This window comes from Mauremys reevesii, linkage group 20 (genome assembly GCF_016161935.1).
Source record: "Mauremys reevesii isolate NIE-2019 linkage group 20, ASM1616193v1, whole genome shotgun sequence".
Taxonomy (NCBI): Eukaryota; Metazoa; Chordata; order Testudines; family Geoemydidae; genus Mauremys; species Mauremys reevesii.
This window is the reverse complement of record NC_052642.1, coordinates 18,577,923-18,650,011: the sequence shown is the minus strand read 5'-3', so window position 1 is coordinate 18,650,011 and position 72,089 is coordinate 18,577,923. Positions and strand designations below refer to the sequence as shown.

Below are 72,089 nucleotides of genomic sequence, written 5' to 3'. Positions count from 1 at the left end.
GAAAATTTTAAGACAACAGAACAACATCTGATGTTTTAGTGAAGCCATCTAATTCTTTAAGCTATATCAAGTTAAAATGTTAGTATGCCGGTTCTCTCTTCTGGGAGCATAGTAGTTCCACTTTCAAAATACTGGAGATGATTATAAGCAAATGTGAACTGGCCTGCTATTTGGGAATTGCTTGTATTTGGGCTGAACAGTCTCTGTTTTTAAGAGGATTTGCTTGTTTATGCATAGTTGCTCAAATTTTTTAGCAAACTCTTCCAGGCGGTTACTCAGAATTTCTGAAACAATGTAGTTGAGCAAGCAAGACAGCTGGTCTCAGAGCTTGATAAAACCACATTTAAGTAATCTTCAAGAGAGGAGGTGGCTATTTGTACATTAAGAGACATGTCAAAAACTCAAACACTGGAAAGGTCAATTTGTTTGAAAATGGTTTATTTAAAATAAGCAAAAAGAGGAACAAATTAAAATCTAGCTCCATTCCAACTAGAAAGAATTATAAAGAATTCCCATCCCACTATTTTTCTGATCAGAATGGGAAAGTAACTTTGTGTTCTAATATCAGAAAAAGCTTCAACAGCTGATATTTCAGGGGCACGTGGGTGGTCTGTTATAATATTACAAGTTTTAGAAAATACTTTGCATTTTTCCCATACGTGAAATAAAAAAAGAGCCTTCATGTTTTTGGCAAACCTACTTACTTTTGAGAAAGCAAAATGTCTTCTTGAATTTAATGTATGCTACATTACTTACACTATCTCATTTTTATTAAAGTTATTTCTTCATGTACATTAAGTTGGATCTCCAGCACTGCCTCTTGAACAGATGACAAAGAAAACTTAAAATCTTTTATTCATCCCAAGAGTTTGAAAGTCTGAGAAGGTAAGGACCACAAATCATGAATAAACTCTGCAGTGTATTTGAATATGAGTCTCTAACTATAAACAGCATTTCTAATCCTATTGCTAGCAACCATGACCTTGCTAAGGGAAAAAAATGATACTTGGGGTAAAGGACTACAAGGTATTAATCAAATGTCAGTTCTATAATTATGATTGTAACAATTATTACAAAAATTGCAGTGGTTCAAAACTGTTTTCTCAATTTTCCTTTACTGAAACTGTGGAGTCCTTTTGGATGAGACTTTTAAAAACAAATTCCTGTCTGCCATATGTAGAACTTAAAAATCCCATGACAATTTTCCTAAGAGTGGGAGTTTGCTTCAGTGTCCTTGAGCAAAATCTTCCCTGCCTTCCACAGCATTCTATATGCTCTTTGTCAGCCTGACTGGGAGAGGTTGCAAGTGCTTTGGAGGTTAGGATTCAAATTCAAAATGATCTGGACAAACTAGAGTAATGCTCTGAAGTGCTCCACTTAGGAAGGAACAATCAGTTGCAAACATACAAAATGGGAAATGACTGCCTAGGAAGGAAGTCGAGTATCAGGGGGTAGCTGTGTTAGTCTGTATCCACAAAAAACCAACAAGGAGTCCGGTGGCACCTTAAAGATAAACAGGTTTATTTGGGCATAAGCTTTCATGGGTAAACAACTCACTTCTTCAGATGCACGGAGTGAGAATTACAGATGCTGGCATTATTATACTGACACATGAAGAGAAGGGAGTTACCTCACAAGTGGAGAACCAGTGTTGACTAGGCCCTGTGAGGTAACTCCCTTCTCTTCATGAGTCAATATAATAATGCCTGCATCTGTAATTCTCACTCCATGCATCTGAAGAAGTGGGTTTTTTTACCCACTAACGCTTATGCCCAAATAAACCTGTTAGTTTTTAAGGTTCCACCGGACTCCTTGTTGCCTAGGAAGGAGTACTGCAGAAAGAGATCTGGGGGTCATAATGGATCATAAGCTAAGTATGACTGAACAGTGTAATACTGTTGCAAAAAAAAGCAATCATTCTGGGATGTATTAGCAGGAGTGTTGTAAGCAGACATGAGAAGTAATTTTTCTGCTCTACTCCACGCTGATTAGGCCTCAACTGGAGTATTGTATCCAGTTCTGGGCATCGTATTTCAAGAAAGACGTGGACAAATTGGAGAAAGCCCAGAAATAAAAATGATTAAAGATCAATGAAAGAAGATTGAAAAAGGGGGTTTGTTTAGTCTGAAAAAGAGACAATGGAGAGGGGATATGACAACAGTTTTTAAGTACATATAAAGTTGTTGCAAGAAGGAGGGAGAAAAATTGTTCTCCTTAACATCTGAGGATAGGACAAGAAGCAATGGATTTAACTTGCAACAAGGGCAGTTTAGACTGGACATTAGGAAAAAACTTTCTAACCATCAGGGTAGTTAAGCACTGGAATAAATTGCCTAGGGAGGCTGTGAAATCTCCATCATTGGAGATTTTTAAGAACAGGTTAGACAAACACCTGCCAGGGATGGTCTAAATAAAACTTAGTTCTGCCATGAGTAGAGGAGCCTGGATTAGATGACCTCTGGAGGTCCCTGACAGTCCTACGATTCTGTAACTCTAGGATTCTAAGTGTAGTAAGTCTAAAGTTGCTCCTACAATATGAGATGGGATTTAAAACAAACAATATCTGAAATCACTCCCAAGCAGTATTTTATATTAACATATTAATTGATAAATAATGTAATTGATTAAATTATTAATAATAATGATGATTATTATTATTTCAAATAGATGCATAAGAGTCTCTGGAGTATTCAATACAATTTAAGATATCCAGGCCCAGAAGTTCTCTAGCTTATGAAGAAAGCAGCAGTTGGGGTTAAAAACAGGAGTTTAAATTTAAAGTAATTCAGAATTATGGAGGGGGAAAAAATCAAAAGCACTTAGAAAAGACACACACATTTTTTAGTCCAAAATCTACTTCAGAAAAAAGAGTCCATAGAACAAAGAAGCACTCCTGTGCATCTCTAGTACCCACCGCTTATTGGTTCTTAACAGTGAACAAAGTTATGCTCATATATTTTTAAAAGCAAGCAGTTATGTTGGCAATTTTATGTCACTGTCAGATAATCAAAGTAACAACAACAAAAAAAAGTATGGGAAACAGACCAAGTCAAGACTGGAGCATGGAACAAATAGATGTGAAACTCAAGGAACAGCAATATTAGTAAAAACCAAACTACTCTGAAAGAGTAACTTATTTTAACTAAGTATCAGAGGGGTAGCCCTGTTAGTCTGGATCTGTAAAAAGCAACAGAGAGTCCTGTGGAACCTTAAAGACTAACAGATATATTGGAGCATAAGCTTTCGTGGGTGAATGCCCACTTCGTCAGATGCATGTTATTTTAACTAAGTTTCTAATAAATGGAAAGCTGACATACCAGTATATAACAAAGATTCAAGTAAAACTTTAAAAGAAAAAATACTGATTCATTCAGTAGGTAGAAGAGAACATACATTTAGCTGTGAACTGTCACAATAACATACTTACTGATTTGTGGAGCAGGCAAGATTCGTGCAGCTCGAACTGGGCCATGTCGAACAGAAAAGAGTTCCTGGGCTTCACCACTGATCTGCATAATATACAAATTATAAACAATGTAAAGAATGTTACTTGTTTTAATAAACCATTAAAACCTCCCTCCTTCCATACCTAATTCACTAATCATCGCTTCCTAAACTTTGCCATGCCTTCCACATAGCACAAGTGAACCCACTTTGCAAGAGTTTTGAGGGCTTCTTGTGTGTTTGGTGCTGTAACAGGGTCACAGGATGCCCTATTAACAGTTGTTAAAACCATGAGGGATCTGCAGGTAAATTACTGTACAGGTATTTAAGCTACAAACACATTTGCACCAGCACAACTGCATCTATGCTAGGGAGTTGCACTGATTTAACCTACTTTAAAAAAAAAAAAGATTTAGTTAAATTAATGCAAAAACTATGTGTTAGGCCCCTAGGTGAGCTGTCACTTTTTTTTGGAGGCAGGTAGGGACTCCAAAAATTAAAGGCAAAAAGGAATTCACTAGAAATAAATTTCAGGGGAAGCGTTTTTCCTCCCTTCCTTGGTAATTTCCATATGTGCTCAGCAAACTTTAAATATTTCATACACTAAGTTAAGTTCTGGTTTACCCAAGACCTGGAACAGCAAGCTGGAATAGAAATTATATATCCTTTCCATCCAAGCATCTTCACCCCACCCCTGCCCAAAAAAATCAATTGTATATACCCTTCCCCTACAGGACGATAATTTACAGGTCTTTAAAAATAATTGACAAATTATAGTAACAGAGGTCCTTCACATCAAGAAATGCATGTTTTACATTAGGCTACATAAAATACCATAGTGCGATACAACTTTCATAAGTATACTGTACACATTTCAGGACATACAAGTCCTCAACTTGGCCACTGATTAATACACAGTTTGTTCTATACATTGTATGTTTTATTAGAAGAGGCAAACTAATCTCTGATTAAGAGAATCAAATGTTGGATTTAAAGGATCAGAAAACCTGAAATATTAGTGCACCATATATTGTATAGGTGTTAAAATTGTTTTAAAAGTAGGAAGTCAAACTAATTGTTAGTCACTAATGGAAATCTTGAAAAGATTAAATCAGAAGTAGTTAAGAAGAATTTCCAGACTTCCTGTAAATGGTTGGTCACAATGTATTTTCATAACTGCTTGGTAATGGAGCCGATATGGAATGTCAAACTTCAGGAAAATGGCAAACATTATGAAACTCATTTCCAAATAACTAAGAACTTAAAACAGATGTAATGAAGCTAAAAATTTAACCAGCATGTCGGCATACTATTTTTGGAAGAAAGTTTGCCAAACAAGCATTTTACAATATCAGAAATGAATACAATTTGAAAGAAAGACCTCATAATTCGATAAGTATTAAACCATAAATCTAACACAACCTTTTTAAAATGTCTTTTTATATTTCTTCAATTACTTCCTGCAGTTTAGATGACAAGTTGGAAAAATAAAAATCCACTGCTATTTAAGCAACAAATCATGACCAGTAACTCCGACTCACACTTTGTTGCCACATCTTAACTATGGCTTATTACCATTGCTATAGATAATGTACGTCAAACTGCTGCTGCTTATCCCCTTGAACCATCTATTTGTTATGAAGACTATATGCAAATGCTATACTTACTACAGTAAACACTCAACCTTTTTATAATTAAACACTGAACAGGGACAACCTTATTTCGATTTTCCACTTACTCTCCTGATTCAATTTAAAATAACTTTCAGGACAGTACAAAAATTTTGGGAAACAGTTGTCTTTAAATTTCTCCCCAGGGACTTGGGTTCTATTCCAGTCTCACACTGAATGAGTCAGGAGTAATACCAATTAAGTGATTAGAATTATTCCTGATATAGATGGCTATAAAACTGATGTAAGAAAGATAAGACTCAGACCCTTAATCCATCCTGCTATTATTTTATTAGGTAGACGATCAGCACACAGATTCTGCTTTGCCATTTAGTAGCAGTGCTTGTACAGTACATAAAATTTTAATTATTCTGGTTTTTTTTCAGAATAATTTCAGATTTAACAAATTAGTAATTTGATGACAGTGTGCTGCTTCTCCTATAGCAGGAGGCGTGGTCCCTGCCCCAAAGAGCTTGCAAACCAAGTTATGTACAAACCAAATGATAGTATGATATTCAAAAGTCAAATTGGTGATGCTACTTTCCCTGTTACTCCCTCCACAGATTTAATTCTTTAATGGGTCACGGGTTTTATTGTTTGGGGGGAGGAAGGAGGGAGAGAAAACAAGAGTGCCTGTACCAAGCATAATGGGCAACATGGAAAAAGGAACCAGTGGGGAGTGGTTAGGAAGGAAGCTTAGAGAGAGTAAAAAGTGAGAGGGAGAGTAAGAGGAAATGAAAGCAGAGATGTAGGCAGGAGTAGGTTTTGTGTCTGTGGGAACACACCAGTTCTATAAAAAGGAAAAAGTGGGAAAGTATAAGACTTTGAAACTATTATTATTGGCAGTTAAGGTTGGTTTTTTTCCAAAACCATGAAAGAGTGGTTCACATATGTGTATGCACACAAATGACTACAAAGGAAACAAAAAGGAAACAACATAACAGAAGTATGGAAGAAGTGATTCACATATGATAACAACCCAATTCAGTCACCTCGTGCTACTTTTTGAGCAGGCCAGCACATCAGCTCTAGCGCCAAACAAAGAGGCTCAACAGTAAAAAAACAGTTAAGGAGGCCAAACCCACTTAACTGAGATTCTGCTAGCAGATTTACAAAAGCATACATAGTTTGCCAGGGATGCTGAAGAGGTGGTAAAACTTAAGGCACGGATTTTCAAAGAAGCTTAAAGGAATTAGGTGCCCAAATCCCACTGAAACTCATTTGTAACAGGGTACATAATTCCATTAGGCTTCCTTGAAAATCCCAGCCCAAGTTCCTTATGGCTATGCTGCTTTTCTTCTTCAATGTGTTGTATAAGCATTTACTTATTAGTCCTCCACATCTAAGGAAGGTAGGCAGGTATTATTCCCATTTTACTGATAGGGGAAACTAAACCAAGAGGAAAGCTAAGCGAATTGCTCAAAGGCAGAATCAGTGGCAGAGCCAACATTAGAACTTGGATGTTACCAACTCCCACAGCACTACAGAATGTCCTTCTCTCCTACTTTAAGCAGGATAAAGACAGGGTGAAGATTTTAAAATCTTAATACATGCATTTTCAGCATCACAATGTTTAGATAAATATGTCTCACTGTGCAGTTCACATATTTGGCAGGTCACATGTTGCTCAACTAATTTGGTGGTAGGGAAAAAAAAACAAAAAATGTAGTGGCAGACTATAAAATGTTCTCTCACCTCGCTGTAGATTTTGCCATGCCATTACAAATTACAATTTAGTCATATTGTTTAGTCAAATCCTGGTCTTATTTTATTTGAAAATTAAGTTTCTCTAAAAATTGGCAAAAAACCAAAACATATTGCAGCACAAGGTTCAGATTCAATGCCAATATTTTTAAAGTATCACATCACTATAAAATAAAATCTTTATCTCTCATGGCTGTTTTTATCCTTACGATCTCATCCTGCTTTACAAAGCAAGATGTGGTACAAGGTGAAGGATTTTGTTTACAGAACAGTAAAATCCTAGGTGCTTCTTGGGTTTGTTTGTAAGGCGAACCTCAGTTTAAAACTTATCTATTAGAATAAATAGTGATCCATCCCCTGTCACCCATTCCCAGCTTCTGGCAAACACAGGCTAGGGACACTTTAGAGCATGGTTTTGCATCCTGCCCATCCTGGCTAATAGCCACTGCTGGACCTATCCTCTATGAATTATCTAGTTCTTTTTTTGAACCCTGTCATAGTCTTGGCCTTCACAACATCCTCCAGCAAAAAGTTCCACAGGTTGACCGTGTGTTGTGTGAAGGTTTGTTTTAAACCTGCTCCCTATTCATTTCATTTGGTGACCTCTAGTTCTTGTATTATGAGAAGGAGTAAATAACACTTCCTTATTTACTTTCTTCACACTGGTCATGGTTTTATAGACCTCTATCATATCCCCCCTTAGTCATCTCTTTTTCAGTCTGAAAAATCCCCGTTTTATTAATCTCTCCTCATATGGAAGCTATTCCATACCCCATAATCATTTTCTGAACCTTTTCTAATTCTGATATATCTTTTTTGAGATGGGGCAACCAGTATCTAAGATGTGGGCGTACCATGGATTCAGATAGAGGCAGAATGATATTTTCTGTTTTATTATCTATCCCTTTTCCTAATGATTCCCAACATTCTGTTCGCTTTTTTGACTGCCACAGCGCATGTCTGCCGATTCAGTCCTCATCTCCTTGCTGAGACTGCCAACAAACAGGGCCAAGGTTTTCTGACTTGGACACCTGTCCTGCTAGGAACTGGACTAGGACAGACCACCACATAAGCCATACAGTCACAGAATGGCTAATAACTTTCTCCCCACCAACCTGGGCTAGTTGTGAACTGGCAACCAGAAGGCGAAAGGCTACACATCCCATTACCAATCCCCTGAGCAGCTCAGTCTCCCAACACAGACAAAATATAAATAGACTTTACATTCTTCAAAAAGCACCTGCAGAGAACAGGCTTGTGTCTGCCATTTTGGATTTGCTCCAGCTAAGTAGTGAGTCCCTGTGGCAGCTTTCAAGCTCTTAAAGGTTTTCTTTCCCATTCCAAAAGCAAAGAACATTTCCAAACAGGTTTTAAGAATTGAAAATGAAGCTTTAAAAGCAGCCTCAGGTACTCTTTCTATAGAGAGGGTGAATCCAAAATGACGGCCGCAAGCTGGTGTGGTGGGACTTTGCAGATTCCACAGTCCAAGGAGTCAAGGCACAGGTTGGTTGTATTTTTAAAGCTTCAGATCTCTATGCAAGATTGCAAGCAAACAATCCATCAAACTTGAGTTCAATTCCCTCTGGCTCCTTTCTCCTGATATGAGAACAGATTGAGGAAAAGGAGTGAAACCATCCCCTCTTCCCTTAGACATTTTGGGCCACTACTTTGTAAGTATGGCAGATCAGGGATCAATCTGGACCACTGCTTAATTTTTGATGACAGACTTCTGTTGTTTCGGGCATACCAGTTTGAACCCATAACAATCAAAAAGGTTTGTTTACACTGTAAGGAAGATAATATTTTCCAACCACAGAAAATTGGCATTTTTTGACTCTATGAAACCTAACGTACACCAAACCAAAAGAATGAAAAAATAAATTAGAAATTTGACACTTAAAAATGCAAATTGTTAGGATTCAATAACAGCACTGTCACACAAATGCACAGTGAAGATGTTAGATAAGATATCAGAAATCTACCTTTTGGTTTTGAATATCGTTTTGAACGACAATATTGTATGAAAGCCTAAATTAGTATTGATATCCTTATGAACTGCTCTCTGACATGATCCAGTTTAAGAGGAAGACTACCAAACAAGATATTTGAAAGGGGGGGGAAGCAGCCAGAATGTTAGTGTTTAAATTCAAATGTATAGTTTTAATTAAAAAAAAACAAAACAAAACAAAAAAACTCTGTAGTGATAACAACCCAATTACTTTTGCATTAGGCAGAAGCACGAAAACAGAAAGTGAAATTGCTAGAAATTGACTACTCAACTTTTCTTGAGTAAGTGCACAAACAAGTAGTAAACAATCAGTGTTAATGATGAAAAGTAAAATTTGACTTGTAAAATTCTTTGTTTTAATAACCCAAACCATTATTAGTAACATGGGGCATGTTTGCACTGCACACTCCAGGCAGTGGTGTACAGAGTACATGTAGCTGCACACCACAGCAAAAAGCAGGCTGTGCTCACACTGTGGTGTGTAACTGTACACAGCACCGAAAGGCTCTGGCAGGGGAAGACAGTGGGGACCTTCTGGAACGCTTCTTTGCTGCTTCCCACTAGAGCCTTTCCCCTCTGCCAGAGTCCATCACTGCGGCAGGGAAGGGCCCCGGCAGCTCCCTGCAGCAGGGAAAGGCTCCAAATAGTAGGGAGGCAGCAGGACGCTACACTACTAAAAACAGGAGCGTAGATAGAGAGGCACTGCTTGGATGTGTAGAGAACCGTGTAGGGTCCAGGCATGTCTCTATTCTACGTACATAACCAATGCCTCACCTTCTACACTGGCTATTTATAACCATGCTCGGGAGCATGCAGTGTGTGTATTGTATATGCCACCATAAGGCGTATGCAGTGTAGACGTAGCCACAGGCCATTTGCTTCTTAAAATGAGACTGCCTACCCATCCCCCCGCATCAGACGTCTCCCTTTGAACAAACAGACCCTTTTCCCAGGCACATTAACAGCTCAACATAAGAACCTGTAAGGATGTGTGATATAAATATAAATGCACTATATATAATAGCTGTTTGCAACAGCCAGTTGGAGTGAGGCTACCCTTTTCATCCTCCCCTATTTGGTATAAACTTTCTGTATGCCCATATGTGTGTGCTCCCTTTGCCTAGAGAACAGAACAATGGAGATGTCTAAAAACAGTATAAAACTCTTCCCTGTGGATTGAATGAAATGTTAAAATTGCAACCACCATGGAAAACAGAGGACATTAAATAAAATACAAAGAGTAGTTAAGCAGCTTGCTAATGCATTTGGTCACAGATGCATCAATACTGCCATTATAAATGTAACATGTTTTGAGGGGGTTTAACATTCTCAGGCTGCAGACTACACACATGTTTGTAATTTGGGACAGTGTTTCTTCACCCCTGCCCTCAACACTCACAAAAAGAAAAGAAGTAGGTGCGTGGGGAACCATCAGGATAGGGGCAGAATGATCCTTTATAGCTCTCCTTTCTTGCTTTGCCCTCTAACCAAGGAGGGTTCCACAGAATGCCGTTCAAAGACCTTGTTTCACTGCTCAAACAGGTGTGTTTTTTACCTTGGTGTAACTAACATGTGCAAGCTATCCTGAGGTAAAAACACAGCGAAGATCAAGCACTTCAGATTTACCGCAAGGTAAATTCACCGCAGTCAACCAGTGGAAGGCTTGCACTGCAGTAAAACCAAAGTGCTTTGGGATAGCTCATGTGTGTTAGTTACTCCGAGGTTAAAAAGGGCCATTTTTTTTTTAGCAGTGAAGACAAAGACAAAGCCTACTGATGCTACCACCACATCTGCCAAAGGGTTTGCTGCAGAGAGGTGTGATGTTTTCCTTTCCTTCCTCTCCCCAAGTGCTGAGTACATTATAAATCACACAGCTTTTCAACACAATTGGCTGTGTAAGTTATGTGTGTTAAAACAAAACCAGTACTCTTTTAAACCCTTACATAACTCAAAACAGTTGTAGTATGAAAAGAAAAAAAAACCTAGAAGAATGATTAGCCCAGTCCCTGTCCCTACGCACACCTCCAAGTCTTCTGATGCTTTTAAATGTTACATATCTTGGTCAGTCTCGCATTTTTTTAAGTGCCTACTGTGAGCCTGCACCAGGGTCTCCAAGTTCAGTCCCAAGATCCTCTGGTCAGAAGAAACTGGGAAGAAAGCACTTCATTTGTCATTAGCTTCCTACCTCATAAGTCACTGACACTTTTACCAGCATGAACTAAACTGGGGAAGGAAGGGAGAATGGATCTGGTTTTCCCAGCCACCACCATTCAGGCTTTTCGGAGAACTGAAGAAGGGAAAAGAATTCTCTCTCACACACACAACGTCTACTGTAAATGCAGTAACTAGTTTTAACCTAATAAATATTAAGATTTTTAATAGCTGGTAAATATTGGCCCATCATTTTTACATTCTGACAGTGAAACAAAGGAGAAGTCAGAGGATAGCATAACCATCCTTAACTTGCCCAACTATGACCAGTATTCCAAGGGTCTCTGATCAGTGAATGTAATCTACTATGTAAGCTGCCATACCAATACAAGTTTGAAGTAGCAGCATTGTACAACTTTTACAACATTATTTAAATATGTTATGTTTACTATTATGCAGTTCCCTTTGAACAGTCAATACAATTCCCAAATTTATTAAAATTATAGCCTAATAACTCTGTTCTAACTGAATAGGAAAAACTAAATTAATGTCACTTTCTACTTCTGAAACCTCCTGTGTACAATGAAAAAAGTTATCACCCACAAAAGCAGCCAAAATGCATTTCTGTGAATAGGAATAACTATCTAAAACAGATTCTTGTAAACCACATTAAGCAGAAACCAATTCCAACTGCTTTCTGGTTCTGACATTGTATTTGAAATACAAGACTGGGGGCAAAGGGAAAACAAATTCCAAACACAACACAAAACCACATTGCACAATTACTGAATGGGAACTTGTAGTCATTACTTTTGTATAATCCCAGATTTCTTCCCACTTCGAAAGGCATCTTTTAAAAACACTTTTAACCTTTCCACCCCCCATTTCAAAACAAAGATCAAAGAAAACCAGTTTGGATGGATACCTTCTGCATCTTATGCAATACAGATTTAGACATTACACCTCAGAACTCCAGCCGTTACTTCAGCACCCAGCAGTCCAAACATTATTTCAGTCCTTTGAAGCCGATCAAATGGTATCTTCCATTTGCAAGTAACACTTCTGTAGTCAAAGATCTTACTCCAAGGAAATGTTAATGTAAAACCACTCAGACTGCAGAGACATACATACACTCCTGGAGGCAGACTACAAAGGTGTTTAGAAGTCAATGTAACACCATTATGGAAAGCGTCAGCTTAGTAGCTGTCATAAACACTTCATAATCACTCAGACACAAACTGGACTGCCTGCAGCACATTATTTTATTATGTGCTGAATAGGGGTCCAACTGAAGGAGGAAAGAAAGCACAATGCTACAGATGATAGCCTCAGTGTATAGCTTTTCACTTAAACGTTGGGACTGTTGCTTCTTAAAGCGGAAAGGGCTTCTAAATAAAATCGTACCAACTTCTCTTTTCAGATTTCCTGAGCTAGCGTGCTAAAAATAGCAGCGTGGACATTGCAGCACAGGTTAGCTGCCCAAGTACGAGCCAGCCTGACCCCAGGGGTCCTTACTAGGGTGGCTGGCCTGCGCCACTGCCCTCACTACAAAGTCTACACTGCTATTTTTAGCATGCTACCTGAAGCCAAGCTAGCATGTGTCTGCCTACCCGCTCTGGGAGGCGCACCTCCAACTGCAGTGTAGCCAGACCCTAAGAGGACGTAGAAAGGATACGTATATAGAACATATGCTGTTGCCAAGTGAATGACATAGTTTTGTATATAAAGACACTTTGTCACACAACTGCCGGTTCTTTTTGTACCTGGACCCTAAATAGCAATAGGAAGAGGGTAGACAAGCGTAGATTATGCTATGTCCATTCTTCTTAGAAGTCTCATATATAAATCCCCAATCCACAGAATATCAAAGTTTAGAAAAAATTATCTAACTGGGAACTCAAACTAGGGATAACATGAATGCCAAGGAAAACATTCCAACATCATATTGTTAAACACATATAAGGGGGCAATATTGTTCATATAATCTGCAGCTACACAATCCCCGGCTGTGGTCTTATCAGATCTCACAAGCTATCTGAATAGCTTTGGTTGGCCTAAAGGCCTCAAAGGAAAACCCTAGGTGCTGCAGAAAGTACGGATGGTCATTCAATAGCTGGCAATCTTTCCTCCCTCCACCACCATGCCAGTAAAGACTTAATTTCAATCAAGAATACATACCACTGACACTAGCCCAGTTATGGAAGTGACATAATTATATAATTAATCAAATTGCCGCTCAAACAATCCCTTTGTATAAACAAGCACCCTTCTCACCCCACAGCATATAAATCTTATTGACCAAAGCGACAAAGGACTGATCCCAAAGAAACCACACTGGACTTCTCCTTTGTAACATATTTAATCAGTGTCCCAAAATTTATGATGGGCCATTTCAGCACCACAAAAAACAGATTAATTAGTCAGGAAAGGCTTGCATCTGTGTTCTGACTTTGGAGATCTAAAAACTTCCAGGTGGCACCACCCTCCCTCATAAATGAAGCCTACAAATAGCAAATAATAATCTTTCCACATTTGCTCCAAAAATATTTTCCTCTTTCCTAGTGGCCTCAAATGCTGCTGGAGAGCGGATACCATGAAGTACTGCAAACCTCCTGACATTTATCCCAGCTACAATGGCTCACATTGCCAAGACATGTATATCAAATAGCACCTACAGATAACCCATCTCGAACTCATCATGAATCTCCTCCAAAGAATCACTTTCCTGAGGCTGCAAAGCAATGAATGTCACTTTATTTCAGAGACTAGATTCATACACGGTCACAAAACAGTTTGCCATTTTAGAGCGTGTTACTTTGACATCTCATGCCCTGCTCCAAACTGAGAATTCTCAAAGAGGGGTGCCAAGTCTTCAGAATACCCCCCTACTCCTTTTTAAACTGCTTCGTCTTGTGTATCAACTTGAACACATTCCCAAGCTCAGAAATTACTTTCTGAAAGCTGGTGAAGGGCTTCCTTATGCAAAAATAAAGCATAACAATAGGGGGTTGTTATTTCATATTTTCATTTTTTCTTAGTATTTATTAGCCTAATAAAAAGGAATAACAAGAAATAGAAAACATTCTATTGTGAAATACACTGGAAAAACATGTAGACTGGCTGGTGTGGAGACTGCTCTATTGACAGAAGAGACAAGGAATTAGTAGTTATATGCCATTGTTTGGCCTAACTATGGTACCTCCAGGCAAAAAAAAAAAAAAAAAGATTCCTTCCCCACAAAAGGAGAGAAATGGAGTCCTCCAAGACACTCCTATGCCATCCCTCTCGCCCTCCCCTTACACATAAGACCCCATCTTATAACAATCTTCCCCTTAGTTATGAGTATAGATGGCTTCCTTCAGAGACACTCATTTTTTCAGCTACAGAGGGTCACCTGAGAAGTATACAAGGCACTTTCCTACCTCATGCCCAGGGAAAGAATATATTATATCAACAGAGAATTGATCCCTTGCCAGATCAAGACCCAAACTCTAATCTCTTCTACTGTAAACTAGCCCAGACAAATCCAATGTCACACAACCAGGTGTGTGCCGTTATACACCTTTCAGTAAACACTTATCTGTTCAAATAAATTCATTAGAGAACGTTCAAAGAAGTTATATTATAGAAAAATCTTTAACTTAGCTCAGTGTCATTATCTCTATGTATTCTAACTTATTTGTTCAGAATCCTGTTAGGATCACTGGTACTACTGAAGCTGTACTATATTTTTTAGCTCAATATCTTAGTGACACCTAATGTTTGTTCCCTGTAATACACATGATGAATAAAGCACAGTGTTTTTTTAAAAGGGTTAAATACTCACTTTTTGAATAAGAATATTTTCAAGTTTAAAAAGTTTTAATAGTATAAAAAATTATTTTGCGTGCTAAATTCTTATAGTATATACTGTAACTTCCTTACTCAAGAAGTAAACAACCAATTTGTTTTTTCTACAAGCGTATACTTCTTTTTTTAAATATTTAAAGACAAAAATACAGCAGCATCCAAATGTTCCATTCTGCTCCATTCAAAATAAAGTCCTGAATGTGAGAAACAACTGTAGTTCCTCAGGAAATCTAAGAAAATATACAAATTCCCAAATTCCACATGAAGTACAGTAGGGTACATTAGGGCCTCTTATTTCACATCACCACCCACCAAACTGCGGGCTCTTAACTTTCTAAAAAAGGTTTTCTTCCTCCTCTTTAGCAGGAAAGACATAAATTGCGAGAAAAATTCCAGTTCTGTCTCCCCCTGTAAAACCAAATTGTTAGTCCTTAACACAGCTCCCTAGCTGGTGTGCAAAAGTACTTTCAAAGAGAAAATGAAATTCCATTTCATTTCCTAAAATGTAGCCTGCTGCATAAAAACTACTCTCTTTCTCACCCGGGGAGGGATGAAAAGGAGAAATATTTTCCAGAAAGGCTCTGTATTCTACAAAGAAAAGAAATTTCATCCAGTATGCTCATTGGGTTTATTTTGAAGTATAAAGTGTTGGACACACTAGATTTTATGAGTTAAGAATTTTATCACATACCATACTAAACTTTATTCTAAGTTCAAGAAATTTGGGGGAAATTTCCCAAATTAAGTCCATGTGCTCGAACCATTCTGAAACACAAATTGCATGCTATGTATGACAGAATAAAATTAAATCCATATGCACATATAGACTTTAATAAAATTAAAATTGCAAATCATGTACATGACAGACACACATTGTGATTGTAAAATGCTATTAATATTGTCATGCTTGCATTCTTGGGAAATGTAAATCCTTTTCATAATTTTTCATATAACAGTTGAATTTACCCTTCCTCCTTAGGGTGGAAGTCTTTCCCCTATATTTATATGATATTAACTTCTCTGTAACGTTACACCCTGCTCCAAATCAAAAAATTACCTTTACAGCAAGTATCCGAATGAAAAAAAACCTCAGATTTAAAGTTAGGTAGTTTAATTTAAGAGTGTGAGTTACACCAAATATTAATCTTCCGTTAAACCATTTTACATGTACAACATATGCGGTAGCCCTCTACTTTTAAAGCAATATAGATTGTTATAAAAAATTAGATATGGCATAAAATCAGCATCTCAAGGAGGCCTGTTTTCTGAAGATAGAGTTATTATGTACTTACTGGTATGCTCCAGATCTGTATTCCATCACTGTACCCAATCATTAGCAGCAAAGGTGGTTCATTGCCAGTGCTATGTATCTCATGAAACTCCATATTCCTTGATGTATCTAAATTGGATTTAAATAACAAAATAAACATTAAGTTAGGACAAATTATGTTTAATGTCTGGTATACTGGATACAGTTTTCAAAATCCATATTCATATTATAATTAAAGGCAAAGCAATGTGCTTTTTAATTTAACTGAAAAAATAGTGAAAAAATGTTCCTTTAGACACAAGGAATAAGATCTGTAATTAGAGTTTTATTTGAGAGGGTACAAATACCAGTTTAGAGGGAGTGATGACGGGAAACGTCCTACACAACATAAGAAAGGAGGCTATGACAAGATGACTCAGAGGTCTTTGTCATTCCCTACCTTCTGTGATTATTAGCACATGATCAAGTTATTTTTCTATAAGCACCATGAAATTCTAGAAAAGCACCTCTTCACATTTCACAGTTACTACTCTGAAGCCAAGTTTACAAAATACATATAGTCTACAATGCTCTGCTACGCAAGAGATTTAGCAACAGAAATTATTAGTGCATTTAGAAGGAAAGATTGAGTACACAGAGAAAATAGAGGGATCAGTGATTTCTTCTTCAGAGGTACTTTGTCTATTTAGGAAAAGAGAAGTCTATTTACTGAGCAAATATAATCATCTGTAAGCTATATTACTGCCAGTTCACGTAATGCTATCATATTGACAAATCAGAGGAAAACCACAGAGGAACAACAAATAATAATTATAACAAAGATGACACTTATGTAGCACTTTGATGATCAAAGCTTTTTACACATATTATCTAATGCTCACAACCCTCTGAAAAAGGTAATTTACATAAAAATATGAAGGTGCTATAGGAAATATATCAAGACAGACTAAAGTAACCAAATGTTTTTATATCTTGGCTAAGGCCGCTCTACCCTAAAGTTAGCAAGAAGCATAACGTTCTAAAAGCACGTAAACTTCAGGTAGGGAGAAGAATTCTTCAGGATGGTACAAGATTGTAACCAAGACTAACAAGATTAAACTGAACCAAGGAAATTTAGGATGAATATGAAAAGTAAAGGTTTGATTGGATATGTTTGATTTTCTGTCATACTGTGGCAAGTGAATGGAAGTGGCGAAAGCCCCAGTGGCTGGGACATTTACAAATGCACAGCAAGGAAAAAGAAACCTACTAGGAAACAACCATGCACTGGCCTTGCGCATGAGGCAGTGAGATATACAAGCTTATCTAACAGGTCTTTTCCGTCTCTAACATCCATAAATTTGTGAACAAGGAATCTTTGTGCCATTCCAACAGCTACAAGTAGTAAAACTTGCCCTACCTACCACCAGGACATGAAGATTCCCTATCATGTCATACTATCATGTCACATCTGGGATCAGAATGAGCCTTTACCACAGGAGTAAGGAGGAGGACACTGAGGTAACAATCAAGTTGCAGCAAACATCTGGAGGAGTTTCCGAAAGCATTTGGAGAGCTACAGCCTATGACTTGTAGGGTAGGCTTAGAGCTCCATGGTTAGTTAAAGCAAATTGTTGTACATTGTTAACACCTCCATATGGGAGAGCAAGATGTTTGGTTCATTCAAGCAAGTGGTCATATGGCCCTCATTCACCTCACACTGAAGTCCCACCACCTACCACATAGGTTCTAACCTTCCTTGTTTGAGAAAGATTATTGGGAAGATGGAGGCAAAACAGCTCAAGTCTTATCTGAAGAGCTAACTTTCTTCACACCTTTCAATATGGCTATAGGCCTAAGTAAGGCATAAAGACTGCAATGATTGTTTCCTGTTAATGACGGTCAAAGTCTGGTTTCCATGCTGATTCAACAGCCTCCAATAGGGGCAAACAAGTCCTGCTTAAGTATATATTCTGTTCTTGAGCTACTGTTTTTCCTCAACGATATCAAAGAGGATGGAATTAGGTTACTGCTCATCTGCCTTGACAGCTCTCTATTGCTAGGTAACACAAAAGTCTATTATGACACTGCACCCATTCAATATGGGTGCATGAAGCCACTGGGAGAGATAATTAGGTGATTGAGGCAACAAACCTACGAATACACGGATTACACTCAGCCCTATGTTTTGTTTTCAACTGATCTGGATAGTGAGAGGGCCAAGTGGCTTTGCTCTGGAATTTGCTTACTTCACTAATCCTACCACACCAGATTTCGCTCACCTTCAAAGCACATTTCAAGAAATTTGCTGAGCAAAGGCCTATCTATTCACTCAGGATTTTACACAATAACGATTCATTCCTGGTTAGTAAGGAGGAGTAAAGGAGTTTTGTTTGAGCCAACTCTTGTCTATACTGTAATTTTTTAATTTTGCTAGTTTAAAATTATTGTATATGGACCCAAACGATACAGAAATAGAACTGAAAAAAGGAGATAAAACCATACCATTTAAGTCTGCATTTTCAAATCTGACCCAGACTATTTTTTCTTTTTCTTCTGTTGGTGGAGTTCCACTGTAAGCCTACACAAAAAAAGAGAAAGCTTGAAAGAAAATAAACAAAAGTATAATATCTTTATTTTTTGCTCTCTGTATACAGCACATCGGGTAATGCAAGGAAAACAAGAATTGGTGGATATATCTTACACCCTCCGTATTTCTGGGAGGTTTTGAGAGGAGCGGTTCCCTGATCAACACATTTCATCTTAAATATAATTCAACTAGTGTAGCAACACTTATTAAAGTAAAAGTGGCAAGACACAAACAACCACAGACCTTCCGGGTACAGGGAATAAAAGCCAACTGGCTCCTAAGAAACATAAACCTTGTATTAAATTGGACAGAACAAAAAAGATAGTTGTTTCTATAATCCTTGATTTTGTCAATTTAAACTATTTTTAAATAGAATAAAAAGAAGATCTTTAGAGAGAGGTATATTTATTCTTTTAATTCCTTTCTGATCCACTTAAACAGTTTGTAAGCAAGGCTAAAAAAATAGAAACCTTTCTTTCCTATGAAGCTCATTCCTACTGCGACATTTTAATTATATACCTATGATTTTAATATAACCAAAATATTTACGTTTGAAAGAGAATGCACTGTAACTCAAAGTAGATCCATACTTCAGTTAAATATATTCTACAGATGCCCCTAAAGAGATGAGGTACAAAGAGAAATTGGAATGAAGCTTCTTGGTGTTTCTAGACAACCTGAGTTTTACAGTTCTCAGGAGAAACGGCAGTAATCAGAATATGAGTTACAGAGGAAATACCATTGTTTCCAACTGAATTATTGCAAGATACTGTGCAGCATTTTGCATTAAATATGAAAAGAACTTGTATAATCACTGTGTGCATGCTGGACAAGCAACAATATGCACTCAAAATGTAAATAAAAAATTAGTGTTGGTATTATTTTTCAAAACAAAGCATGTTCCATGCCTACAAGGCAAATTGACTTGTAAAATATAACTAAGAGTGCATCTTTTTAACTATGGAGAAAAAAATACCTGAGTATAAGAACAGGTTAAAACACAACAATTCTTTCAATAAAAGTTTGACTATCCTTACTTTTACACCATAGCTTGAATCACAACATGAAAAAATGCATTTGGCAAATTACTAATAGTCAGAATCGTCAGTGGGAAACTTTTCCTAACAGGAGTCAGAGTGTGCCAATTTCTTTTTAAAAAAGAAATTTCTAGCTTGTATAATTAACTATTATTATTATTATTATTATTATTATTATTATTAACTGATTCCAGCTATGAATCAATGCAATGTTGCCTTCCTGAGTGTACAGGTAAACAGTTACAGTTCCTCTACTACTGTCCACAGCTTTCCCAAATACCAGGAGCATGAAATTAATCCCACTCTTATCAGTTTCAGCCTCTACTTAGAACCCTGTGGGCAGCAGTGAAGTGACCACAGCCAGATCAATTCATTCTGCAGTTACTTGGGAAAGCTAGATACAACAGAGCACAAAAGGACCAGGGCTATTCTTAGGGGAGAATGACCCAAGATATGGAGCCTGGGGGGAAAAGCAGAATGACATATTCATGTGTTCCTCCCCGTCACAGCAGGCTGTAGAAGGGGAAAATTAGCAAATCTCCTCCAGTCAGCGGCAACCTGAAGGTTCTGAGGCAAGTGGAGAAAAGAAGAGAGGAAAAGAAAAAAAACAAAAAACTCTCCTCCTTTCCAGCAAATGTTAAACTTGCAAAACAAGCCGGTGTGTATCAAACTTTTCTGATGCCTACTAGCCAGACATTGACACACAAACACACGAGTTCCTAAGCATGGTCCAGAAATACCAGCTTGGTAGGTGTCCCAGCAATTAGGAGGGTTGGGCTTCCCACAAAAGTGTTGTCTATCTACCTCACAAGTAGGCCTCCGCCTTTCATTGCTACCACTGCCACATCTTTAAGTAGGCAGCAAATTTAACCCTCTCTCACTAGTACATACATTTTTCATGCCTTGTTTTTAAATTCTTTGGTCAAGACTTTGAACTGACTAGTGATTTTGGGTGTCCAACTGGAAACATCTCAAAGGTACCTGATTTTCAGACAGTACGCACTTTCTAAAAGTCAGGCCTTTTTAAGGTGTCAAAGATAGGGGACCCAAAATTTTTTTGAAGCACTCAAAATTACCTGTCAGCCATTTTAAAAAATTTTGGTATTTGTTCTTTGTATAAATTGGACCAAAATATCACCATGTAGCTGCAACTTACTTATATGTATTACTAGCACTGTGAAGAGAGTGGGGTTTTTTTAGTCCCTTACCTGTGGCACAACATCTTGAAGAAACGTAACAACACTTTCCATATATGACTGTTCCCTGGAAAAGAAGAGTCCTTAATTACTGTGAGTCTAAATACAGACATAAACTATGACATATCACTGGGGAAAATAAGGCAGGCTATGTCTTGGTTTAGATTATCTGCAAAAGAATGACTGGCAATTCATTGGCTAATAACTGCACAGAAAATTACATTTGCCTTGACTGGTGGGGAAACCGCCAATTCCCGTCTGTATGGTTTCTTTACAAATCTGTGGGGTTACATTTTGGTTTTTACACTGCATACCTACTGAACTGCATTTAAAATTATTCCACTTAGAAAAATATGGTGTTACCCCTTGACGGTATGTAATTCAAGGTATAACAGAACCTCAGAATTACAAACACTTCAGGAATGGAGGTTGTTCAAAGCTCTGAAATGTTCGTAACTTTGAACAAAAGGTTATGGTTGTGCTTTCAAAAGTTTCCAGTCGAATACTGACTTAATACAGCTTTGAAATTTTACTCTGCAGAAGAAAAATGCTGCTTTTAATCATCTTAATTTAAATGAAACCAGCACAGAAACAGTTTCCTTACCTTGTCAAATCTTTATTTGAAAACCTTCCCTTCATTTTAGTAGTTTTGTGTTTAACACAGTACTTTATTGTACAGTATTTGCCTTTGGGGGGTAGCTGGTGGGGGGGGGGGGGTCTCTGATGCCTGATTGCATTCTTCCAGTTCCAAACGAGGCATGTGGTTAACTGGTCAGTTCGTAACTCTGGTGTTCGTTACTCTGAGGTTCTACTGTACTCTACAATACCCATAAAGACTGGAAAATTTAGCATCCTATTACTTGATAAACTGCCTATCCCACACTGGTCACAAAGTAAGGGCACTGAAGTCTGCAAAGGATTAAGAAGTCTCTGCCTGTCACATGTCACGGCAAAGTGTAAAAGGAAGGGAAAGTTGGATCAAAGGAGAAGGCTGTGTCCTCTTCCCTCCTGGCTGGTTAAAGCAAGCAAAGCCTTTGGGAATTATTCTTCGGTGTTTTTCATTTGCTTTTTGTTTTGTGACTGCTTTGTGGACAATAAAACAAGCCCTGAAGAAAGGGCATTAAAAAACTAATAGTTGAAACATTATTTCTCTTCCTGGGCTGGGGAAACTACCCGCCAGCTTACATATGCTAGGCACTACCAGGAAGTTAAGAGATGCTAGAAATTTCTACTATCTGTTCCCAAGATAAAGCTGGCTAAGATTAGTGGGAAGGCATTTTCAGTAGAGGTCTTAGGCTGTGGAACTCACTCCTCTTAGCAATTCATTATCAGCTGCAATTTACAGTGCTGTGGGGTATAGCGCAAGGCACATTTGCTCTCATAGACTTTAACTAAGGTTTTTATTAAAGTATCTTACATAAGAGAGAGGTGAGTGTCTCAGATATGCTGTGTAGCTGCTGAGCAACAAAATACATAGACTGACCTGTATAATGCGAGTCACCTAACTTGGCAATGGACAATATGTTCAGCTGCTCATATAATTTTTAAAAAGTTAGTGGTGATTCTAAATTTTATTCAGCTAACTCTCTGCATCCAACAACTTTGACATACTTCAGATTGATGATTATTTTGGTACATATTCAATCTGTTTTAACACAACGACTTAAGCTTTAAGTCTAGAATTACCAATAGCAGCAAATACAAGTTGTTGCCACTACTGCCCTTGCTGCTGGAACAAAGAAATCCAGATTCCTGCTACCAAAAGGCTCAGCCACTTTCCTTCTAAATAGAACTGTGTAAAAATCCTGTCCGCATAAAATGTTGGTGACATTCAGCACTTGGAAGGCTTTGATCTCTCCAGTCATGACTAGGGAGGAGATGTAAGTTTCTGCATACACTTTTATAACAGGTCAGTCTTACAGCTCCAGGAGCATCAGTTCTAAATGAAACAAGTTACCTGCCCTGTGAAATGAAGGCAAATCTGAAAAATTGTTCCTGAAGATCAAGAAACGGTTTATTCCAGACCAAAACTGACAAAAGTGGATAAAAAGATTATTGAGTTAAAGAGAGTTTACCTAGTGGTTAGAGCAGAGCACTTTAAGACAAGACTCCTGCTTTCTATTCCTGACTGACTCATTGTGTAATCTTGGCCAGGCCATGATCTCTGTCCCTCTATAATCTTGTCTATGCTACAGGATAATTAAAACCTAATTAATGTTTATGTATACTAGCCTTAACAAAAGGGTGGTAACGTCTTCATTTCATAAATGTGTGCTGATCTTTTCCAAAGTATATCTTTAATGAGTAAACCAAGCAGGCATGCTTTGGAAATGTTTTGTTCGATGTATGTGCACTAAACCTCTCTTGGAAAGAAATTAAGCAATGGTTAGCAGACAGAATGCTGAAGGCTAAGAACTTCTGAGAGAATTTCTTCTTTGATGTACTTATTTATAAAAAAACCACCTATGCAACTTCTAATTAGTTTTTAGCAGGGTAATTGATAAATCAATAGTTGAAGTAGTTCTCAAGCTAGCTTCTCTTTTGTATATGCTTCTCTTGTTTTTGTGGGTTGTTAATATGTTCTGCCATTTGTTTGATAAGCTACTAATTCAAAATGAGGGCAGGAGGTTTAAGTTTGTAGCATGCTACCCAAAAAAAAAAAAATTAATTCTGGGATAAAGGATGAGTGATGTTCCCATACCTGAGATATGCAGGTTGGGAAAACATAACCTGGAAAATAATCACCACACAAAAAGCACATAATCAAATATTCTTATAGAGCTTTTCTTTTTTAATTACTGTTTTTCCAGAGAACAAGCTCACTCCACAGAACAGGTTACTACAAACAGAATTGCATTTGGCAAATTGCAAGATTTCTTCTACAGGCGTCTCCTCCCTTATATGAAAGCTTAGGTTGCAAAGACCCAGTTGTTTATGCAACTCACTGAGTTACAGGAACAGCTGCATTTTATTTGCTCCTGCTAAAAAAATTAAGTGAATCCTGAGATCTAAAAAGACAGTCATCCCCATCATTATCATTGTACGTGTTTTGTCAGCTTTTATAAGCAAAGTACAAGGTGCCAAAACACACATGAAATTGCAATGCAATACCATAGCAAAAAAACTAGTCAGCAGCATAATGCCACCACTGAGAAAATTTCACCCATTCTGCTACAAAAGAACTTATGACAGGCAAAGCCAGGACTACACAAGTTTTCTGGTTACTCTAATTGAGGACGTTCACCATTCAACCATTGACATGTGAAGGTAACTTAGGGGAGACCTGGAAAAGTAGGAAAGTCTGTTACGCACTGTGTTTTGGAGGGACATATGTAACTACATTTTTATTTTTTTTAAACCTTCACTGTGCTTATCTTCTCTGTTCTCCTGAGCGAGCAGTACACTGAAATCCACAACAACCCCACTTATGAGACAGTGCAGATAACAGGATCTTTGTACCTTTTAATATAAGAATGGAACAAAGAGAGACAGCAGTGGGAGGGAAATCAACAAATTCCCACTAAGCACAAGTTTGTTATGTCTCAGTTGTATCTAGGGTTGAGTTTGTTTAGCAAGCAAGATATGTTTTGCAATCTTTTCTTGTTTATTTATAAAGTGTTCAATCATCTATCCTGTAACTTGTAAAGTTGGTGAACATTTTAGCCTACCAATCTCAAATGTATCCCTTTCAAAGAGAATGCCTGCTGTTTAAAACCTTGTAAGTCTGGAAAGAGGTATTTATTTACTTTCTTTTGCTGGAAAATACTGAGCACAACAAAACTGTACTGTTTAGGACAGGAAGTTGCTGCTGATTTTGAGAGGACCACATTAGTGCCATGTACTTGTTGTACAGGAATATTCTAGGGATTTCAAACAAAGGTAACTGGACATCTTCTAAAACATGCTTACGTGACAGCCTGTGGGCGAACCACAACTCCCCCTGTACATCGGCTAGGGCGGCGAGGAGATTCTGTTGCCATCGTTGCTCTGCAGATACCTATGGGCAGTAGATTTTTTTTAAATAATCATTTATAGGGAAATGTTTATTTATGTTAGTCAATTTCTCTAGCTAGGATGACTGTAAGCTCTTCAAGAGGAGAGACCATTCCCTCAGATACATCTAAATCACTATACCCACCTCTGGCACTGTTTAAATAAATCTCTGCTTGTTTAATATCCCAATCTACACCACAGAAAAAAAGGGAAAACAAAATCGTGCATGATAAAATGATTTTTATTTCAAGAAACTATGTATTATGTAAACTTCACATATGCATCAACATCTTAGGAAAATATATAATACATTTTATAAATATATTACTGCAGTACACCAGGTCAAGAGCAGCATTTAATCATGAGATATTGACCAGAAAGAATACACACATAAATTATAGAAACATCAAACTTTTAATCACAATGAATATGCTCTTGGGAAACAAAACATTCAGTAAGTAATCACAATGGATAGGGTTAAAACCAATGCATAAGATTTCACACACAAAAAAACCATTCTGCTTTTAGTTGTTCAGAACAATTCAGATCAGTTCTCTTATATAGAAAAACAAAACAGTTTTACCCACAGGGCAAAAGGCATTGACTGGACACCAGTAATTATGACAGGTCCTAACCATGCCCCTCAACAGCTTCTATCATCCAATTAGCAATCAAGCAACAACATAACAACGGTTGAATCCAGGTCACTGCAACCACATTACCCAAGGTAGTAGTCATTATTTAGTGTTGCATGTGTGCACTGTACTTTTTACAGAAAATAAAGACTGGAGATGAAATCCTGACACCACTGACTTCAATGGGGCCAGGATTTAACCCATGTTCCAAGCATTTTACAGTCTAAGAGACACGAAGGGGAGTTGTTCCGAGCCCTGTGGTACAGCTGTACCAGTCAGTGCCTGCTGTCATTCAACCACGAGCACTGCTACCTGCAACAGAACTCCGGCTCTTGTGCCACCAGAGTCCCAGGGTGGAAGAGAGCCTGAAGTGCATGGCTACTGGGAATCACCAGTTCAGTCTTGAGAAACCCCACTGGCAATTCGTGAGCTGGGAGATTGAGCCTGACCAGCCTCCCACGCTTGTGATCCCCAAAACTGCAACCCAGATACCACAGCTCTCTAGAGCAGTCCAATTTATTTCACTCCTCCTTACTCAGGCACCTTCAGTCTCTCCCCTCACCTTAGCCCTCCCTTCCTCTACCCCTGCACATCCCTCTATCACACCCCTCCTGCCTCCCCTGCCCCATCCCCCTTTCCCAGACCCTTCCCCTGGCTCCCCAACCCCTACCTCCCTCCCCCCACCCCTCTCCCATCCCCTTCCTGACATGTCCCATCCCCAACACCCTCCTTTCCCAGCCCTTCTCCTTCCTTCCCTGTCACCACCCTGGCTGTTCCCCTTCCTCCCTACTCCCATCTGCCCTCCCCAGAGCCTTCCTTCCTCCCTGCCCCACCCCTCTCGCACTTCTACCCTTCCCCTGCCCCCACCCCTCCTCCCACCCCATCCCTTCCTCCCCTGCCCCTCTTCCCCTCCCTCCCTGCCCCCTCCCCATTTCCCACCCCTGCTCCCTCCTCCCCTGCCCTATTCTCTTCTCCCCCCCTCCCCAGACCCTTCTCCTCCCTCCCCTGCCCCACCCCCTCCTCCACCAGTCTCCTCCCCTTCTATCTCCCCCCTCCCGTTTCCCATCTCCCCCTCCCCGCCCCCCCCTTACCTGCTGCGTTGCTCCTTCGCCCTGGCTCCTCACTGACAGTGTTTGGGACCCTCTCGGGGACTGACACCTAGCACACGCTTACGCCAACAGCCAATCACCACGCGGGAGAGGCCGGCCTCTCTGTCCTGTCACCCAATCCCACTCCCTCGAATGGAGCAGTGGGCGGGACACCGATGACATGAATGTCGCCTGCACCCGCTCATTGGCCAGGCTTGGTTGAGCGAACAGAGCGCCGCCTGGGCCCGTTGAGCTTTGTTTACATCCAGATCTCGCGAGGGCCACCGTGAGACACCCCCCCCCCCCGACGCACGTGCACGGAGGCAAAGCCCAAGGATCCTGTCAGTCACGGACCAACGGCCAATCAGAAGAAAAAATCCTTCGACCCCGCCCACATCAAGGCGCTAGACTCCTATTTTACCGTCCGCTGCGTCATTATGTAATCCCGGAAGTGGCCTGGCTGAGGCAAGGGAAACAAGGCCCCGGCAGGCCCCACCAAGGTGGATAGGGCGGGACGGGGATTGACGGGGCCGGGCGGAGAGGCCCGGGGCCGGCCTGAGGCAAACGAAGAGCGGCGAGGCCTGGCCCCGGAAAGGGGGGGGGTCACAGCAGGACCCCCCCCGCCCCGGTGCTGGGCGCTGCCGTGTCATAACGGGGCAGCCTGGCCGGGCCCGCGCCTGCTGGCCGGCGCCGCCCGAGCAGCCCGTGGGGGGCGGGTAACAGCTCCACCCGCTTGCGCCAGGACGGCCCTGAACTAGCGTCCCAATGCCCCGGCGCCGCGCGGTGAACGAAGGCAGCCCAACAAAACTGGCCCTGGAGGGGGGGGGAACGCGTCAGTTAGCGGGCCCGGCTGCGGTGACATCGGGGCTAAGATGGCCACGCTCGCTGCAGCAGCCCGGTTGATTAGACAACAGATTCCCTTCCCGCTTCCATAGCTACCTTCTGGAATCAGCCTCCCCGCGACTCTGCTGCGTGTAAAACAAAAACCCGCCAACTGCTGCCTTCAGAGGGCCTACTGCAACGGGCTTGTCATCAGAGAGCGGCGCGATCCAGCTTAGAAATACAATGCCATGCACAGAACAAACGGTTGCATCGCCTTCCCTTACCTTTACAAGATGACTGCAACTCTTGCAGAGCCATGTGCCACCCGTAGGGAAACTCATACTCAGACACCGCAAATTACAACACCACAAGTTTCCATCATCCAGAAAGATGCAGTTGTGTGATGTACTAACGATGTAGATCAGTAAAGAGTGAATATGAGTTAGGCCTTTGACAGAAAAAGAAGAGTAGAGGGTCCCTAACTGGAAAAGATGCCGTGTTTCTCAGATGTAGCCACTTGTGGCCACCAGGGGCTTTTCTTGCAGCCACAGCCTCCTGGGTGATGGTGGGGAAGCAGCAGCCCCTCCCCTGGGGCTGCCAGCACTAGTTGGGCCATGGCTGCCCCTGGGGGAGACAGAAAAGCTGGAGAAGCAGACAGCTGGTATGAGTTCCCCACCTTCCTAGGGGTGGTGCAGTTGGGCTTCCGCCCTTGGGTGGTGGGTGGCAGGCTCCACCTATGGGGCTTCGGGCTCTATTCCCTGGCTGTGTGGTGATGGGCTCTGGCCCCAAGCTCACCCTCCCCAATCACCCCGGTACCACCCCATGGCTCCCCATCCAGGGCTTAATGTGTCCCCAAGCTTGCTGGGACTAGTGTCTGCTATGAAAATTGATATTTTTATGTTTATTAATATCACCTTTCACAGCAGATGTGCCAGCTAGCAAGTCTTTTAAAAAAAACAACCAAAAGAAACAAGAAAAAAGACAAGAACATACAAAGCACCTTATTTGTGTTTCTATTCTGTTTAGGTCCAGTAAATAATAGAGACAACTAAAAGGTAATAAAGGTAATAATTGGAGATATACCAATCTCCTAGAACTGGAAGGGACCTTGAAAGGTCATCAAGTCCAGCCCCCTGCCTTCACTAGCAGGACCAATTTTTGCCCCAGATCTCTAAGTGGCCCCCTCAGGGATTGAACTCACAACCCTGGGTTTAGCAGGCCAATGCTCAAACCACTGAGCTATCCCTCCCCCAACTGTATATATTACTGAGTCTGCAAACAAATTACAATGATTTGGACATGTATATGTGGATATTTATTTTTCCTAAAGTTAAGTATTTTAGGAAAAATTGTCAGAGAGGCCACCAGCCAGACTTGGTAGCTGCACTCTGACTCCACCAAAAATGTATTGTGAGAATCCCTTATGCTGAGAGGTACTAGGGATGGCAGTCACAATTAACAATTGTCAGGATGAGTTAATCAGAAGCCCTCCACTTAAGACAAAAAGGGATTGTGAACTTGTCCAAGAGTTTGGGCAGAGGTGATAGTGATCTTCTGCTGAGTGGTGTTTGTATGGGTGCATGTAGGAAGGCAGAAGAGGAAAAGCAAGCAAGCCAGGCATTAACTGGTGAGTGCCATGTGTGATCCTAGAAAAAGCTAGGCAGAGACTTTTCGGGTCTGTTTAGTTGGCTAAAGAGACTGGGGGCTGTAAGCTAATGAACTGTTCCTGTTGTGGCTGGTTCTTCCTAGACTCAGAGTCTTGTAAATAAACAAGATTACATCCAAGAAAATACCATATTCCATCAATGTGTTACCAGCTAGAACATCCCCAAAGCCCCAAATGTTGACTAGACACTCAGGTCACAGAGGGGCAATGCTTCTAACAAACCTATCCTGTATTAGATACGTTTGGAGTTAGAATATACAAGGACTCTTCCTTCCCACTCTGAAGAAATGTTCAAACGTTAAGTTCCTATATCTATTAGCTGTTCCACAATAGAGAGAGAGAGTTGCCCTTTAGGCTGCACAATGGTGACTTGAATTACACACACACACACCCCTCAAACCACTAGTTGAAAAACAGAACTTCCTCCTTGCACATACTTGAAGGCTATGACTCAACAGGCCTAATTTGATTTAGTGCTGCCACTTAAGGAGGGCAGTCAGCTGTAAATTTTATTTTTTTCTTATCCTGATTGACTAAATTATGTAGAGACAAATGACATCAAAATAGGCAAAGCTGAGAAAAGGGTAAGCGCTAGCCAGTTTACAATAGCAAGCAAAATACATTTTAAAAAATGGTAGGGAATGTTTGCTCTGGGGAATCTCCGTTTGCAATTGCAAAAGTTGTATTTGTACTACCTTCCTTTCAAATAATTCTCATTGCTTATTTTATTCAAAACTAAGAAAGCAGACATTAAACTGATGACATCTGCTACTGCAAATGGAGAAAACCCTGCAGCCCTAGATGAGTACTATGGGAAACAGGAGGAATGGGGGGAGGGGATGTCAAGGAAAAGAGGTCACACTTACCTGAGTGCATGTGCTTGATGATATATTCAAATTTTGCTTCAACATAAATAGTCAGAAAAAAGTGAACACGTGCCAGTGTATACAAAGTATTTTTTCTTCAGTGTATTTGCATGTAACTTGTGATAGAGATTCACATAATTCTTAATGTGTTACAGCTGGGTTTTTCTTGTGGGGAAAAAAATCATCCTTTTAAAAAAAAGACTGAACATTTCACCAGTCTTTCACTACAAGCCTGTAAAAGCTTGTAGACTGGTGAAGAGTTGTTTGAATTCCATAGTAGATAGGCAGCTAAGTAGGAACTATTAAATGCTTTGAAATTTAGAGATGAAAAATGCAGTTATTCATTTAACTAAAAATGGTTTACTAAGCAAGAATCAAAATTAAAACCAGCAGTTAATATTTTAGACTTATAATATTATAGATCAGTAAGTCAAATATAGCTACTCGATTGCTAGTTTAAAAACAGCTTTTTCGTGTATGAATTTCTGTGCAACAGTAAAAATCATGATCCCTAGTAAAAACTGTTAATCATGAGTTACAATCCCACAGTATGAGAAAATTTCTTTTAAGGACCAACCTAGACCATACATTATTTATATCTGTAAGAGATGTTATTACATTCATTGGATGAAAGAGAATTATACATTTTCAGAAAGCCTATGATTCTATTTGAGGTTTCTGTAGCCATAGTAACATGTAGGTAGCAGAGCTAATTTTAGCCTGTGGTTTCATTGTTCCAGTATTAAAGAATTAGGTTCCAAAAATATAATCCTGGCCATTGATGTAATTCTAGAAGACTGGCCTTTTCCTTGCACATTTAAAAGCAAGTCACATGTAGGAGCCTTCTGACCATAACGTACCCACCTAACACAAAACACATTCAGATAAAATGCCATAGTGTATATTGGGTCCATAGCCAAACCAGTACCTGGAACGTTCTGCACCACAAAATGTAAATTAGGATAAGATAAAGCAAGCACAATGATTAAAGAAACTAGACAACAGAAGTGACCAGCTCAGAAAAACATGCCTCCCCCACGCCCCAAAAAAGTGAAAAAAGGTCTGTCAAGTGATCATAAAACAGAAAGACTGCTCAAACACAGACAAATAGGCTTTGGTGGACACCTTCAGGGAAAACACTCTACAGACTAGGTTTCTAAACCAAGAAGTTCTTGCTCACAGCCCGAGACCTTGAGAGAAATAAAAGCCAAACCAATTAACTCCAAATGCATTAGAAAGACACAGCAGGACAGAATTTTAATATGTTACCAGAGAATAGTAATTAAAGATGGAAGGAGCTTAAGTCATCAAGTCAAGTGCCCGCCACTAGAATATGCTGTTTGAGTAAAGCAGGTTGATTGAACACCGTATTTGCCTATGTCCCTTTAAAAATTCTATATAGTACTACAGGAACAATACAGATCTTAACTTCCAACTGAAAAATGCAAATACAGTAAAATTCTGTCAACTGAGGAGTTACACATTACCAGAAATCCAGTCAGTCAATCTATGCACTACCAGTACTGTTAATGACTCAATAAGTTTCGCCCAAAGTACCATGTTAATACTAACATGTTGAGCAGGGAGCTAGCAAAATACGTATACTAACAATGTTTTGAAAAAGGCTGTAGTAATTACCTCATTCAGTGTTGTGAGGATGAATTTGTAAAGCACTTTGAGTTGCTCTGTCAAAAGACACTGTAGAATGTTAACAGTCTTAAACTGCATAAATATTCAAGATTAAATGTAACTGGTCAATGCTTAATTCAATTTAAATAATCCAAATAAAGAGGAGTTGTTTTGAAACTTTCCACAGGACGCAGAAATAAGCCGAGTTCAGTGGTTTTAACTGGTTCAATTTGCTTTTGAGGCTTCATTTCTGAAAAACTGCACATAATTTGAATAAAATGAAAGACTGCATAAATCTTACATCTTCATGTCGAATTGCAGCCCACCGGGATGACATACACTTCATCTTGCTCTGAGTGGGTAAGATCCTTATAGATCAAGACAGAGCAATGGACTCTGAAATCATTTTTATCGGCCACAGCAGTAGAATTAAAAATAAAGGCAATCTCATTTCAAACTCATTTAGCCATGTTTCACTCATGGACCAAATTTAATGAGTTTTTGCTTACCAAAAAAAAAAAAAAAAAGGTTGGACATCTTCCTTCCCCCATGTAATAAACTGATAGTGGCTGACGGAAGATAGAGCTCCAATATTCCTGTTACAGAGATTGGGAGTAGGTGGTGGGGTGGGAAGGACAGTTATTTGGATACCAATGGCTTTTCAGGATATATTTGTGTTTTACTATAAATCATCCTGCATAACAACTGTTATGGACACTTTATAAAGGTATGTATGTAGCTATAAATGGCATTAGAGCAGTCTGTTTTTTAAACTCAACATGCACAGAATGAACAGATTGGTGTGCAGTCAAGAAAGTTTTCCCCAACACCATGCTGGCACAAACCTTTGAGGTTTATCTCCCTCTGAAGCACTGAATAGGGACTACAAAAAATCAGGTGGGCATATCTTTCCTGATCAAAATTTCCTGCGGAGGCAGGCAGGGGGGAGGCAAAGCGTGCAGAGAAGCAGTAGACTTATGTAATCCAAGTCTGTAATTTCTCATTCCAAAAGTCCTCTCCATGGCACATCACACTACCTACCCCCCCCTTTTTTTTTTTAAATAAAGCGTAGAATTGGGAACCATTTGATAAAAACCGTTTTTTTTAAGGACAGGGAAGGAACCATTTAATAATTGCCCATTACACAAAACCAGTGTTTAAAGAATTCGAGCGTACTTAAAGAACAAAGGCACCCTGAGCAACTTTTCACTTGTTTTATTTAGGTGAACGTACATATGGTCCACATACTCAATGAAAACTGTAAATCATAAAATAATTTGATGATTTACATTGGAAAGGAATTAGCAGTACCATCAGTTAGTGGAATAACAAAAAATGCCTTTATGGGGCACATATATTAAAAGGAATACCATTACCGAATGCCTGGATAAAAATGCCATAAATTACTACAAGGGATGAGAATGGCTTTGTAGAATGGGTTGGGGTTTTCAGAAATTAAAAAAAAAATTTTTTTTGCTAAATACTTTGACGATTAAGGTTACAAAAAGTACAACTGAGTAAGATACTGCATAGTATTTTAATTAAGATAAAGAAATTGATATTGAGGTGTGTAAAGTAACAACATCTCTGCTTCCATTTCATTTCTGAATAGAGAAATCTAAAATTTAAAAACAAAAAATAGGCCTAGAGTATTCTCTAAAAGACACACTTTGGGTTGAACGTATAGTACTACGAAAATACATATCTTCCATTCTATTTAATAATTTACTTCAGTTAAAAAGTTGTGAAATTCTCATCACAAGAAGCTTATACAAATTCATGACTTTAGTAAATTAACAAAAAAGATTATACATTTTCTTTTAAACAAGGTTTAGCCCTGTTGTAATAATTATACAAGGGGGGAAAAAAAAGAGACTACATTTGTATGAAGGAGTACAAATTTACACACATTTTACAGCGACTCATACCCTACACATCTACAAAATTCACAGTTATAATACAAGCAGTACAAGGCTGAGAATAAAGCTGTTCGATACCAAAAAGTTTTCTACTTTAAAAAAAGATAAACAGGAAAAGTTTCAAATTTCTGCACCAACTTCAAAATTCTAATCAGACCAAACTGTGCTCACACAAACACCCTTCAGCAAACACATACTGCTTTCCTGGTCTGGTGGAACAGCGAATTGCCAAGCTTCTTCTGTCCCCTCAGGCTTCGCCGCATGCTGAGCTTGTTTGAGTTTTTGCGCTGTGGAGTTGTGGACAGGCTTTCTGGCTGGACACTAATGTTTCGACTCAGGCTACGTCTTGGCTTCTTCAAAGCTGGGCCAGAGTTAGATTCTTCTAATGTCCGTTTAAAGTTTCCTGTAGGTGTCCTCTCTGCTTCTTGGGATTTTGTTTGGCCATTAGGAGACATCTTTAAGCTTTTTTGGTCCCTGCTTGAATTTGCTGAGTTGGAAGGGGAGAGGGTAACTGACAAGCCATTGCTGTAAGATTCATGAATCCTCAAAGCTAGTGTTTTGCTGCAGTTCTCCTCCTGTGGGTCTGGATCCCTAGAGGATGCTACCGCCAACGGTATACTGCTTTTAGCAATCTCACTGGATAGCTCGGAATATTTATCCAAGATCGCATTGCTATGCATGAGAGAAGGAACAGGCTCAGAGGAGTTCAGACGTGGCCACAGATCCTCTTCTAGAAGCTGGGATTAAAAAAGAAGGAATTATTTATCCATAAATATCATTATTCCGCTTGTGTTACCACTGACCATGGCTAAAGTATGTGGGTGAAAGATAACTATACATGACAGCAGATACTAAAGCTTCTTGGAGACAGGTCTAGACTTATAGACTCATAGACTTTAAGGTCAGAAGGGACCATCATGATCATCTAGTCTGACCTCTTGCACAATGCAGGCCACAGAATCTCACCCATCCACTTCTATAACAAACCCCTAACCTAAGTCTAAGTCTGAGTTATTGAAGTCCTCAAATTGTGGTTTGAAGACCTCAAGCTGCAGAGAATCCTCCAGCAAGATCCTCCAGATCCAGATGCAAAACACACCTGAACATTTTCACAGTGGAGTTTAGGCTCTGGATCTAAACTTACCAGTTTCATCCCTCCAACCTTATGCAAGTATGTTAATTTCCATCAGTAAGTCTATGAAAACATGTCTGCCATTAGATCTTTCAGAGACCTTTCTCACCTTAGTTAGCATACGTGTTTTCATTCTCACTGGCGTAAAGTTAATAAGTAAGTCACCGAACTATGGGACCTACTTGCATCTTTCGTTACTTTGGAATACCAACACTGAAAAGGATGTCTGCAGTGAATGCCGTGCACTCCCAGTCTTCATCAATATCCTCTGCAAAATGAAGATGCTACTGCTCTCTTTCCGATGTTTTGTGAGATTGTTTGCAAAGTGCTTTGAAGATTAAAAATGTACTTGAATGGCCAAGTATTATTAGGACAAACAGCAAAAGAACAGGCTTTTTCTCCTGGCCTGGATTACGTTTAGACTTTTTAGTTACTGCTGAACAAGATATCAGGTGCCTGAAGCAATGCTCTGATGCTGGAGAAGTTCTAATGGTTTACAAGGAGATGGAATAAGGGCCTCCCCTGGACAATACTATACTAACCTCTGAATTTGTTTGTTGCTTCCAATCCTTCTAGCTAAGTAACACACTTATTCCTTACAACGACTGAATAAAAATTAGGCCTTGGCCTTTGAAAATGCTCTTTATTCAGCAAAGTAAATTTGGCTGTTTTCTGCACAGCAACGTTATTCTGTAATTTGAAGAGAGATTGTGTAGTATAATGCACTGGAAGCCAGGAATTTCCTAATTCTAATCCTGCCTTCACTGCTCTCTGTGGCCTTCGGTAAGTCATTTCTATTTCAATTTCACCTTCAGGAAAATAGAGAAGACTTCACTATGTCACAAGAGGGCTGTAAAAACTGCTATTTATGCAGTGCCCTTTACATGTAAATGTTGACACAATTATTAAAAGATTCAAATTGTGGAGAAATTCCTGTTTATTCAATGAGAGACCTTCAAAGCATTTTTTCAAGGCCACATCATTTTATGTATTACCGATGTAAGGACAATAACCCAATGACTATCTTATTCCAGAAACTGTATTATACTGCAAACTAAATGCACCTGCGGTTAGTGCAATTGAAACTGAACGCATTGAAATAATACAAGAGATCTCAAAATCTAAGTATTTTTGAAATCAGACCTTGAGCAACCATAGCCCAATCTGAAGTCAAAGGGGCCTGTAGTTGCTCAACACATCTGAAAAATTGGACTCTAAGCTTTAAAAAAAAAACAAAAAAACCCACATACTTCAAAAGACAGGCTGGAGTATCAAAGGGATTTTTTTTTTTTCAGTGAGAAACCTGGACATTACTGAAAGATTATTTTATCTTTGGTGACCCAATGTAAACCAAATTTAGATAGTTATTGCACAAAAACAAACAAACAAAAGATAAATTCAAACTTTTGAGATGCTGTTAATAGATTTGATGACAGATATTTATGGACAGTACTTTAGAAGTTATTCTTTCACTCAGTTCTAGTGACAACCCAAAAACCCATGTAATTTACATGGAGGTGCTTTGTGAACTGTTGCCTAACAGGCTCAATTATACTTTTGAGACTGGCTCTTTGTTAGACTTTTAATCTGGCATGTCTTGCTATGCAAGATCCTCACACTATGGCTCTCATCACCAATAGCCTTGCTCAATATGGATAGCTGCAGTAACACAATGATTTGGGGCACTAAAATGGAAAAAATTAGGAGAGGGAGTACAAGGGAATTTGGGGTGGAGTAGGGTAATGAGAAGAGGAGAGAAAAAAAAAAAGAACTGAAGGTGTGGACCAGTCAAAATTTGTTCCTGGGCAATCAGCTGCTGACAGCAATAGGAAATTGTTGAGAGGTTTGGTTTTTTTTAAACCTTAGGAATATCTCAAGGACGAATCAGTAACAATTGGCACCAAAAAGATCTGACTCAGAAACAAGGGGATACTCTTATTTATTAATTCAGGAACTTGGCTTTGGCCTCCATTTTATTTCAGAGATAACCATACTTAGGAAACCTGAAATTGTTAAGACTCAAGGTTACAAATGCGTCTTTAGTTTTTTGAAGATAACAGACAGAGGTGTTTGTTCTTATCAATACTCTCCACTCTTACGCTTTGTCTGCACTATGCACCTTTTAGCGACATGGCTGTGCCGCTACAGCTGTGCCGCTAAAAGACACGCAGTGTAGCAGCTGTTTGTTGGCAGGAGAGAGCTCTCCCACCAACAAAAAACTTCCACACCCAATGAGCAGCGGTAGCTTTGTCAGCAGGAGAGTGTTCCTGCCAACAAAGCACTGTTCACACATGCGCTTTTTGTCGCAAAGCTTGTGTCTTTCAGGAGTGTGGGTTTTTTTGTTTTTGTTTTTTTTTTTAACACTTCTGAATGACAAAAGGTTTGTTGTTCAGTTGCCAGCATAGACAAATCTTTAAAGGCCAAGCCATCCCCTCCCCAGCCCCCCAAGACATAATCCCCAGGAGTAAAATGTAAATAAAAGGAACCATCATCAGTAACCTCTTGCCATTGGCTGACATCTAACACCCATGGCATGCACAGTTTTGATGATGGATCTCAGACTGGGAAAAAGGCAACTGCAATCGATGAAAGCATTAACTATCCGGCTAATTCAGATCAGCTACTTCCCTCTGGTTTTAGGTATTGTGATACTGATCGTCCTTCTGGTATGGTTATTAACAGGAGCAAAGACAGATGTTTTTCAGATGGGAGATGAATACTTGTAGTCTCTCTCCATACATGAAAATGCCAGCTTCTTTACATAAAGAAACTCTTACTTAGAAGGGACAGAAATAAGCTCTACAATAGTAAACAGACCTGAATTCCTAGTGTGACATCTCACTTTCTCATGTGGGATAAGTGAATTTCAGGACAATAATATGACCACCACTAGATTCATTTCACACATGGATATTCACATCTAGGATCCTCCCCTCCCCAGGTTCACTCTTGTACCATGATTTCTTACAAAAAAGCTGCATCCCAGGAAGAATTTGGCCTGCCCTACTCTTACATTACCATGTAGGAGCAAGGCTCCAATTTTTAAACCCCCTAAATTGTGTAATCTGTGGCTGTCTTCCTAATATTTCCCCACATACATTTCTCAGAAGAAAAAATATTTGGAAACAATTCTGTGGCTATTGTGAAAGTGCAACGTTTACTCTGATGGGAGGAATTAGTAAATACAGTCAAATGTCAAACATTACTGGAGTTATGTATACTTCTGCAAAGGTTAGGCTATCAACACACTTGTTAAAAACAACTGGACACAGATCTGAAAAAATAAGTCTTAGAAAAAAGGGATTTGTCCACTTCTTGGCATGCCAAAATATTGGTTGTGAATCTATACAAATGACTTCTATTTAAGACTGAATATCTGAGATTTAAAATTTTGAAGGACATAGTAAAAACCAAACCGTTTCTCATTGTTTCATAATAAAAGAACAACTCAGTCACTTTAAGTGAAGAGCAGGTAAATGTATATACCAAATAAAATACTTTATATACCATAGTGTATAAAATACTCTGCATACCGGTAGAATTCATTGTCAGAGTCAAATAATGGATTTTTTAAAAGGCCAGAGTATGATCACCACAGGGATCAAGAAGCAATTTTCTTCCCTGCTCCTCATGTACAGCATTATATAACTGGGTGGATTATGTATGGTTTGGGCAGTGGGGGTTGCCTGCTTCTGGAAGATCAGGTATTAGTCACTGCAGAAAAAAGTCCAACTTTTACGGTTTGAACCAGTAGGGAAAATTCTGTTCCTCATAGGCTATTTTAATCCTCCCTCCAAAACTGAATTGGTTTCTTTTTAAAAGGCTGCTGTTTATCACTGAAGCAAGGCACAATGCAGTGTTCATTTACCCACGCTCTGGTTCCCATGCTAGTTAATTTTAGGTTTAATGTAATTTGAATTTCATAGAAAGAAAATGAGTCAGAGGTGCCTCCTGCGCTTGAATTTTACCCAGAAGGTTTATTTAGAAGCAGTTTGCTATTTAAATAGAAAACCCTGTTGGCCAACCATTACATTAACCTGAGTGTGGAAATCTGCTCTTCTCACCATTATTGGGTCTCACTGAAATGAAAAGCTGCTCCCCTGCCCATTGCACAAAAGCTACTTACTAGTCAAACCAGAATAATGACCTGAACACATAGGGAAGCTCCTTTTTGGGTTTTCACAAAAATACACAGAGGGACACAGATGCAGTCTCATTCCATTTATTCTAGTCTGTCTAGAGATGTTTGTTTTTCCTTAAATGTTTCAATATTATTCTGATAGGACAGTTGCCCTGTTTCCTCTCTCTCTTTTTCCACTTCCTGCTTCCACTTTTTCCTTTCCTTCCACTTCTATACGGATTCTGTGAGAACAGATGGTATTTGTTACTAAAACAGCAACCTAGACTAACGCTAAAAAATTTATTTGTAGTATCTGTGTATTCATTTCAGTTTTAAAAGAAATCAAGTGGGATAGGAATGAATTATCCTAAATAAAATAAATATATTTAAAATTAGAAAATAAAATTGTAAAGCAGGGCAAGAGGAAAAAAAAAGTGTACTAAAAATGGAACCAGCAGATTTAATGGTAACCATTCTATGCCTGTGGCCAACTGAATTTTACCATCAGGGCCTGGCTAAGAAAAATATGACATAAAGGCCTTGTATAAATGGGGAAATTGACCAGAGTGGCTACAGAATAATAAGCTATTCTGCAATAGCCCCCTGTGTGGACACACTGTTCTGGAATAAAATTACTTCACACACAAAGTGGAGTAATTATTCTGGAATAAAGTCACTTTTATTCCAGAACAGTGTGTTCTGGCCACATGGGGAGCTATTCTGGAATAGCTATAGCAATATAGCTTATTCTGCTGTACCCATTCCAGTTATTTTCCCTATATAGACAATCCTTAAAACAAAATAAAAAGTTACCTTCATCTCAGTGCTAAACATCACTTTGAACTGTTAAAAGTAACAATTTAGCACTTACCTTCCAGATGAAAGACTCATATTCAAGGCAAATGTTCTAACATGTGCTGCATACTCCAAAACAGCAAGAGGACTTTTAGGAGGGGATTTGCAGTCCCTTAAAAACAGCCTAGCAGCCCCAGCAGAGAACTGTTAGGCAGTTTGAAAATGGCGTTCCTCTTCTGAAGTTTTGACCTAGAGCTTCCATTGCTTTTGGTATTGGTCTGACTATTGGAGCACAGATTTCTACACCACACAGAATGTACTGAATTTATTTACATGGGGGAAAGGGCGGGGGGGGGAGAGAAGGACATATTTAGAGTACTTATTTTAAATGCCAATTCTGGGACATTTTCAAATCAACATGACCCAAGGTTTACTTGACAAGGGCTGGAAATCATTCAAAAGCTGTACACAAGAAAACACTGACTGAAAAACAGGAATAATTACAGTTCAGATAATCTCTCGCCACAGAAGACTTTGGGATTGCTACTCTTTTTCAGTGGATTTTGGGTCCCTCCCATGCACTCTCCTGCTGCTACTGAATGGAAAAAAAACCCACTTGCTGTTTTATTAGCTGTCTGTCTCTATATCAACCAAATGTTAAGTACTCTCATCTTTGATTTTCAATTTTACTTTGCCTAAAGGATGCCTATTCAAAGACATTAGAGAACATCAAAGCACTAGAGCTATTCAAGTTTGCAGAAACTGGCAATTATTGAAACAAACATCCTCTCACAATTATACGCTAGTCTAACAACAAAATGGTAAAGATCTTCCCAAAACCTCCCTTCTATGTTAATGGACAAGATTCTAATTCAAAGGAAGATCCCTGTAAAATAAGGCTCTCTCTTTTAATGAAGAAAATTTAAATTGACAGATAGATGCAGATAAGCTCTCCCAACCTGGAAATGAAAGTGCTCTTACAACAACTAATCATTTCTCTGTTTATGTAGCGTGGGGAAATGCAACTACTCATCAGGAAGGATGCTGTACACAATTTAAATACTGACCTTTTTAAAACTAAATACACCAACCACCATTCTATTATTATAGATTGCAGTTGTTAGCATTCGACTGGTCATTCAAAAAGTGTCAAGATTTTAAGATTACGCAGAGACTTTGAATGTCCCCAAGTCCAGGACTCATACTTTACACTCTTGACTTATTTTCCCAGGACTAAACAACTGAAGAACATATGATAAAAGGAGAAATGTATGATCTTTCTAAGTCACGTAAGAAGGCTGCCTCTCTTAGTGAGAAGCAGGAGGTGGATGGAGCTATACATTTTGTGGGTTTCATTCTTAAAATTGGAATGGTTTGGAATTCTAAATAATGTACCTTGATAGGAGGGGTACAGCAGCGGGAGGGTGTCATCATGCACATATCAGGACTGCTGTAGCAGGGGCCCTCTGCCAAGTTGAGGTACAATTCCTCTTCATTTTCCCAGTTGCTCCAACTGTCCAGCACCGGCGAGATGCAGATTACAATGGCACTAGTATTATCGGCACGAAGCATGCGCTGCCTCCACCGGCCTAGTGCTCTGTTCACCAGCATTTTGGCACAAGACTGTCTGTGTTCTCCCTTAATGTTTAAAGGAAATACAGAGAAAACCCATCACCATTTTACTGTGATCATAAAGTGAAGAAATGATATGGCACAGATTGCAATTCTCTACCTCTACATCATGGTGCTAAAGCATCAGAATTCAGATAAACCTGCATCTAGCAAACAGACTGAAACAGAATGGAAGTCAAAAATTGTTTGAATGAATTAGTGTGCAAACACCAGTTACAGTGAAACTTTGTTCATAATGACGGCACATGGAGGAAATAACACTCAATGATGCCACAACTGCGTATGCTTTTAAGGAATATGTTACTGCAATAGAGTAACACAGCAAAAAAGTGAGTTAACAGCTACCACGTTATCTTAAAGTAGTTGACATCATCAACATGCCCTCACCATAAAATATTGTTTCTCCTCATGATCCTGGCACATAGAAATCGCATCTTGAGGTGGGATCATGTTCCACAGTCCATCGCTGCCTAGGATAATGTATTTGTGCTTTTGGGGATCAAGCGTATATACACTAGTGTCTGGTTCAGGAGACACAACAAATTCACCACTGTAGAAATCGTAGCTCCACAGATCACCTGGGGAGGAGGAAAACAAGGAAAATGTTTTTTTTAAAAAGTCAGTCAAGGGTTATCATTGTCCCCTTATTACAGCAGTCTTTAACACCAACCTTCAGTGAAATGCCTGTGAAGTCTATCAATGCAACTCCCTTAGTGAGACACTCTACTTATGAGTTTTTGATGTTGGTTTTTTAATTGCCCATTTCTGGTAGTCCACTCTTTCCATAGTATGTTCTGATTGATTGATTTTTTTATGTCATTTTAAAAGCCATGTTTTATAAGAGGTTCTCTATTCCCTGTTGACATTTGTTAGGGTCTTTTCAGGAAGGGAAAAACTGACTCAATACATAGGAAACAATGAAACTGACTAATACGTCAAATATGCTAATACGTCAAATATGCTAAGGAAAACTGTTGCAAGAGAGAAAAGTGCATTTTCCCCATTCATTTCTTTCGGTTATAGTGATTTTAGATGTTACTTGTAAAACCAGTAACATTTTCAGACAAAAATGTGGTTTTCCAAATTGATCCCTTTAAATCAAGGAGCGCCATTATACTGTTATGCCTACATCATCTTGCCTTCTCCTTCCAGGCCTGACAGCATGGTTTGTACAAGGCTAACCCCTACATTTCTTCTCTTGGACATTACCTGCCCTATATGTAGCATCCTATAATTGTAGAAACAGAATGAAAAGTAATTTTCTTATAAAAAGTATCCTCCACTTGATTCTAGTCAATAACTCCTTAAAGGCAACTGAAGGTTTGAAATTAACAGAGAATCCAATATAATATTTGCTACCATTTTCCAGACCCCGGCAGGTCTCTTCCTGTATGCAGCATGTGGCTTTAAAGTAGAAATTCATTCAATATCACAGAGGGAAAGCATTTAGAATATAAAGAACTCCATTTTAAAAACAAGTTTTTCAGATTGAGACTTCAAAAAGTGTAACTGTCTGTGTCCTTTTAACAGCTCTTTCTGACTCTGACATCTTCTTTCCCCACTCCAGCATGCCCCTTTAAAATAATAAAAATAAGCTCTTTGTCTCCCTGCTTCCTGGAGTAGGAACTTTTCCTTTCGCTCAGCTCGGCACTATCAACCAGTACAAAAGGTTTTTCAGAAACAGAACAAGGAATACTTCAAATCAATTACTGCACTTCACTATGGCAAACACCGATGGGCCATCCTCCTTAAAGAGCCAATTCACCTTCACAGCAGCAGCAAACATACACATGCTTCTACTAAATGCTAATTAAAAGCCTTGCCTCCTTGAATAGAGGCACTCTCTCCATCAGCAGACTAGCACAACAAAGCTCACTGGCTGGCAACAAGATGAAAATAAATACTGTCGCAGTCAAGCTGAGCTCCAGTGCACCAATTATTGTGCATGTATGTAATTGCCACTAAAAGTCTCCATAGAGCACGAGCTTTTGTTCAAATCTTGACTGCCATTGCCACAACAGATAAGATCTTAACTCCTCATTTGTCTTATAATCTTTTTATAGCTATTTTAGAATCTGTTCCTGCCTCCAATTAAAGTCTTGCCATGGAAGTCAATGGCGGCATGAGACTGAAACATGGGAACAGCTGTTTTGCTTGATTGTTTTAACTGATCCTTGACAGATCACTATTGTTTTTGTCAGTATTGCTTCTCTCTCTCTTCTAACTAAACAGGCATAGTTATAAAAAATTTTGTATGGTGATTAGCCCCTACAGTGACCTTACATCCATGTATTTAAGTTTACACAGCAGATGGAAAGTTGTTCCTATTCTCGTTGTGTCTAGTTACACCTGTGAATTAATGGCAGTACACTTGTTTTCAACGTAGGAGACACAAAATACAAAGCCAGGTGTGTAGCAGATTTAACTCTACATAAATAAACAAGGTGCATAATATTTACAGGGATTCAGACAGCTTAAATTTGCTACAGAGCTACATTTTCCTCCCTTTTACAATATTGTAACTAGCCAGGCCAGAGGCAAAGAATGGAGAAGTAAGGCGGCACACACAGTAAGCTTGCTGGAAGTGTAAAAAACACTGCAAAGGTTTCTAAGTGGTTCTGAAGCAGTATTCCTTACAGGACTTGTACCTATAGGTGCTATAAGTAAGGCTATGTTTTAGTCACGGACAGGTCACAGGCAGCAAACAAAAAAATCAAATTTACTATATACCCCTAACTAAAACTTGGGCCGGGGGGCCTGGGATTCCCGCCAGTCCGGGGGGGGGGAGGGGGGGAGTGGAGCAGCAGCGCATGGCCTGGGACCCCCACTGGTGCTGGCGGGGGTGGGGAGGGTTGGTGGGGCTGGCAGGCTCCCTACCCGGCTCCAACCGGCATGTCCCTGAAGTTCCTAGAGGGAGGAGCGGCCACAGTGGTTGCATTGTGTACTTACCAATGGGTAATGTGGATTTTTTTTTATTTCATTGTGCATGTGCAGAGAGCATATCACATTAATTACCTTCACATTCATTACCTTATGCACTGCGGGGAAATAATTTTAAGACAAACTTTCTTTTTCTTACAGCTGAGAGCAAAAGCAAAAAAGGATTAATACTAATGGAGAGGAGGAGACGAAGCAGCAGCAGGAGGAGGGGCCCTCACTTTAATGACTTGGTTGGCCAATGAAAATAAGTGTTCATCTCTGCCCATTCTAATGGCTAGAGAAGCTTTTCAGTTTTCCACAGTTTAATATGCAGGTTTCATTTTGATTATTAGAAATCTGTAAGTGGGGGAAAAGGCTGGGACTTAAGGTGAAGAAAACATTAGGACAGGTTACCAGTACTCTAGCGCAGTGGTCTCCAAACGTTTTTGATCGCACACCCCATCAGTAAAAAATTTTTGAGCATGCAGCCCCCCCGCTCTCAGCCGAACTGTCGAAGCAAAAATAAATAAATAAATAAATAAAAACTCAGACTCCCGGCCGAACTGCCGGGGGGAAGGGGCCGCGCGCCTCCTGCCGCGCACCCTGAAGGATCCTCTTGCTCTAGAGCAGCGGTTCTCAAACTGTGGTTCAGGACTGGCACAGGGCTGGTGTTAGACTTGCTGGGGCCCGGGGCTGAAGCAGAAGCCCATCCAAATGCGTCAGCCTTGGGTGATGGTGCTCAGGTTACAGGCCCCCGACCTGGGGGAGAAGCCCTTGGTCTTTGGCTTTCCCCCACCCCTTGGGCAGTGGGGCTCGGGCGGGCTCAGGCATCAGTCCCCCCTTGTGGGGTCGTGTAGTAATTTTTGTTGTCAGAAGGGGTCATGGTGCAATGAAGTTTGAGAACCCCTGTTCTAGAGGATCTAAAGCAAAAAACTTGCTCAAGGTAGCTTTTTCTCCCAAAAACTTCCTTTTCACAGCTGTACCACTTATATGATTGCCAAAGCATGATCCATAGTCACATAAAATGCTTCAGTTCAATACAAGAGAATAACTGTATAAATTAATTCAATTTTCTCTTTCCTTTTCAGGCACACAGATTTGTCTCATCAATTCTTCTTTTTCATAAACATGAATTTCTTTATTCCTTGTGCCTTTTGAGGATTTAATCTCCGCATTATGTACAAACAGAATGGGCATTATGCTCACCATATACCACATAAGATATTCTTTCATAGAGAGAAGATGTGTTATACTTAAAGTTAAAATGGACAGTCCTAAGTTATACACCCTGATACTACACCAATCATCTTAGTTTTAGCGCACGTGAGTGCTTGCATGTCACACCCACATGCCCAACTCCACCTGCTGCTCTTTCTGAAAAACAGCAGAGCAACGATAAACAATACATGATTCTGCTTTCAAAACAACTGATGTGGTCTCCTGAGCATGACATCACCACAGTGTCTTGGGTCAAGAGCTAACTGACTCCCAAGAATGGAATAAGCAGACAGCACAGAAGCACATCAAGACCCATAATCCTGAAGACAAGACAGTACACGGGGTTCATCACTTGATAATATCCCTCCTGGACAACTCATTTTGGACCCAATCGTGTGCTGGTGCTGAGCCCTCTCAGCTTCTTTTGGCTCCAGTGGGAACTAAAGGCGCTCGGCATCCTGTAAGCTTCACTGTGAAAGGCTGAACGTTTTTAATTCAGAGGGCTACGTTCAAGTTGAAATTGAAGCTGGAGGAGGGAATTTGGCATTGTCAGCTGGAATGAAGCAAGCCCCATTGCTGCAATTATTATGTGCCTTACAGCAGCACCTAGAGGCCCGACTGACAGCAATCCATTGTGCTAAGCATTGCATCAAACACACAGTATGAAGAACTCACAATATAAAGTGACACGACAAAAGAAGTACGACTACTGTCGTTCCCAATTTACAGACAGGGAACTGAGACGTAAAAAAATTAAGGGACTTGCCAAGGAGACACGGGAAGCCTGTGAGAGCACACCAGGAACTCAACTCAGATCACTTCAGTCCCAGTCCAGTTCCTTAATCATAAGAAGCTCATCCTTCCTAGTGCCCACAGAAAACTCTCCAATACCATCAGTCTTTCCTATAGCAAGATTGGATACCTCTAGCTAAAACAGAAGTTGTGTGCAGAAATCGTTTGGTGAAATTCTACGGGCCATGTTATGCAGAATGACTCTAGCCGTCCTCTTCTGGCCTTTAAATCTGTGTATCTGTCGCTAACCAAAAGCTATGAAGTACTATTCACTTGCTTGTCTAGATAAATCAAGAAAAGAAAAATGAATCTAGTAGTAGCAACAGCAGATGGAAAGTTGGTCTAGAAAATAGTATTTCCAAAGCTCATTGAACTGGAGTGGACAGACTGCTCTCCAAGTCGTGTTTTGCCAAGCATGCGCATTTTGCCAAAAGGAATTCTTTATCACAGATGGTTTGAAACCATTTTCCCTAACATTATTCCTCTGAAGGTGGCCATTCAAATTCACCATGTAGGCAGGTACCTCCTTTTATAGATGGGGAAACTGAGGAAGCAAGGCAATATGACTTGCCCACAGCCACGCTAGGAGCAGAGCCAGTGTCAGAAATCAGGAGTTGCAGGCTCCCAGACTCCATTCACAAGACCACACTCTATCTGTTCTTAATTAAAAACATGTGATGCCACATGTTACATGATTTGTTAAAAATCCTGTCACTCTACAGTCTTATGACCAGGGATTTTTTGTATTTTGGGGAAAGGTGACCACTCCTACATCTCCCAGCAGATCAAATCATCTGACACTGGAATAAACTTTGTAGAATAAGTTTCCAGGGCAGAAGCTGAGCTGGTATGCATGTCTACACAACTATAGATAGATAGAATTGGAAGGAACCTTGAAAGGTCATCAAGTCCAGTCCTCTACCTTCACTAGCAGGACCATGTACTGTCCCTGACAGTTTTCTGGGGTTTTTTTGCCCCAGATCCCTAAATGTCCCCCTCAAGGATTGAACTCATAACTCTGCGTTTAGCAGGCCAATGCTCAAACCACTGAGCTATCCCTCCCCCCAACAAGCACAATGCTGGTGCTTAGACTACATGGACATAAAAAGATTTCAGGCACACTTCACAAAAGACATTCCATCTCTACTGAGTAAACATTTAGCCCTAAAATACCAACTCTTTTGGTGCACTGTGTGATGTCTGGGCCTAATTCAGTTCATTTTTAAAAGTATTAAGCAGTGTATTCCCCCTTACCTGGTTATTGTTCTATTTTTGGATCACATTTTAGAATCTGCTTGCATCCCACCTGTAGCCAGGAAAGTAGTTTTTTTGTTTGTTTTTAAATGTTAGTTTATAATGTACTCAGACTTCAATCCAGTCCAGTCCCCTATCTCTCTCAAAGCAAAAATTTGCTACAGAAGAAATGCTCAAATCAAACCTTTTCCTTACATTTCTGTAACATGTTTTTGTATTAAATAAACAACTTTTAATTATTTTTGGGGGGGAGGGTCTACTTTAACAAGTCGCAATGAAAAGGAAAAGACAACCCCAATTTCATTTATCCCACAATAACTTTTTAATTAAACTTATATCTCATAGATTTTTGGCCTATCAATGGAAGCACAGGATACTCTACAAGGATTTGTACAGAAACCATATAGCTCATTCGGGCTCATCTGCAAATGGAAAAAGGACTTGTCACTAAAACTAGTGGCTTAATATTTCTTAACTATTTCTTCTATAGCCACAAGGGGGCATGTTTACTGCAGTCACAAGGGGAAAAAAAAAATCATACAAGTGCGGCGTAATGTATTTTTTACAAGACGAAAATAACCTAATTTATTAAATTTACTCCAGGAAAAAGGAAGGGCAAGGCTAACGGGAGGCTACTGCCAAGAGTATGCAGGTAAGTTACACAGACGCCAATAAGGCATAAACCCTTTTATTATACCTGCAGGACAAACAAGACATAGGGGTGTACTTGGCTGGATGCAGGAAGCATCTAAAACTGAAAGGGATCTGAAATAAGGGGGATGGCAGGGGAGAACAGAGAACCCAAGAATTATGGGGTCAACGGAAAAAAAAAAAAGGTTACAAACTATGATGTTGAAATGGGAGAGAGGACAGAAAAGTGAATATGGAAAGCTGCCTTGTGACTTTTGTCCTGGAACTGCATCCCTCAGTGAGCACTAAGAAGGCATTTCAGATCCCAAAGGGACAGCCACTTCTCTGTAGTATTTTGGCCAGCTGCGTGAATAGAGAAAAATAAGAACACAAGGGGGAACAAAGTGGCCAAAAATGGAGATGATCCCATCTTTAAAAATAATTATTGTTTTTAGTACAACTTCAAGGAAGAGAAAGAAAGAATCATGCACAGGGAACTCCAGAGACAGCTAGAAGGAAAAAAAAAAATCTCTTTCAAGATAAATGGATCCACATGTGCTCCAACATGAATCCTATAACTCAAACAAGACAGCACAGACTTGTCACAGGATAGGGGCTGAAATGTATATTCTGCACTTTATTCAGACCTCTGTGCTATTTTCTTCAACAGAAAACTTTGGGGGGGGGGGGAATTCCACAGAATGATGAAGGACATCTCTAGGACAAATTCTTTTTGACAAAATTTTAGCTGAAAATAATATAAAAATATTTCAGATTTAGTTTACGTTCACAACAACATTACCTTGTTGTTTTAAAATGTCCTGAGTTAAATGAAAGTCAGAGTCAAAGGTGGAAGTAGCCCAAAAAAAGTTAGGGATATTTACTGTTACCTTCAACCTAGAAGGTTTTCTTTTTTCTTCATTTTTTTTCCTTCTACTTAAAGATGTACAAGCTTAAAAGAGAAGATTGTTCTTCAGAGAGAAGAAGTGCTAATTTCTGCTAACAATACATCTTCTAATAATTTGGATGTCTTTACTCTGAATCCATAATGTAGGGTGATTATAGAGAGTTAAACAGAGATGCGGTAGGAATCTTTATCTCCTGATGCGTAAGCATGTACATGCAAATACAAGCAAATGGGTAATGTACTCAGGTTTCACCTTAGATGAGCAATCCTCACACTATTAATTAGGTATTAAGATTCTTTTTTTAAAAGTCTTATAAAGGGACAGTAGGCAGCACTCTTGGCTACCATCAAAATGATAGTTTTCACCACTCAGTCTCTTATCAATAGAAACTAGACAATGCTTTGCAATCTCTAATGTTAGTATGTATCTACATCTTACACTGTAATTTAATAGGACACAACATAAAGAATAATCCTACGTATGAACAGATACACGCGACCTAAAAAGCACAGGTGTGAAAATTATGCCCACTCTGCACTGTAACTGATTTTTCTTTTTTAACAGTTCATTGAACGTGAAAACTAAATCTTTACACAAGGACCTAATTAGATTATCTGAGGTCAACTAGACCTGCCACCCTAGCATTTCATGGCATGCACATGAAAAAAAAAATTTACAAGACAATTCAGGCATTCAATAGGCTGCTCTGACATGCCGCTCCTATGTACGTAACTCTGTAAGAGCCAGGACTCTTGTAGGTGTTATGCATTTAGTGGTTAGTGCCCCAGGATATGGTGCGTCTATTTTAGGTGTTAGCAGGAATCCTAATGTACTTATTAAAATTAGAATCAAGCCTATATTACGCAGCCACCCAAAAAAATCCTGGCTTTCCTAGTGCACGCATACAAAAATTATAAACATGCATACGGACACAAGAAATCACAAGGGTATACTTAAAGTGACCATGTCAAGTAAAGAGTTTAACTATGGCCTGCCTAAGTACAGGTTTCACTGATTATGAAGAATTAAGAGAACTATTCAACTGCAACTACTATTCCTCTCACACTATATAATCGCACCGACAGTTACAGATTTCGGCTCTGGACCAGTCCTCCTGAGGACAAAAAAATGAAAATCCTACAGAAAATAAGAACTGGGTTCAGATCCGAGGCAGTGCCCCATCAAGAAACTGCCCACGTGATTTGCAAGGCTTTCTCAAGACCCACTCCTGCTACGATGCCCACAAGGTATTAGCCAACTAATCTTGGCCAGGTTGTGGAACAGCAGGAGATAACTTATAAATACCAGCTAAAGAAATATTCATAAGTATCCAGTTGTGCGCATAGCAGGCCTATATAACTGCATGATTTTATGATTGCTTTAATCTCTTCTCCTACCGTTGTTATACTCAGGCATTGCTTCCGGTTTAAAATTATCGTGTAAGCTATTCAGAGCCGAGACAACGTCCTTGCTAGGTCTGTACACCACAACATATTATAATAGGGCCCAGATAGAGATTGGGGCCTTTGGATGCTACCAGAAAACAAAGATAAAAACAGACCAGAAATTTAGTTCAGAATTATTTCTTCAACATCAAAGCTAACTACTTCTTCCAATTGAACCAAGTACATGGGAGCAAGAGTCGCATCTCTGTGCTACCTACCAGGTACCCGGCCACTCACCCATAGAGCACTGAAAGGCAGCCATATTTGATCACAGCAGTCGCTGCAGAAGCCAGAAGCTAATGGGTTAATGTAACTTTGATAAGGAATGTAACGGAACTGCTACCCATCCGGCAATCTTTCTAAAAGAGAGGGAGAGGGAGAGGCAGGGAAATCTATTTTATCACATGCTTTCTGGAGAATGGCTGTTCTGGAGAGGCTAGTCTGCTCTTTGAAATTTCTCCCCAAAATGCTGTCTGTGAGCATGTTCAGTGGAGTCTTTGCAACACTATTCCTGAAATGGGAGTGGCTTGTAATAGGAGTGCCCTGTAATAGGACTGGCTTGAGAGCGTTCTATACGGTACATTAAATAGCCATTACAAACCAAACTGGGCACAATCTACAGTAAGGTGGGTTTTTTTCAGAAGAGTTAAGTACAAATATTTATGTTTAAATTACAATACAATCGTATGCACCTCTATAGCATGTCATCAGAAGATCTAAGGGCACCTTACATACATTTACATAGCACCAAGAGCACACTAGGCACTTTACAGAGAAGTAGCTAATTAAAAACATACACATCCGATAGAGGGATTGATAGGCTATAAATAGATTACTTCATACATTACTTAATTACAGTCACCACTGAAGTGGAAAGCTGTTTAAGAATATACAGCACCACTGTTTAGTTCAGGGCAGAAGGATGGTGTGCCAAAAGTAGAAGAGCAAGGGGAATTTGGGGAGAATTAATTTCACCAGGATGGCTCACTAACTGTGCCAATCTTATGTTTGCTGTCCAAATATTTGTTTTTCTATAGCGTTTATGGCATTGGCTATATTTAAAACGTTCACCACATTCCTTACAGTGATGACCGGGTTTAGAGAAGGAAAAATCAATAGATCATCAAAATTAAAATGTCCCATTTCCATATCAAAATAAAAAGTGATTAAGGAACAGACATGAGCTGCAGGAAGTTGGGAAATCTCATTAATACACTGCGAAGTATCAGAAGAGCAGAAGCTGGGAACACACAAGATATAATTACCTGGTCTGTGTTCAGAAATTTGCAGCCTGTGAGCAGATGCACTTCTGTACCATTGCCTGCTAGAGGCAGATGGGAATGCCTATTTAGCAGACTGACGTTCCCCTGGCAAAAAAATTTGGCCTAGACAATCATTTAGCTACCTGTACAGCTGGTATCTATATTTTATGTTACTGGCATCCTGCAAAAAATTAGTGTAATACCCAAATCTGGGCACAGCGGAGCCACTGGTTGTACTGGTAACTAGTGAAATTGACTATAGTGCTGGTAACAGAAAAGTATGTCAGGGTTAACCTGGTTATTAGTGTCAGAGCAAACGGAATTACTTGGAGAGACTCCAGTGCATGAAGTGTTGGTGCCAACCAGAGCAGCAATGCTGGGAGCCAGCCAAGTGGTCGAACGGAGCTTAGTAGCATGAATACCAATGATTTTAGTTGTGATAGGCCTTGCATAAGCAGTTTTTGAGGCCAGCATGCCCCTCATGGAGTCAAATCCTGTTTCCAAACTGAGCATCTGTGCACCATCTGGGTCCTAGGGGAAGGAACACAGCTGCGTTCCTTTTCTCAAGAGGTGGCCATACCTCATGCACAGAGAGGATGTGAAGAGTTTGCACCAAAACACTGTCATTCAAGCCAGTGTAAACTTGGCATCTTCAGGTCATCTAGGAACATCTTTTTAAAGATCCAAGCATGCTTGACTTCAAATGCAAGAACTGCTGCCACAGGACATTTTCTCCTCTCTTGCACCCAGACTCTCCAGCAACCCTTTCCATCCAGATGAGAATTGTAAAGGCCACAATAGGAGCCTAACAGATGGATCATTTGCTGAATCCCCATCTGCACACAGAACCCAGCCAAAACTGACTTGCTGAGAGGAATCAGACCCAAAAACTGTTAAGCCTTCTGGAAAATTCACGACCGGTTCAAAACCACAAAAAGGAAGAAGGAAAGGGGAGAATGAACTATTACCAAATTAAAAACTCTTCTACCTTTTACCATCTCCAGAGCAATACATGCTCACCTGTAGGAAAGGGGAGCAAGTGCATGTTTTGCCTAGTAGCTGGAGCACAAGACTGAAAGTTATAATTCCTGGGTTTGTTCCACAGCTCTGTGTCTCCTAACCTTGAGCAAGTCACTTAACCTCTCTGGCTCTCTTTCACCATCTACGAAACAAGGATAATGTCTCCCACAGGGGTTTTGAAGCATAATGAACAATTGCAAGGTGTTACACAGAGACTACTAATATAATTTAAATAATAATATATGGAGATATACCTATCTCATAGAGCTGGAAGGGACCTTGAAGGTCATTGAGTCCAGCCCCCTGCCTTCACTAGCAGGACCAAGTACTGTCCCTGATGGTTTGTTTGTGGGTTTTTTTGGCTCTAAATCCTTAAATGGCCCCCTCAAGGACTGAACTCACAACCCTGGGTTTAGCAGGCCAATGGCTCAAACCACTGAGCTATCCCTCCCCCCACTCTTTAAAGAAGAATCGTGTTACTTTTTCGCCATGTCAAGCCATGTTCCTCACCTGATCCCTCATCTTGCTTTCTCCACACCCCAAGTTTGCCACAATACCTACACTTACTATGTAATTCAAATTAGTGTGTCCGTTACTGTCACACAAAAGAGTAATATCACTTGCTCTTAGCACTGGACAGTTTCAGGTGAAGCACAAACAGTACTGGCTTGTAAGCCAGTGGCAATATTACTAAGCAATTACTAAGTGAGACAGCACACTTCTGAAGCCAGACTGCCTCACATGACAGCCTCTACTGGCTGGTTGAGGGACAATGATGCAGTCATAAGAGTGCTGACCAGCTATCCCAAGAGGAGTGAAGTCATGGTATTGTATTTATAAGAAAAATACAAGAATTAGAAATCACCTTTCCTAAAAGCTGTACCGACCGGTCTTCTTCAGATGTGAAGAGAGTATTCCCAACTAAGAGCACAGAGGGGAAAGGAAGAGAGAGAGCTGTACGTACAAAGCTAGATTCAGCATTTAAATCCAGGGAAAGGAAGTGACAAGAAAAGACTTCAGCATGTAGGGACATCAAGTGGTTTTTGCCAACTGCTGCCAAACTACAAAGCTTTTCCTCCAAGAGTTCTTACACAATACATGGCAGACCCAAAACACATGACCAACCTGCCTTCTGAACATGATTCTGCCCAACATGCTTCCCCGACTAACCCTTTTATGGGACCACCAAAGGCAAAAATATATATGTACAAATATATGGCTAAGTCTTATACTTGGCAGTAATTCTTCTGTTATTTCCTGGGATCTTTAGATAGAAAATAGTAGGCATCACAAAGGGAAGAATCAGGTCTTTCACATTTTGCTGCAATAATGCTGGATATCACCTCATCAAGCATTCTGGAGTGGTTTCCATTTATTTCAACAGAGAAGACTCAGCATGCCCTCCAGCTCACAGATACATACCACCTTTAAGGGGAAAAAAAACTTGTGTTGAAGTGAAGAAGCCAGCTTCGCAAGACTAACAGGGACACATGTTCTGTATATTACAGGGGAGAGCTTTCACTCACCCATTAAGCCAAACCCTCTTCAGCTCTATTTGGGAAATTCTCTATTCACACTGCTTTGATCCCCTTTATGCAGGGACACCTTCCCTTCTATAAGAAGATACCACTGTTTGTTTTGTGGCTTCAACATTTAGGTCTCTTACTTCACCGGTGCTAGACCTGGACACCACTTACCAAGCGCTCGTGCCACGGCCAGGAATGGAATCTGGTCAATGACTGTACTCCTCCGCACAGGGCCATTGTGAGTCAGCCGAGGTCTCTTCCAGACAACCCGATTCACACCAGACTTATTGATCACACTAGAGGTATTAGAAACAAAGGGGTGGAAAGTAAAAAAAACAATTAGTCACAACCCAGCTGATTTTGTATGGTTTAAGTTACAGAAACAGTTAGCCCTACTATGTATGGAATTAATGCTATGACCTCAGTTAAGGCCTGCAGTGTAGACGCATCCTTCAGAAAAACAGTGAGATTGTGATAATTTGAGGTTTTTAGCCTAGCTTTGGCAGACGAGGCAAAGGGGACAGAAAAAGAGATGAAAAGCTATGGGGATTTTTGGCTTCCTGCTGATCACCTGAATGCCACTAAATGTCTCCCTCACATCAGAGGAGACGACAAACAAAGTTTGTTCCCCTGAGATGCTGGGCTGCATAATATCAATGTCAAATCCCAAAGGGGCAGTGTTATTTAGGGTTCTCTTTCATTTTTACTACCTGCCATGGCTCTGATAGTCAGCAGCAGGAGTGAGTGGTTTAAAAATAACTGAAAAGAGCCACCTTAAACAGTCTTAATGTAGAGGTTTTCTTGCTAGAGTAGCAACAGCAGGCAGAAATAACAGAACAGTCATCATCTGCTCTCAAGTCCAAATGAAAGAAACAGCTCTACATTTAAATTTTAACACCTGCTCTCAGATGTTGAGCAGTGAAATTAGTTCGCTCACATAAAGTTATTGGGGACATGAAGGAGAAGCTATGCGGAATAAGAGGCTTATTGTGGTGAGAGGCGATAAGCCATACCCAGAAGAGGTAGTAGAAAAAGGCATTGGTGCAGCTTGGTAATAAGCTTACTTTCCAAGACGCTATGGACCAGGCACCAAAGCTAGCTTCACTTATGGAATAGCCATAGGCAATTAGACACTGAAACGCTATGGAGCAGCCTCCAAACTCTTTGTATGACATTTATTCCAGGTGCAACTCCAGGGACTCTGAAGCCCTTACATCAGTGATGAATTGAGCCCCGTTATTGCGTGGCATGGTGTGATATGCACAGGAGGAAGGATCACAAAGACTATGTCCTCAGATTCCCATGCCCATTTGGAACCCTAATGGCCAAATCATGTTAATATTATTTCTACCTGGAAGAAGATCCCATCCCACACTGACATTTAAACAGATTTTTAGTGGGGAAGCTTTCTTAATTTGACTAGCAGATCCAATTCTCCTCTTCTCCCATCACCTTTTCCCCTCTCTCTCACGGGAAGTGAAGATGTCCTGCTAGCACAATCCCACTATACTCCTGCCCAGTGGCACGTCTCACGGTTCTGGGAGTAGCTGGGCAGTCTCTGCCAGTTTCGTCACCAACTCTGGGAAAAGCTGAAGGACCACCAACAAGACGACAATATCAATCCCCACCACTCCTGTAAAAAAGGAAATTCTGGGAATTGCCCACTTGCAACTAGGAACTTCAGAATATATTCTGTGTCCTTCAGCCAGTGACAGAAAAGCACATTTGGAAACCTGTAACATCTACAGGCACTAACCTAGTGAAACTGCAAGTTATCATTTCAGAAACCTCTTATCCCAAATGCAGCTAGCTGATCTGCTTCCACCTGCTAAAGACACAAATATCTGAAGGTTAATGAGCTGACAGGGTTCTTGTGTGAACAATGTCAACAGGAAAACCTTCAGTGATCTCTGCGCTCTGAACTGCTAAAAGAAGGGAACGGTGCCCATCCATCTGGTGCAGTACTGTTGAACAAGAGAGCATAGGGCTCCTATGAAGCTGTGCCAGATTCGAGCCCTGAGGTTTGTTTCACAGCACTGGTGCCATCTGACAAGGCTTCCTGCTTGCTCCCCTACCTCTCAGCTATAGGGAACATGCATGAACTGCAATTCGACTCCTTCTGGGATGTTTTAAGATCAGTCAGTTCATGGAAAAGAAACCCAAAAAGTCAGCTTTGGCAAGTAGAGGAGGTAGCAATGTTCAAATACTATGACAATGTTCAGATTTACAGTGTTTAAATACAGTGTTCTGTTATTTATTTGTGATCTTAGTTTTCTTTAAAGAAAAAAGTCTTGCAAGGCCTGTTCTACAGCTGGCATTGTTACCTCAAAGGCAATGTAAAATGCACCAGAAATTTTACTTTTATAGAGCAGATAGATCCTAATTAGATATGGAAGATACCATCTTTTGCCAGTACAGGGTACTGCATTCCAATAGAGGCCTTACCAACTGCAAAATGAACACTATGTTGCAACCAAAACCTTAATATTTTCTTCATTTGATAGAAAAAGTGCTCTACAGCTCATAGTTAATCTTTACATGGAAAAACAAATTTCTCTTTCAAATACTCTTAAGCCAAGGAGAACAACGTCAGTCAGCAACCACCCCTCCCTTCTTCTCCCACTTTTTTCAGAACCCCAAATATACTTCTCACTTTGGAGATTTCATTGGGCTTCCATTCGGAAATCAAAAATCACCCCATCCCATAAACCTCCAGCAAAATGGCATTAGTACCAGAGAGTAAAATAACGCAACTCTTCCCCACGGCTAACCCACTGGATAGCCAGAGCCCAAATGGCAGAAACACAGAAGAGGTTCAAACAGGTTCACCGAGCTGCAAATGCAAAGTAGACTTGAACCCATTCGATCAGCAGGACAAGGACAGTGACGTGAGAAACTGAAATGAGAAACAAAACACAGAGTTACCTGCCCCCAAGACCTTCGATTCTCTCCTTTTCTTTTGGAAGTTCAGGCTTATGGTCCTGTGTCACCTCCACGGCCCTAACAAAGTCGTCTTTGGGGTCATCCTGGACTCCCAGCACCACTCCTGAATCTCCGACATGCGCCACATACATCTTTGACCCACGGATAATTACCACACTGGCGGTAGTTCCTGATGTGCTTGGGAGGCCAGTCATGGTCTTTGGCCACTCTGCTGCAATGAGAAATAAAAGCTACATTTTTATTCTCTGAAACTTGTCATTAACCCCCTCTTAGGAGATTATTTAAAAAGCCCCAAGATATTACAACTACCTGAAGAAAAATATTTTGTAATGATGTCAAGAATGGATTAATAAGTAATATTCAGGCCAAATCATGCCAGTGTCAGTCAAACTAGAAACTGAGTGGCTGAATAGGTGTTTCTTCTTCACCTGTTTCAAGCCTTACCACAAGTCACAGTGAAAATGGCCTTCATAGTCTCCATCTGTCTACATTAAATAAAACCCACAGATTTTAGCACAGTTGTTAATTTCTATTCATGAAGAAACAAAAACCAAGAAAGCAGAGGCATAGCAGATCAAGAGTAAGGGGTGTGTCAGAGAGGTCTGAATAAATTACAATGAGGTGTGTGTATGACAACATTATGACTGGTTCAAACCAACACCCTCAGGTTTTTCCTTTCTATGATCATAAAATTAATTTAACTTCAGATTAAAAAATAAAAAATAATCCATACTGAGGTCAAAATACTGAGGTGGGATTTTGAAAGGCATCTCCCAGGGTTTAGTTGTCTGACTGCTGCTGGAGGAAATCAGTGCACAAAAAAAGAGATATGGTGTTAGTTGAGAATATCTCCCAAGATTCAGTGAAGCCGAATGTTCACCTCCCTATTAGAAGTTGTAGGAGTGTCAGATAAATCAGGTCACTTAGTTGTTTGGACATTACAAACCCTTACAGGTAACAGAATGACTGCCTTGATATCTATGTGTATTTTGGTTTTACATAGTAGCTCAAAATAAATTGTCTATTTGCATCACCCAGGGGAAATTATTCACATGTCCACACTGAGGACAGAACTGCACAAGTTTCTTATGTTTGCTATCCCACAGCCCCATGTAAAACTTAGTACCCAAGAGATACCCCGCCAATTCAGAATTAAACGCATATTAAATATCTACGCCGGCTTTTCCTCCTCCCCTTCCACATTAAATTCAAACCTCTTCACATTAAATTCCTGCTTTTTCTCAGTCACCACTCTGCCCCTGCCAACTTTACCTTCATCTCCTCCTACGCTCCCCCTCCTGCTCCCAAATTTCTCTCCTAACTGCTCCCTTTGTCTACTTCAGCTATACTCCCGACTTGATTTTTTCCTACAGCCCATTTAATGTTTGGGGCAGCCCCCCAGTTAAGATACACCTAGCCCCACAATCTCCCTCCCTCCTTCAAACATCAGACATGTCACCATTCCATGAAACCAACTGTCAACAGCAACCTCATCTTATGCTTGTTCTGCACTGCACTGCATCTGCTCATGTCTTAAGACCGTAAACTCTTCAGAAAGGGGATTCATTTCTCTGGCATATTTTATCTATTGTACTTTACAATTTACACTTACAATGGTTACCATTAAAGAGTTTGCTTTTCCCATAGTACAGTATGCTCCACTGCAGTATATATTCCACGTATCAGAAATACCATAGTAAGGTAAATACCCTAGTACAGTATGTACTTTCCTATGGCATCCACTTTATAACAGAACAAAACTAACATGAGGAACCTGATACACTTATTTAACCAGACAAGCATCAGTAAAGTGAAGATTATCTTCAGGTTCCAGCAACTTCACGAACTATTCAAGACAACTATGCTCCTTGTTGCAGCCTCCATATGTTCTGGGACAGAAATGAAAACATACAGCAAGATCAGCATATTAGGCCTTGAAACCAGGTGCTTTAACCTGGGAGAATTACATCATTAAAAGGGAAGAACCCTCATCCCCCCTCACCTGAGCCCTCCAACCCTTCTCCCCATCCCCCTATCACCATAATCCACCCTCCCCTCGCTGGAGTCCCAAACACCTCTCCACTTACTCCCCCCATTCCTCCACTCCTTCACCTCCCAGCAAGCATTCCCATGTCTAATTTATTTTATTTTCAAAAACAGTTTGACTGCATTTCCCCATTTTTATTTTAAAGACAGATTTTAGCAACACCCCTTCAAACCTTATCAGTTCAAGGGCAGAAAACTGAACATTGGCTGAGGGCAGATCAGGATCAAGAGATTCTGCATACACCCTTTAGCTGACCAGCTGCAACAGAAATCGGCAGGCTAGAAAGTCTTTTGGCTACTCTGTGCGCACAGTAATCCAGCTGGTGCATAAGAATTAGGCACATGCTTAGCTAGCGAGCTAAACTCTCTCCCTAATACCATTTGCAATTTTGCTCCCCCCCAGAGATACTGGGTGCCATGTACTTTCTAGGGTTAACTCTTGAGCAATTAAGACCCTTGTGCCAGGATTGCAGCCCTGGTAGAATCCATAAATCTTAAGAAAAGCTGCTTTTTCCCCCCCAAGGAGGGGGAGCTGTACCTCAAGAACCCCTTTCCAAATGACCCCAAATTTGGATCACTAATCCTACCCTTTCCCCCATAAGGCACACCAAATTTCAAAGGAATCAAAGGGTATATCTACACTACCCACCAGATCAGCGGGCAGCGATCGATCCAGCGGGAATCCATCTAGTCTAAATGTGATAAATCAACCCCCGAGCCCTCTCCCATTAACTCCTGCACTCCAGCGCCGCGAGAGGCGCAGGCGGAGTTGACAGGGGAGCAGCAGCTGTCGACTCACTGCAGTGAAAACACCACGGTAAGTCGATCTAAGTATGTCAACTTCAGCTACGTTATTCACGTAGCTGAAGTTGCGTAACTTAGATCGATTTCCCCACACACACACACACCAGTGTAGACCATGGCTAAGTAACATTGGAGATTTTAAAGCACTTTAAAAAGTCCAGCATGAAATAGAACGCTATTCTAAACCTGAACTATAGCAGAGCTGGCACTCCACTATACCAACAACAACTGTGGAGAAAGGCCCCCGCTAATTAATTTCGAAGAGAAATATTACTTTGGCCAGTAGAGATTAAGCCGATAAAACATTTAGAAGGAATGTGTGCAGGCAGAGTCAGGAAAACAATGTGGGCAGCTGCGTTCAAACACAAATGCATCAATTATTTTTCTTAGCCATTGTTTAAAAAAGAAAAGTTTTTGGATTCCCTCTTTGGAATCAAAATCTTCAGTCAGAGACATGGATAACCTTTAAAATTCTTGCCCAGAAATTCTGTTGTTTGAAGAACAGGAGCACTTGTGGCACCTTAGAGACTAACAAATTTATTTGAGCATAAGCTTTCGTGGGCTACAGCCCACTTCATCGGAGGCATGCAGTGGAAAATACAGTAGGAAGATACATACATACATATATATAAATAAATACATATACGGAACAATGTGGGGGGGAATAAACAAACTATTTCCCCATGTTTATCCCCCCCGAGTAAAACTATTTCTCCATGTTTATCCCCCCACCCCCCAACACACTGTTCCGCACAACTTCTTGTCAACTGCTGCAAATGGACCATTTTGATTACCACTACAAAAAGTTTCTCTCTCCCCTGCTGGTAATAGCTCACCTTAACTGATCACTCTTGTTAGAGTGTGTATGGTAACACCCATTGTTTCACGTTCTGTGTGTGTCTCTGTGTGTGTATATATGTATGTATGTATGTATGTATGTATGTATGTATCTTCCTACTGTATTTTCCACTACATGCATCCGATGAAGTGGGCTGTAGCCCACAAAAGCTTATGCTCAAATAAATTCATTGGTCTCTAAGGTGCCACAAGTGTTCCTGTTCTTTTTGCGGATACAGACTAACACGGCTGCTACTCTGAAACCTGTTGTTTGAAGGTTATCACTTGTACGGGTTTAGGTGCCTTCCCACTGTTCACCTTCTGTTAACTGAACGAAAGGACTGGAGCCTTCAGACAATAAGGATACGTTTAAACTACAGCTGCACAGCTACTGAGCTGCAGCTGTCCCACTGTGGTGTAGAGGCTTCTTCCATCGACAGAAAGAGTTTTGCCATCAATGTAGGTAGTCCACCTCTCTGAAAGATGGGAACTATGTCAAAAGAAGAATCATTCTATTGACTTAGAGACATCTACACCAGGGGCTAGGTGGGCCAAACTATGGTGCTCAGAGCACGTTTTTCACAGCCCTGATCCATGTAGCCAGGTCAACCTAAGTTCTAGGTGCAGACCAGGCCTACGTGTTGTGTATTTCTATAGCACTATTCAACAAGGGATCAAACATTACTTTACAAATATTATGTCCCAAGATCTCTGGGAGGTGAACGACTACTATCCCACCCACTTTGCAAATGAGGCAAAGTGAGGTTAAGTGGCTTGCCCAAGTCCACAGAGCAAGTCTATGACAAAATTATGTCTAGAAGAACCCCAGAGTCCTAACTTCCAGTTGTGCGTTTAGCCAGCAGACACCACTTCTTCTCCATTTAAAAATTTAACCAGAGATCAATTTCATCCCCAATTATTTATTGAACAAAAACTGCATTGACCTGACAGGTGGATCAAAAAGGGCTTTGTCTAACAAGCATGGCAACTGTGGATATATTTAATACACTCATAGAATGGTGAGATTGAGGCAGACCTCTGAAATCCTCATTTCCATTTAACCTGTGCATTTATTAAACAACAACATACACTGGTAGGAACTCATTAGCTGCAACAAACCCTTTTTTGCAATAAAGAAATGTATTAGACAATCAAATTAGTGTTTATGTAAAATGAAAAGCATTGAACCAAAATCCCACATTTGTAAACAAAACAGATACAGCAAGAGCACATGATTTTAAGCTCTCACTAAGCCACACCTAGGTCCATCTACATTAAGGGGCTTAAGCAAGTTAAGCCTTGATTTGTTTTAGTGGTGAATACTACATATAATCTAGAATAGGACTTTCTTCAGAGATTCAGACCATGCTATCTCAGACTACAAGAGAGATGTGTTTTAACTAGCAAACACAAATTATTAAAATCCTTTTTGTTCTGTGGGCAAGCAGTACATTCATTATCATTGGCCACACAAAAAAAGATTTAAAAAAGCTGAAACAAATGTGGTGATAGGGTTTATCCATGAGCATTAGCCCCAAATGGATCTGACATGCAGCAGTGACTTGTATATAGTTTGAAACAAAGAACTAAGGATTCTGTTAATATACTACTACTTTCAAAGAATGCAGACCTGATCAGACATCAGTGGATGAGTCAAGACTCCAGATCAATTACTAAAAACTATGACTCTGAGGGAAGGCACTTACATGCCTCAAGTTTCTTCTCACTTCATAAAATGAGGATATCTGCCTACTTTAGAAAAGCGCTGTCATGCTGAACACTTGTAAAAGACTTCGGCTTTATTTTCACTGGGGTAGTGGAGTGTTATTAACTCAAGTTAGCTAATGCAAGGTGGATTTTACCTGCCATTTCACTCTGAATCTCACTCATCCTTAGGTCATCAAGTTTAAGTTGGCTAACAGATCCCCTCCTCCCTTCATCGTTTTAAGACCCTCAAAAAGCCCAGTGTTAAGAGTAGCAGTTTTAACTCAATTTCCTTGTTTTAACCACTTAAAAAAAAAAATCAGGCTTTTCATAACCCTAATGCAGAATGGTTGTTTTTAAACACCAATGCAGTGTTTTTTGTTTTTCTTACACTAAATAAAAGGTTCAGGAGTAGTCAGGTATGCACTTTTATTTCCAAAATAAGGACTCTTGGTACAAATTGTTTCACTGTTAATTCCAAAGCGAGGGTCAAGCCAAGACTAGACAGACTCCCATTTTAATTACTAAGATATAAAGATGTACAGTTCTTTTTCATCCTGCCAAACGTAAACTAAAGACATAACAGGTTGTTACAGGTGTGTCTACAACCACAACACCAGATGGTCAGACAAATGATCCTAACTTTTTCTGTTTGTTTGTGGTTTGTTTGGTTGGTTTTTTTTAAGTATGAAGCTGTATCCACCACTGACTACACAACTATTCTCATGTGGCCAATTCCCCAGCTAACTCTTGAGCTGCAGCTAGTTGCCTTAAAGGATACACTGCAATAAAACAGCTGTGTTAGATAAGTGGTGATTCTCACAGTAATTTCAGATTTTCTGTAGTGTATAGAAGCCAGGTGCTGACACACAAACCTAACCACACCTGATCTGGCGATCTGGAACTGAGGCTTAAGTTCAGTATTTGTTTCAGTGGGATCACAGGTCCCAACAAGACTTCAGTAGCCTGCCACTGAGTATTATCTCAACCCAGCAACATGCATCTTTCAAGCTTCCCCCCCCCACACTTCATTAAGCATACACACAAAATATAAGACCAAGTTTCCTTTTGACAAAACAAGTCCAGTGCACTGTGTTTATACCAGACTCCGATAATCCAATATGGTAGACAAAAGCCATTTTTCCTAAATCAGATGCACTGAGAGCACATGCCACTTTATCAGTTAAAAGGCACAATGCATTGTTTGTTCTGGACAGTATTAGGTTTTCTCCCTGTCCAAAATGCTGCAACAGCTTCCCAAGCCCCTGGTTCCAACTGCTGCCATCCCTCATTCAAAATACTGCCATGGCTCCCATATGTTCCTTGCGTCTTCCCTCCTCTTCCCTACCTGGCCACTGAGAAGGAGCCTTCACTCAATTACACTATCCTATGAAGTCTACATAATCTGTTTTAAAAACACACACAATGCATACCAGGGGTCTTAGTAATGTTGCTTTAAGATTAAGGGACTGTCAGTAGGATTCTTTATTAATAGGGGGTTTTCTGATAGTTACAGGACTATTGCAAGGCAAGATCAAGATGACCCAACTATAAAGGCAAAGTTGTACATCATTAAGTTGACAAATTATTGACCACTTTACTGTGCACTAAGTTGACAGTGATCAAAAGAGGAATATTGAGATGGGACAACACCACCGCACAGTTGCATTCACTACTCAGAATTATACCCGCACTGCTTGTAAACAACATAATCTCTCCTACATGTTCAGCAACAGAGGAACAATGAGAAACTGCTGTTATGTCCAAGTAATGTAATTCAACAATAGTTTTCTCGCTTCTGTGGATCTATATCCCAACATTTAAATTTAAATCATATAATTATATCCCCAGTGTCAGCGTCCGTCTACCACATAGCTGTAACTGTGCACTAACACCATCACCTGCCTAATAGTTATAGACTCATATAGCTCTTCCCACACAGTATCAATTTTGTTTTAAAAGGAGTTAGATTTTGGGATGTCCTTAACAGCAGAAGACAAATGTGCTAACATGCACTAATACTTTTGGCACAGACAGGCCCCAAATTAGAAGTGTGTAAACTGGTTAACAGAGTTAACAAATCTTCACCAGGCTTTTTATATACAAGGCTACACACCGTACCATACAGTAATGGGCCTGAGCAATTTAGGAACACTATTTTGAACCATTACGGTGAAGAATTTTAAATGGGCAAGTTGAAAACTTGTTTGGAGACATGTTAAGACAGGTACCTACTCTTTCCACCTGTGAAAATCCTTCAGGGCTTGACAAGTTAGAAATTTACGCATTATTACTAGTTAGTATTAAACAGGTGTCACACACAGAAATACCCCACCCCAACTGACAAAACAGACACCACCTTGGAGTTTGTATTACAAAGGAGTGCAGCCAGCCCAGTGTGCACAATAGTGAGGAAAAGAGAAATGTTGAACAAGAACAACAGAACAAAGCCCTTCTCTTGAAGAAAGGACCTTGTGGTTATTCTGTTTTGTTTTTTAAACACATCCATTCAGACTAAAACAGGATCTCATTGTTTAAGGTCTCCTCCAAAAGACTCAGACAGCAGACTACATGGAACTCAACCCATCTACCTTGGAAAGCGTGGAATCAGATAAGTCAACTCTGTCAGGAATGGAACAGCTGGTTCCAGGGAATGCAAGTGTTCTAAGCCTGCCATTAATCTACACATCAGCTAGTTCTAGTCACTGTGTAGCAAGAGATTTAATAAAACAACAAGATGGGAAGTATTGTTTTAATTCCACACACACACAAGCCCTTCTTCTTTCCACACAAAATATCACTAAAACACTACATAAATTGTGGAACGGTGTTTGTTTTTTAAATGGGCAAAACAGTGTTAGAAAAACTAACAACATTACTACAGTTGTGCAACTACATGGTAGAGTATTAAAAACAAAACAACAACTTTTGTTTCTGGTCTCCCCATGCTGGTTTTCTGACCCTCTTTCCTCATCGATCAACAAAGCATTTGCTACACACCAAAGCAGTTTTATAATCCAATGTAATGCTCCTCTACCTCAGCTTTACTCTGCCCACAAAACAAAGACAGATCCCTCTTGCAGGACCCTGGTCGTTGGCTTGGAAATATCCAAGTCAATGGCTTATTGGCTGTAACCATGGACAGTCACTCAGGGTATGCGTACACTACAAGCACTACAGCAGCAGCCACACTGCTACAGCGTAGTTGCTTCCTACATTGCAGGGAAAGGTTTTTCCCATCACTGTAGTTAATTCATCTCTCCAAGAGGCTAGATTGCTGGTATTCTTCCATCAACCTAGCTTTCTCTACATTGGAGTTAGGCTGACTTACTATGGAGTATTTATTTGAATATTTTATTGAATGAAAACCTCAACTTTTCTTGCACCTGCAGCAAAAGCTAGCAAGTTTGTGCTCCAGAAATCAGGGAGGACGGCTTACTGCAAAACTTACAGAGAAGTTACAGAACTACCAGCAAAAAGCAGTGCCCTGGCTTTAGCTGTCCTTGAGAACAGTTTAGAATAGTTATATATCAGAAGCTCTGTTTGTTACTCACCAGTTGTTGCTCACAGCACTTCCTACATCATGTCAATAGTTGTTTGTTTTTGTTATTGTATTTTATTTTAAGGGGGGGGGTTGCACATGCTATGAAAACCACCCTTGGTTACCACTCAGCAGGGAGACAACTAGAAAACAAGCTCATGATCTTTATCTCCATTCTCTCTCCCCATTGTTTGGGTCCATATCACCACCCTGCTTCCTGTCATGCAAGCCCATAATCTGGGGGTTAGCTGCCACTTCTCTCTTTTCCCCAATATCCAGGCTTTGATCAAGTTCTGCTGCTTCTTCCTCTACAATAGCTCTAAAATCCACTCCTTCCTTTCTGCCCCAACAGCCACTTTTCCCATATCCCCCACTCCAACTATGGCAACCTATTTTTTTTAAAATCTTTCCAATACATCTTACCCCTGAAAACCCTGCTCTGTCCAAAATCTTTCTGCAAAAAGTCTCAACTGATACTTCAACCATGTCATTCCCTTTGAATCACTTCATTGGCTCCCTGCTGTGTTGTGCATGGAATCCTAATTTATCCTTGACTTCAAGGCCCAATATTCACAGTGCTCCTGCCTACAACTTTGACCTGGTCTCATTGTGTGTTCCCTCTCCCTGCCAGCCTTCATACCCCCTTTGTCTTCATGCTTTTCTTCCATGCTGTCCCATATGCATAAAGCCTCCCCAGACTAATCAATAAGCCACAATCATCACCACATTTAAAATCCTCATTAAATTTACTTCTGCAGTCTCACCTACTAGATGTGTGAGGAAACATCACATGCATGATAATATCATCACCTAAATCTTTCCCTCTTCTCTTGCATAATTAGGACACTCACTTATGTCATGCTGTATTATTAGCTCGTATGGTGTTCAGGGCAAGGACTGTGCTCTTTGTTTTGGAAAGTACCGAGAATATTCCCGGATACTCAAATAGTAAAACAAGTAACAAATAATAATCCCGGTTGCAGCAGGCATGTTTTGAATCCTTCCATCAGCAATCAATGGGCAGAACTGGAGACGGGGCAATTGAGAAAAAACGTCAACCAAGTCCTTAGGAAGGGACTCATTTGGTACTAAAAGAAGTTCCCCCTGTGTCTCAGGGCATTCTAGGTAAGGAAAACCTGGAGGTGACCACATGCACAACTTCATAAAATAACAAGATCTACAGAACAGATTTAGTAGGGGTTCCAACTTGCATTGTTAGCAAGGCAACACACAGCTTCACAATCACCCTGTCCTCTTTTATCCAAAGTCTTTACCTAGTGCCTTTCTATCCACCACAATGTCTCCTCACAGCATGGGGTCTTTTCCCTTCCCCAAATAATCTTTACCAAATGTCTTGATTGAACCAGAAAACCATTTTCCCCCCCAAGACACATTTGCAGCCTCTCCACATGTAGACTGAAACAATTATAATGATAGAGTTAATGTCCTGTTTCCAGCAACAATGGAGGGAAACTTTGCAAGCATGTAACTCACCAGTATGTTTAAAAAAAAAGGGGGGGGTCGAAAGTGAAGGAAGAAAGAGATGGCTGAAACCGGGGTGTGTTTCCCATTCTCAGTAATAGCGCATGGAGAAACTTGGTGTTGTCTTGTTCCCAGTACAGGATGATACTGACCTGTTTCCAAATGGTGTGAGAATAGGACAGCACGGGGGGGAGACAGGTGCTCCCCTTTTACCCCGGGTCGGGGGTGCAAATTGGAGGGAACAGGGGGGAAGTACCGGGCAGAGAAGTAAAAAGGCGACTGTCCTGCTCCTAAAAGGGGGGGGGGGAAGCGATCACTGCCCAGCCAATTCCCAAATGGGAGGGACAGGGGGAGAAGCAGGAAGGGGGGAGGCTGCCGCCCTGATAACGGTTCGGAGAGGCGGTGAAGATTAGGAGCAGAAGCGAGGGAGAAGTTGAACAGATCTGGCAGCGCCTGTAACTTACGCAGCTTTTTCCACATGGCTCGGTGGCAGGCAATGAAGCCTTTGCGCAGGGCCGCGCACACCTCGGCCGGCTCCGCGGAGCAGAATCCCTTCTGCTTCTTGATGAAACCCCAGAGGTTCTCCCGAGCGAACTGGGCCGCCTCCCGGCCCCCGTGCCCGTCACACACGGCGAAGAAGGCCACGGATCGGCGGAGGCACCGGCTGGAGCCGGGGGACTGCTCTTCCTCTTCCGCCGCCGTCGGGCTAGCGCCTCTCCTCCGGCAGCTTGCGGGCAGGGGGTCGTGCCTGGCCCTGGCCTCGGCCGCCCGCTGGCTTCCAGGCCCCGACGCGCCCTTGGAAGGGGGGCCCTCCTCCCCTTCGGCCGGCAGCTCCGGCTCCACTACGATCTGGGTCACATCCTCCATGTATTTCCTGCCTCCCTGGTCGGAGAACACGCTCACCCCCAGCGAGTACAGACCCTCCATGGGGGGACCGGGGTAGGGGCTGGAGCCGCTTCTCCGACGGTAGCAGGCCCCCGAAGAACCAGCGCGGGGTCTCCAGCCGAGCGGCTCTGGCGCGCTCCCCCGCCAGCAGCTCCAGCCGCGGCCGGTGACTATTGTTTATGTTCGAGGCGCTGTTTGGGCATGTCCGAGACACGGAACGCGGCGCTCATGTAACAATCCCCGATGGAACCCGCAGAACCTGAGCGTTCCGAGGCGCAGCGCCCCCTGCCGCACGCCAGGGCTAACTGTACCTCCCGCGCCACCGTGCGAAACAGCGCCCCCTGCGCCAGTCCGCGACTCGGGCCTGGCAACAACCCTCTGCAGTGCCCCCTGCAGCGAGCCGCGGGCAGCGAGAGGCTTTGGCCATTGTCCACCCTGCGTTGAGAGCTTCTGCTGGTCCTAGGTCCACTTCAGAGGCTTCTCTATAGGGTGACCACTGACCAGTTAACAAGTATGAAAAATCGGGGCAGGAACAGGCCCCTGTACAAGACAAAACCTCAAATATTGGGATTGTCCCTATAAAATTGGGACATCTGATCACCCTAGTTCTCTATTAAGTCTTAAATTTTAATTTAACTGAAGATTGGTATAGTACCATAAATGTACAGGCACTTTACAAGGAGGGAGTACAGCTTTATTCAGTAGGATGCCTGCTACCAAGTCAAAGTCCTGAAACTTACCCCTTGCCACAGGCATCTTTAAAAACCTTAAACTCTAGTCCCTGGTGGCTTTACCTCGCCTCACCTTGAAGACTGTCTCAACCTTGCTATCACAGCAGTAGCTCCTACAGGGCCCATGGAATAGGGTCCTCAATGACAGACTGAACTGCTACAGGTGGATCCTTGGTTATATAACAGAACAAGATCTGTAAAAAGCGATGGAGTGTCCTGTGGCACCTTATAGACTAACAGACGTATTGGAGCATGAGCTTTCGTGGGTGAATACCCACTTCTTCGGATGCGGGTGTTCCACTTCGTCGGAAGCAGGGGTCCCCAACGCGGTGTCTGCGGGCGCCATGGCGTCTAAGTGCACCTGCGTACTGGCTGGTGGACGAGCATACACTGAAATGCCGCTGAGAAGCAGTGTCATCCAGAGGCGTCGCTGCCAAAATGCCACACTCCTGAGTGCCGTAGCTATACTGACCTAACTTCTGGTGTAGACACAGTTAGATTGAAGGAAGAATGCTTCCATCAAGCTAGCTCCAGCGCTTGGGGAGGTGGTGTTCCTACAACAATGGAAAAACCCCTTCCATCACTGTAGGTTGCATCTACACTACAGGGTTATGCTGGCATAGTTATAGCACCATAGTTATGCAGCTACATGGCCACATTGTACATAGTCATAATGTAGGCAGGGCTAGTTTTTACAAAAGGGTTTGCACCAGTTAAAGTACATTGGTTTAAAAATAATTTAAATTAAACCAGTGCAACATCGGTGTTTAGACAAGGCCTAAGGTGTGCTCTGACATTTTGAGGTAAGGTAACCTGTAATATTATTGTTTTAGCAGCTCAAGCCTGGTTTACACTATAAAGTTTTCTGATAAAACTTGCCTTCTGTCAGCATGCATCCACCTTCAGTTCTGATAAAACCCTATACTTCTGACAGTAAATGTATACCCCAGCAGCATTAATTCTCTACCAGCACTCTTCCACCAGTACAATGCCTGTGTGGACACTCCATGGGCTGTACTCCAACAAACAGCCCTCTAGCAACAATGCCACTGTCCCCACAGCAGTAACCACCTCTGTCAAATTTTTGAACTCCTCTACCAAGGGGTCACAGCAACCAGAAGCTATATACGTACACTTTTAAATCCCCAGCGTGTTTTGGAAATGCCTTTCTTCCTGCTAGCCCATCTTTGCAAGCACACAGGTATGGCTCCATGTAAAGCTAAAGCTAAAACTGCAGCTAAACCTTTTGCTTCTGCGTGTTCCAGGAAAGAAATCCTGGATTTCCTCAGTTAATGGGGGGAAGGAGCAGTGCAAGCACAGCTGCAAAATTCCCACAAGAGTAAGATGTTTATTTGAACAGTGCCAAGGAGATGCAGAAGCTGGGGTACAGCAGGGATGAGTTCCAATGCTGGGCAAAGGAGAAGGAATTCCAACAGTCCTACCAAAAAGAGGGCAACAAGAAGGTCTGGTGTTGCTGCCCAGAGCTACTGCTACTACACAGAGCTAAATGATATACTGAGCGGGAACCCCACCGCCAATCTGTGAGTGGCAGTGGATCTTCTGTGATTTCTGGATGATGGCACTCCAGAACTGTACAGATGAAGAGGAGGGAGGACATAGAAGATGCAGAGCCAACAGAGAGCCAGGCACTCTTCTAGTCCCAGCCAAACCCAACCCAACCCAAATGAACCCAGAGAGTGAACCCACTGAAAAAAGGGACTCAGGAATGTGTAATTTAATGCTCCAAAGGTGTGAATGCTTGTATGTGTTGCCAGTCCCTTCCCCAATTCAAGGAGCATTTGACCTTGGTAAATAAATTCAGCCCTCTTTTCTTTGGTTAAATATTTTCCAAGCCCTCCACGTTATATATGATAATATGATATATGCAATATATTCAATTCTAATTCAAATGATTACATCTCCAGTGATAGAGAGAGAGGATATAAACATTTTGAGTTTGTATTGTTACTAATTTAAAAATAATGAGGGACTAGATGCCTTAGGGGTTTTGCAGTGGGAGATGGAGCCTTTCACCTCTAGAAAACTAGTGTTCAAGTTAGCTAATTAGCAGTTGGTGCTTTGACAACGTGAAGTGCAAATGTTAAACCCAGCCAGGTTGATAGTGGCCAGAGGTTATTTACCCTCTAATTGTTGCTAGGTGGCCTAAGTGAAGTGAGTTGGAAGTCTCAGTAGAATTGCTAGTGGGCAAGTATCTATGGGTATATCTACACTGCAAATTAAGAGGTAATTGTAGCATGGTAGGCACACCTACACTAGCTTTAATCTAGCTAACATGGATGACAATAGCTGTGAAGAGGCAGCAACACAGACCCAATAAGTAGCAATTTGAGTACATAACCAGGGTCCCTGGCAGACTTGAAGTGGGGCAGATAGCTCACACTGAAGCCTGTGCCACAGCATCTTCATTGCCATTGTTATCCACACTAGCTAGCTCAGGGTTTCTCAAACAGGGGTCGCCGCTTGTGTAGGGAAAGACCCTGGTGGGCCGGGCCGGTGTGTTTACCTGCCCCATCTGCAGGTCTGGCCGATCGCGGCTCCCATTGGCTGTGGATCGCTGCTCTGGGCCAATAGGGGCTGCTGGAAGTGGGAGCCGCGATCGCCCGGACCTGCGGACAGGGCAGGTAAACACACTGGCCCGCCAGGGTCTTTCCCTACACAAGCGGCGACCCCTGTTTGAGAAACCCTGAGCTAGATTAAACCTAGAGCAGATATGCCTACTGGCTCCACAATTACATCTTAAACTGCAATATAGGCATACCTTTAATCACAATTACCTCCACTAGGGTGACCAGATGTCCTGATTTTATAGGGACGGTCCCGATATTTGGGCCTTTTTTTAATATAGGCTCCTATTACCCCCACCCCCATCCCGATTTTTTTCACTTGCTATCTGGTCACCCTAACCTCCACAGATAGCATCCCTCCC

General features: G+C 40.8%; 2 protein-coding genes and 1 long non-coding RNA gene across 13 annotated transcripts in view; 1 reads left to right on the top strand and 2 right to left on the bottom strand.

Moving 5' to 3' along the window:
* BCAS3 (BCAS3 microtubule associated cell migration factor) overlaps positions 1-27,924 on the bottom strand; it is a 486,041-nt gene extending 458,117 nt beyond the window's left edge. For 3 of the 11 annotated variants that reach the window (XM_039507725.1, XM_039507726.1, XM_039507727.1), the window contains exons 1-7: positions 25,839-26,088; positions 25,037-25,081; positions 24,808-24,895; positions 20,911-20,965; positions 18,581-18,656; positions 16,119-16,225; positions 3,428-3,509 (exon numbers count right to left, since the gene is read on the bottom strand). In XM_039507725.1, coding sequence (XP_039363659.1) covers positions 3,428-3,509; positions 16,119-16,225; positions 18,581-18,656; positions 20,911-20,965; positions 24,808-24,895; positions 25,037-25,081; positions 25,839-25,902 — 517 coding nt within the window. In that variant the 5' untranslated portion in view covers positions 25,903-26,088. Of the gene's footprint in view, positions 1-3,427; positions 3,510-16,118; positions 16,226-17,910; positions 18,064-18,580; positions 18,657-19,214; positions 19,284-20,910; positions 20,966-24,807; positions 24,896-25,036; positions 25,082-25,838; positions 26,089-26,617; positions 26,810-27,720 lie in introns of those variants that run through there. The other 8 variants (XM_039507721.1, XM_039507730.1, XM_039507724.1 and 5 more) reach the window with 7 other exon arrangements.
* LOC120387271 lies at positions 26,984-27,694 on the top strand. Its single transcript, XR_005590090.1, has 2 exons — positions 26,984-27,114; positions 27,550-27,694. It is a non-coding gene; the product is annotated as an uncharacterized LOC120387271 (long non-coding RNA).
* A 5,375-nt stretch (positions 27,925-33,299) lies between the features above and the next one.
* On the bottom strand, positions 33,300-68,627 carry PPM1D (protein phosphatase, Mg2+/Mn2+ dependent 1D). Its single transcript, XM_039507732.1, has 6 exons — positions 67,991-68,627; positions 57,095-57,323; positions 54,341-54,465; positions 41,583-41,773; positions 40,959-41,201; positions 33,300-34,253 (listed from the first exon to the last, which is right to left on the bottom strand). Exons 1-6 carry the CDS (start codon positions 68,451-68,453, stop codon positions 33,699-33,701), a joined length of 1,806 nt encoding a protein of 601 aa, XP_039363666.1. The 5' UTR covers positions 68,454-68,627; the 3' UTR covers positions 33,300-33,698.
* Between the last annotated feature and the right edge of the window lie 3,462 nt (positions 68,628-72,089).

Excerpts from the sequence above, each read along its gene's own strand:
- PPM1D (XM_039507732.1), bottom strand. The coding sequence starts at position 68,453 with ATGGAGGGTCTGTACTCGCTGGGGGTGAGCGTGTTCTCCGACCAGGGA. Across the intron at positions 54,466-57,094 it reads ATCGAAGGTCTTGGGGGCAG|TGTGATCAATAAGTCTGGTG; the intron begins GTAACTCTGTGT and ends TAATACCTCTAG. Across the intron at positions 41,774-54,340 it reads GGCCGTGGCACGAGCGCTTG|GTGATCTGTGGAGCTACGAT; the intron begins GTAAGTGGTGTC and ends CCTCCTCCCCAG.